We start from the raw sequence: 71,422 nt of genomic DNA on the forward strand, positions 1-71,422 counted from the left end.
ACAAGTCACCCCATCCTTGATTTCCCTAGGTCTCTAGTTTTCAAAAATGCACAGGTTTGGTAGGTTTCCCTAGGTGCCGGCTGAGCTAGAGGCCAAAATATACAGGTAGGCACTTTGCAAAAAACAGCTCTGTTTTCTGTGATGTGTCCACGCTGTGTTTTGGGGCATATCCTGTCGCGGGCGCTAGGCCTACCCACACAAGTGAGGGACCATTTTTATCGGGAGACTTGGGGGAACGCTCGGTGGAAGGAAATTTGTGACTCCTCTCAGATTCCAGAACTTTCTGTCACTGAAATGTGAGGAAAATATGTTTTTTTAGCCAAAGTTTGAGGTTTGCAAAGGATTCTGGGTAACAGAACCTGGTCAGAGCCCCACAAGTCACCCCATCTTGGATTTCCCTAGGTCTCTAGTTTTCAAAAATGCACAGGTTTGGTAGGTTTCCCTAGGTGCCGGCTGAGCTAGAGGCCAAAATATACAGGTAGGCACTTTGCAAAAAACAGCTCTGTTTTCTGTGATGTGTCCACGTTGTGTTTTGGGGCATATCCTGTTGCGGGCGCTAGGCCTACCCACACACGTGAGGTACCATTTGTATCGGGAGACTTGGGGGAACGCTGGATGGAGGAAATTTGTGACTCCTCTCAGATTCCAGAACTTTCTGTCACCGAAATGTGAGGAAAATATGTTTTTTTAGCCAAATTTTGAGGTTTGCTAAGGATTCTGGGTAACAGAACCTGGTCAGAGCCCCACAAGTCACCCCATCTTGGATTCCCCTAGCTCTCTAGTTTTCAAAAATTCACAGGTTTGGTAGGTTTCCCTAGGTGCCGGCTGAGCTAGAGGCCAAAATCTACAGGTAGGCACTTTGCAAAAAACAGCTCTGTTTTCTGTCAAAAAATGGGATATGCCCACTTTGTGTTTTGGGACATTTCCTGTTACGGGCGCTAGGACTACCCACACAAGTGAGGTATCATTTATATCGGGAGACTTTGGGGAACGCTGGGTGGAAGGAAATTTGTGGCTCCTCTCAGATTCCAGAACTTTCTGTCACCGAAATGTGAGGAAAATGTGTTTTTTTGCCAAAATTTGAGGTTTGCAAAGGATTCTGGGTAACAGAACCTGGTCAGACCCCACAAGTCACCCCATCTTGGATTCCCCTAGGTCTCTAGTTTTCAAAAATGCACAGGTTTGGTAGGTTTCCCTAGGTGCCGGCTGAGCTAGAGTCCAAAATATACAGGTAGGCCCTATGCAAAAAACAGCTCTATTTTCTGTGATGTGTCCACGTTGTGTTTTGGGGCATATCCTGTCGCGGGCGCTAGGCCTACCCACACAAGTGAGGTACCATTTTTATCGGGAGACTTGGGGGAACACTGAGTGGAAGGAAATTTGTGACTCCTCTCAGATTCCAGAACTTTCTGTCACCGAAATGTGAGGAAAATATGTTTTTTTAGCCAAATTTTGAGGTTTGCAAAGGATTCTGGGTAACAGAACCTGGTCAGAGCCCCACAAGTAACCCCTTCTTGGATTCCCATAGGTCTCTAGTTTTAAAAAATGCACAGCTTTGGTAGGTTTCCCTAGCTGCCGGCTGAGCTAGAGGCCAAAATCTACAGGTAGACACTTTGCAAAAAACAGCTCTGTTTTGTCAAAAAATGGGATGTGCCCACTTTGTGTTTTGGGACATTTTCTGTTGCGGGCGCTAGGACTACCCACACAAGTGAGGTATCATTTTTATCGGGAGACTTGCAGGAACACTGGGTGGAAGGAAATTTGTTGCTCCTCTCAGATTCCAGAACTTTCTGTCACCGAAATGTGAGGAAAATATGTTTTTTTAGCCAAATTTTGAGGTTTGCACAGGATTCTGGGTAACAGAACCTGGTCAGACACCACAAGTCACCCCATCTTGGATTCCCCTAGGTCTCTAGTTTTCAAAAATGCACAGGTTTGGTAGGTTTCCTTAGGTGCCGGCTGAGCTAGAGGCCAATATCTACAGGTAGGCACGTTGCAAAAAACAGCTCTGTTTTCTGTGATGTGTCCACGTTGTGTTTTGGGGCATATCCTGTCGTGGGCACTAGGCCTTCCCCACACAAGTGAGGTACCATTTATATCGGGAGACTTGGGGGAACGCTTGGTGGAAGGACATTTGTGGCTCCTCTCAGATTCCAGAACTTTCTGTCACCGAAATGTGAGGAAAATATGTTTTTTTAGCAAAATTTTGAGGTTTGCAAAGGATTCTGGGTAACAGAACCTGGTTAGAGCCCCACAAGTCACCCCATCTGGGATTCCCCTAGGTCTCTAGTTTTCAAAAATGCACACGTATGGTAGGTTTCCCTAGGTGCCGGCTGAGCTAGAGGCCAAAATCTACAGGTAGGCACTTTGCAAAAAACAGCTCTGTTTTCTGTCAAAAAATGGGATGTGCCCACTTTGTGTTTTGGGACATTTCCTGTCGCGGGCGCTAGGACTACCCACACAAGTGAGGTATCATTTTTATCGGGAGACTTGGAGGAACACTGGGTGGAAGGAAATTTGTGGCTCCTCTCAGATTCCAGAACTTTCTGTCACCGAAATGTGAGGAAAATATGTTTTTTTAGCCAAATTTTGAGGTTTGCAAAGGATTCTGGGTAACAGAACCTGGTCAGAGCCCCACAAGTCACCCCATCTTGGATTCCCCTAGGCCTCTAGTTTTCAAAAATGCACAGGTTTGGTAGGTTTCCCTAGGTGCCGGCTGAGCTAGAGGCCAAAATATACAGGTAGGCACTTTGCAAGAAACAGCTCTGTTTTCTGTGATGTGTCCACGTTGTGTTTTGGGGCATATCCTGTCGCGGGCGCTAGGCCTACCCACACAAGTGAGGGACCATTTTTATCGGGAGACTTGGGGGAACGCTCGGTGGAAGGAAATTTGTGACTCCTCTCAGATTCCAGAACTTTCTGTCACTGAAATGTGAGGAAAATATGTTTTTTTAGCCAAAGTTTGAGGTTTGCAAAGGATTCTGGGTAACAGAACCTGGTCAGAGCCCCACAAGTCACCCCATCTTGGATTTCCCTAGGTCTCTAGTTTTCAAAAATGCACAGGTTTGGTAGGTTTCCCTAGGTGCCGGCTGAGCTAGAGGCCAAAATATACAGGTAGGCACTTTGCAAAAAACAGCTCTGTTTTCTGTGATGTGTCCACGTTGTGTTTTGGGGCATATCCTGTTGCGGGCGCTAGGCCTACCCACACACGTGAGGTACCATTTGTATCGGGAGACTTGGGGGAACGCTGGATGGAGGAAATTTGTGACTCCTCTCAGATTCCAGAACTTTCTGTCACCGAAATGTGAGGAAAATATGTTTTTTTAGCCAAATTTTGAGGTTTGCTAAGGATTCTGGGTAACAGAACCTGGTCAGAGCCCCACAAGTCACCCCATCTTGGATTCCCCTAGCTCTCTAGTTTTCAAAAATTCACAGGTTTGGTAGGTTTCCCTAGGTGCCGGCTGAGCTAGAGGCCAAAATCTACAGGTAGGCACTTTGCAAAAAACAGCTCTGTTTTCTGTCAAAAAATGGGATATGCCCACTTTGTGTTTTGGGACATTTCCTGTTACGGGCGCTAGGACTACCCACACAAGTGAGGTATCATTTATATCGGGAGACTTTGGGGAACGCTGGGTGGAAGGAAATTTGTGGCTCCTCTCAGATTCCAGAACTTTCTGTCACCGAAATGTGAGGAAAATGTGTTTTTTTGCCAAAATTTGAGGTTTGCAAAGGATTCTGGGTAACAGAACCTGGTCAGACCCCACAAGTCACCCCATCTTGGATTCCCCTAGGTCTCTAGTTTTCAAAAATGCACAGGTTTGGTAGGTTTCCCTAGGTGCCGGCTGAGCTAGAGTCCAAAATATACAGGTAGGCCCTATGCAAAAAACAGCTCTATTTTCTGTGATGTGTCCACGTTGTGTTTTGGGGCATATCCTGTCGCGGGCGCTAGGCCTACCCACACAAGTGAGGTACCATTTTTATCGGGAGACTTGGGGGAACACTGAGTGGAAGGAAATTTGTGACTCCTCTCAGATTCCAGAACTTTCTGTCACCGAAATGTGAGGAAAATATGTTTTTTTAGCCAAATTTTGAGGTTTGCAAAGGATTCTGGGTAACAGAACCTGGTCAGAGCCCCACAAGTAACCCCTTCTTGGATTCCCATAGGTCTCTAGTTTTAAAAAATGCACAGCTTTGGTAGGTTTCCCTAGCTGCCGGCTGAGCTAGAGGCCAAAATCTACAGGTAGACACTTTGCAAAAAACAGCTCTGTTTTGTCAAAAAATGGGATGTGCCCACTTTGTGTTTTGGGACATTTTCTGTTGCGGGCGCTAGGACTACCCACACAAGTGAGGTATCATTTTTATCGGGAGACTTGCAGGAACACTGGGTGGAAGGAAATTTGTTGCTCCTCTCAGATTCCAGAACTTTCTGTCACCGAAATGTGAGGAAAATATGTTTTTTTAGCCAAATTTTGAGGTTTGCACAGGATTCTGGGTAACAGAACCTGGTCAGACACCACAAGTCACCCCATCTTGGATTCCCCTAGGTCTCTAGTTTTCAAAAATGCACAGGTTTGGTAGGTTTCCTTAGGTGCCGGCTGAGCTAGAGGCCAATATCTACAGGTAGGCACGTTGCAAAAAACAGCTCTGTTTTCTGTGATGTGTCCACGTTGTGTTTTGGGGCATATCCTGTCGTGGGCACTAGGCCTTCCCCACACAAGTGAGGTACCATTTATATCGGGAGACTTGGGGGAACGCTTGGTGGAAGGACATTTGTGGCTCCTCTCAGATTCCAGAACTTTCTGTCACCGAAATGTGAGGAAAATATGTTTTTTTAGCAAAATTTTGAGGTTTGCAAAGGATTCTGGGTAACAGAACCTGGTTAGAGCCCCACAAGTCACCCCATCTGGGATTCCCCTAGGTCTCTAGTTTTCAAAAATGCACACGTATGGTAGGTTTCCCTAGGTGCCGGCTGAGCTAGAGGCCAAAATCTACAGGTAGGCACTTTGCAAAAAACAGCTCTGTTTTCTGTCAAAAAATGGGATGTGCCCACTTTGTGTTTTGGGACATTTCCTGTCGCGGGCGCTAGGACTACCCACACAAGTGAGGTATCATTTTTATCGGGAGACTTGGAGGAACACTGGGTGGAAGGAAATTTGTGGCTCCTCTCAGATTCCAGAACTTTCTGTCACCGAAATGTGAGGAAAATATGTTTTTTTAGCCAAATTTTGAGGTTTGCAAAGGATTCTGGGTAACAGAACCTGGTCAGAGCCCCACAAGTCACCCCATCTTGGATTCCCCTAGGCCTCTAGTTTTCAAAAATGCACAGGTTTGGTAGGTTTCCCTAGGTGCCGGCTGAGCTAGAGGCCAAAATATACAGGTAGGCACTTTGCAAGAAACAGCTCTGTTTTCTGTGATGTGTCCACGTTGTGTTTTGGGGCATATCCTGTCGCGGGCGCTAGGCCTACCCACACAAGTGAGGGACCATTTTTATCGGGAGACTTGGATGAACGCTCGGTGGAAGGAAATTTGTGACTCCTCTCAGATTCCAGAACTTTCTGTCACTGATATGTGAGGAAAATATGTTTTTTTAGCCAAAGTTTGAGGTTTGCAAAGGATTCTGGGTAACAGAACCTGGTCAGAGCCCCACAAGTCACCCCATCTTGGATTTCCCTAGGTCTCTAGTTTTCAAAAATGCACAGGTTTGGTAGGTTTCCCTAGGTGCCGGCTGAGCTAGAGGCCAAAATATACAGGTAGGCACTTTGCAAAAAACAGCTCTGTTTTCTGTGATGTGTCCACGTTGTGTTTTGGGGTATATCCTGTTGCGGGCGCTAGGCCTACCCACACACGTGAGGTACCATTTGTATCGGGAGACTTGGGGGAACGCTGGGTGGAGGAAATTTGTGACTCCTCTCAGATTCCAGAACTTTCTGTCACCGAAATGTGAGGAAAATATGTTTTTTTAGCCAAATTTTGAGGTTTGCTAAGGATTCTGGGTAACAGAACCTGGTCAGAGCCCCACAAGTCACCCCATCTTGGATTCCCCTAGCTCTCTAGTTTTCAAAAATTCACAGGTTTGGTAGTTTTCCCTAGGTGCCGGCTGAGCTAGAGGCCAAAATCTACAGGTAGGCACTTTGCAAAAAACAGCTCTGTTTTCTGTCAAAAAATGAGATATGCCCACTTTGTGTTTTGGGACATTTCCTGTTACGGGCGCTAGGACTACCCACACAAGTGAGGTATCATTTATATCGGGAGACTTTGGGGAACGCTGGGTGGAAGGAAATTTGTGGCTCCTCTCAGATTCCAGAACTTTCTGTCACCGAAATGTGAGGAAAATGTGTTTTTTTAGCCAAAATTTGAGGTTTGCAAAGGATTCTGGGTAACAGAACCTGGTCAGACCCCACAAGTCACCCCATCTTGGATTCCCCTAGGTCTCTAGTTTTCAAAAATGCACAGGTTTGGTAGGTTTCCCTAGGTGCCGGCTGAGCTAGAGTCCAAAATATACAGGTAGGCCCTATGCAAAAAACAGCTCTATTTTCTGTGATGTGTCCACGTTGTGTTTTGGGGCATATCCTGTCGCGGGCGCTAGGCCTACCCACACAAGTGAGGTACCATTTTTATCGGGAGACTTGGGGGAACACTGAGTGGAAGGAAATTTGTGACTCCTCTCAGATTCCAGAACTTTCTGTCACCGAAATGTGAGGAAAATATGTTTTTTTAGCCAAATTTTGAGGTTTGCAAAGGATTCTGGGTAACAGAACCTGGTCAGAGCCCCACAAGTAACCCCTTCTTGGATTCCCATAGGTCTCTAGTTTTAAAAAATGCACAGCTTTGGTAGGTTTCCCTAGCTGCCGGCTGAGCTAGAGGCCAAAATCTACAGGTAGACACTTTGCAAAAAACAGCTCTGTTTTCTGTCAAAAAATGGGATGTGCCCACTTTGTGTTTTGGGACATTTTCTGTTGCGGGCGCTAGGACTACCCACACAAGTGAGGTATCATTTTTATCGGGAGACTTGCAGGAACACTGAGTGGAAGGAAATTTGTGGCTCCTCTTAGATTCCAGAACTTTCTGTCACCGAAATGTGAGGAAAATATGTTTTTTTAGCCAAATTTTGAGGTTTGCACAGGATTCTGGGTAACAGAACCTGGTCAGACACCACAAGTCACCCCATCTTGGATTCCCCTAGGTCTCTAGTTTTCAAAAATGCACAGGTTTGGTAGGTTTCCTTAGGTGCCGGCTGAGCTAGAGGCCAATATCTACAGGTAGGCACGTTGCAAAAAACAGCTCTGTTTTCTGTGATGTGTCCACGTTGTGTTTTGGGGCATATCCTGTCGTGGGCACTAGGCCTTCCCCACACAAGTGAGGTACCATTTATATCGGGAGACTTGGGGGAACGCTTGGTGGAAGGACATTTGTGGCTCCTCTCAGATTCCAGAACTTTCTGTCACCGAAATGTGAGGAAAATATGTTTTTTTAGCAAAATTTTGAGGTTTGCAAAGGATTCTGGGTAACAGAACCTGGTTAGAGCCCCACAAGTCACCCCATCTGGGATTCCCCTAGGTCTCTAGTTTTCAAAAATGCACACGTATGGTAGGTTTCCCTAGGTGCCGGCTGAGCTAGAGGCCAAAATCTACAGGTAGGCACTTTGCAAAAAACAGCTCTGTTTTCTGTCAAAAAATGGGATGTGCCCACTTTGTGTTTTGGGACATTTCCTGTCGCGGGCGCTAGGACTACCCACACAAGTGAGGTGTCATTTTTATCGGGAGACTTGGAGGAACACTGGGTGGAAGGAAATTTGTGGCTCCTCTCAGATTCCAGAACTTTCTGTCACCGAAATGTGAGGAAAATATGTTTTTTCAGCCAAATTTTGAGGTTTGCAAAGGATTCTGGGTAACAGAACCTGGTCAGAGCCCCACAAGTCACCCCATCTTGGATTCCCCTAGGCCTCTAGTTTTCAAAAATGCACAGGTTTGGTAGGTTTCCCTAGGTGCCGGCTGAGCTAGAGGCCAAAATATACAGGTAGGCACTTTGCAAGAAACAGCTCTGTTTTCTGTGATGTGTCCACGTTGTGTTTTGGGGCATATCCTGTCGCGGGCGCTAGGCCTACCCACACAAGTGAGGTACGATTTTTATCGGGAGACTTGGGGGAACACTGAGTGGAAGGAAATTTGTGACTCCTCTCAGATTCCAGAACTTTCTGTCACCGAAATGTGAGGAAAATATGTTTTTTTAGCCAAATTTTGAGGTTTGCAAAGGATTCTGGGTAACAGAACCTGGTCAGAGCCCCACAAGTCACCCCATCTTGGATTTCCCTAGGTCTCTAGTTTTCAAAAATGCACAGGTTTGGTAGGTTTCCCTAGGTGCCGGCTGAGCTAGAGGCCAAAATCTACAGGTAGGCACTTTGCAAAAAACAGCTCTGTTTTCTGTCAAAAAATGGGATATGCCCACTTTGTGTTTTGGGACATTTCCTGTTACGGGCGCTAGGACTACCCACACAAGTGAGGTATCATTTATATCGGGAGACTTTGGGGAACGCTGGGTGGAAGGAAATTTGTGGCTCCTCTCAGATTCCAGAACTTTCTGTCACCGAAATGTGAGGAAAATGTGTTTTTTTAGCCACAATTTGAGGTTTGCAAAGGATTCTGGGTAACAGAACCTGGTCAGACCCCACAAATCACCCCATCTTGGATTCCCCTAGGTCTCTAGTTTTCAAAAATGCACAGGTTTGGTAGGTTTCCCTAGGTGCCGGCTGAGCTAGAGTCCAAAATATACAGGTAGGCCCTATGCAAAAAACAGCTCTATTTTCTGTGATGTGTCCACGTTGTGTTTTGGGGCATATCCTGTCGCGGGCGCTAGGCCTACCCACACAAGTGAGGTACCATTTTTATCGGGAGACTTGGGGGAACACTGAGTGGAAGGAAATTTGTGACTCCTCTCAGATTCCAGAACTTTCTGTCACCGAAATGTGAGGAAAATATGTTTTTTTAGCCAAATTTTGAGGTTTGCAAAGGATTCTGGGTAACAGAACCTGGTCAGAGCCCCACAAGTAACCCCTTCTTGGATTCCCATAGGTCTCTAGTTTTAAAAAATGCACAGCTTTGGTAGGTTTCCCTAGCTGCCGGCTGAGCTAGAGGCCAAAATCTACAGGTAGGCACTTTGCAAAAAACAGCTCTGTTTTCTGTCAAAAAATGGGATGTGCCCACTTTATGTTTTGGGACATTTTCTGTTGCGGGCGCTAGGACTACCCACACAAGTGAGGTATCATTTTTATCGGGAGACTTGCAGGAACACTGGGTGGAAGGAAATTTGTGGCTCCTCTCAGATTCCAGAACTTTCTGTCACCGAAATGTGAGGAAAATATTTTTTTTTAGCCAAATTTTGAGGTTTGCACAGGATTCTGGGTAACAGAACCTGGTCAGTCCCCACAAGTCACCCCATCTTGGATTCCCCTAGGTCTCTAGTTTTCAAAAATGCACAGGTTTGGTAGGTTTCCTTAGGTGCTGGCTGAGCTAGAGGCCAATATCTACAGGTAGGCACGTTGCAAAAAACAGCTCTGTTTTCTGTGATGTGTCCACGTTGTGTTTTGGGGCATATCCTGTCGTGGGCACTAGGCCTTCCCCACACAAGTGAGGTACCATTTTTATCGGGAGACTTGGGGGAACGCTTGGTGGAAGGACATTTGTGGCTCCTCTCAGATTCCAGAACTTTCTGTCACCGAAATGTGAGGAAAATATGTTTTTTTAGCAAAATTTTGAGGTTTGCAAAGGATTCTGGGTAACAGAACCTGGTTAGAGCCCCACAAGTCACCCCATCTGGGATTCCCCTAGGTCTCTAGTTTTCAAAAATGCACACGTATGGTAGGTTTCCCTAGGTGCCGGGTGAGCTAGAGGCCAAAGTCTACAGGTAGGCACTTTGCAAAAAACAGCTCTGTTTTCTGTCTAAAAATGGGATGTGCCCACTTTGTGTTTTGGGACATTTCCTGTCGCGGGCGCTAGGACGACCCACACAAGTGAGGTATCATTTTTATCGGGAGACTTGGAGGAACACTGGGTGGAAGGAAATTTGTGGCTCCTTTCAGATTCCAGAACTTTCTGTCACGGAAATGTGAGGAAAATATGTTTTTTTAGCCAAATTTTGAGGTTTGCAAAGGATTCTGGGTAACAGAACCTGGTCAGAGCCCCACAAGTCACCCCATCTTGGATTCCCCTAGGGCTCTAGTTTTAAAAAATGCACAGGTTTGGACGGTTTCCCTAGGTGCCGGCTGAGCTAGAGGCCAAAATCTACAGGTAGGCACTTTGCAAAAAACAGCTCTGTTTTCTGTCAAAAAATGGGATGTGCCCACTTTGTGTTTTAGGACATTTCCTGTCGCGGGCGCTAGGACTACCCACACAAGTGAGGTATCATTTTTATCGGGAGACTTGGGGGAACGCTAGGTGGGAGGACATTTGTGGCTCCTCTCAGATTCCAGAACATTCTGTCACTGAAATGTGAGGAAAATATGTTTTTTTTGCCAAAGTTTGAGGTTTGCAAAGGATTCTGGGTAACAGAACCTGGTCAGAGCCCCACAAGTCACCCCATCCTGAATTTCCCTAGGTCTCTAGTTTTCAAAAATGCACAGGTTTGGTAGGTTTCCCTAGGTGCCAGCTGAGCTAGAGGCCAAAATATACAGGTAGGCACTTTGCAAAAAACAGCTCTGTTTTCTGTGATGTGTCCACGTTGTGTTTTGGGGCATATCCTGTCGCGGGCGCTAGGCCTACCCACACAAGTGAGGGACCATTTTTATCGGGAGACTTGGGGGAACGCTCGGTGGAAGGAAATTTGTGACTCCTCTCAGATTCCAGAACTTTCTGTCACTGAAATGTGAGGAAAATATGTTTTTTTAGCCAAAGTTTGAGGTTTGCAAAGGATTCTGGGTAACAGAACCTGGTCAGAGCCCCACAAGTCACCCCATCTTGGATTTCCCTAGGTCTCTAGTTTTCAAAAATGCACAGGTTTGGTAGGTTTCCCTAGGTGCCGGCTGAGCTAGAGGCCAAAATATACAGGTAGGCACTTTGCAAAAAACAGCTCTGTTTTCTGTGATGTGTCCACGTTGTGTTTTGGGGCATATCCTGTCGCGGGCGCTAGGACTACCCACACAAGTGAGGTATCATTTTTATCGGGAGACTTGGGGGAACGCTAGGTGGGAGGACATTTGTGGCTCCTCTCAGATTCCAGAACATTCTGTCACTGAAATGTGAGGAAAATATGTTTTTTTAGCCAAAGTTTGAGGTTTGCAAAGGATTCTGGGTAACAGAACCTGGTCAGAGCCCCACAAGTCACCCCATCCTGGATTTCCCTAGGTCTCTAGTTTTCAAAAATGCACAGGTTTGGTAGGTTTCCCTAGGTGCCGGCTGAGCTAGAGGCCAAAATATACAGGTAGGCACTTTGCAAAAAACAGCTCTGTTTTCTGTGATGTGTCCACGTTGTGTTTTGGGGCATATCCTGTCGCGGGCGCTAGGCCTACCCACACAAGTGAGGGACCATTTTTATCGGGAGACTTGGGGGAACGCTCGGTGGAAGGAAATTTGTGACTCCTCTCAGATTCCAGAACTTTCTGTCACTGAAATGTGAGGAAAATATGTTTTTTTAGCCAAAGTTTGAGGTTTGCAAAGGATTCTGGGTAACAGAACCTGGTCAGAGCCCCACAAGTCACCCCATCTTGGATTTCCCTAGGTCTCTAGTTTTCAAAAATGCACAGGTTTGGTAGGTTTCCCTAGGTGCCGGCTGAGCTAGAGGCCAAAATATACAGGTAGGCACTTTGCAAAAAACAGCTCTGTTTTCTGTGATGTGTCCACGTTGTGTTTTGGGGCATATCCTGTTGCGGGCGCTAGGCCTACCCACACACGTGAGGTACCATTTGTATCGGGAGACTTGGGGGAACGCTGGGTGGAGGAAATTTGTGACTCCTCTCAGATTCCAGAACTTTCTGTCACCGAAATGTGAGGAAAATATGTTTTTTTAGCCAAATTTTGAGGTTTGCTAAGGATTCTGGGTAACAGAACCTGGTCAGAGCCCCACAAGTCACCCCATCTTGGATTCCCCTAGCTCTCTAGTTTTCAAAAATTCACAGGTTTGGTAGGTTTCCCTAGGTGCCGGCTGAGCTAGAGGCCAAAATCTACAGGCAGGCACTTTGCAAAAAACAGCTCTGTTTTCTGTCAAAAAATGAGATATGCCCACTTTGTGTTTTGGGACATTTCCTGTTACGGGCGCTAGGACTACCCACACAAGTGAGGTATCATTTATATCGGGAGACTTTGGGGAACGCTGGGTGGAAGGAAATTTGTGGCTCCTCTCAGATTCCAGAACTTTCTGTCACCGAAATGTGAGGAAAATATGTTTTTTTAGCCAAATTTTGAGGTTTGCAAAGGATTCTGGGTAACAGAACCTGGTCAGAGCCCCACAAGTAACCCCTTCTTGGATTCCCATAGGTCTCTAGTTTTAAAAAATGCACAGCTTTGGTAGGTTTCCCTAGCTGCCGGCTGAGCTAGAGGCCAAAATCTACAGGTAGACACTTTGCAAAAAACAGCTCTGTTTTCTGTCAAAAAATGGGATGTGCCCACTTTGTGTTTTGGGACATTTTCTGTTGCGGGCGCTAGGACTACCCACACAAGTGAGGTATCATTTTTATCGGGAGACTTGCAGGAACACTGGGTGGAAGGAAATTTGTGGCTCCTCTCAGATTCCAGAACTTTCTGTCACCGAAATGTGAGGAAAATATGTTTTTTTAGCCAAATTTTGAGGTTTGCAAAGGATTCTGGGTAACAGAACCTGGTCAGAGCCCCACAAGTCACCCCATCTTGGATTCCCCTAGGCCTCTAGTTTTCAAAAATGCACAGGTTTGGTAGGTTTCCCTAGGTGCCGGCTGAGCTAGAGGCCAAAATATACAGGTAGGCACTTTGCAAGAAACAGCTCTGTTTTCTGTGATGTGTCCACGTTGTGTTTTGGGGCATATCCTGTCGCGGGCGCTAGGCCTACCCACACAAGTGAGGTACGATTTTTATCGGGAGACTTGGGGGAACACTGAGTGGAAGGAAATTTGTGACTCCTCTCAGATTCCAGAACTTTCTGTCACCGAAATGTGAGGAAAATATGTTTTTTTAGCCAAATTTTGAGGTTTGCAAAGGATTCTGGGTAACAGAACCTGGTCAGAGCCCCACAAGTCACCCCATCTTGGATTTCCCTAGGTCTCTAGTTTTCAAAAATGCACAGGTTTGGTAGGTTTCCCTAGGTGCCGGCTGAGCTAGAGGCCAAAATATACAGGTAGGCACTTTGCAAAAAACAGCTCTGTTTTCTGTGATGTGTCCACGTTGTGTTTTGGGGCATATCCTGTTGCGGGCGCTAGGCCTACCCACACACGTGAGGTACCATTTGTATCGGGAGACTTGGGGGAACGCTGGGTGGAGGAAATTTGTGACTCCTCTCAGATTCCAGAACTTTCTGTCACCGAAATGTGAGGAAAATATGTTTTTTTAGCCAAATTTTGAGGTTTGCTAAGGATTCTGGGTAACAGAACCTGGTCAGAGCCCCACAAGTCACCCCATCTTGGATTCCCCTAGCTCTCTAGTTTTCAAAAATTCACAGGTTTGGTAGGTTTCCCTAGGTGCCGGCTGAGCTAGAGGCCAAAATCTACAGGTAGGCACTTTGCAAAAAACAGCTCTGTTTTCTGTCAAAAAATGGGATATGCCCACTTTGTGTTTTGGGACATTTCCTGTTACGGGCGCTAGGACTACCCACACAAGTGAGGTATCATTTATATCGGGAGACTTTGGGGAACGCTGGGTGGAAGGAAATTTGTGGCTCCTCTCAGATTCCAGAACTTTCTGTCACCGAAATGTGAGGAAAATGTGTTTTTTTAGCCAAAATTTGAGGTTTGCAAAGGATTCTGGGTAACAGAACCTGGTCAGACCCCACAAGTCACCCCATCTTGGATTCCCCTAGGTCTCTAGTTTTCAAAAATGCACAGGTTTGGTAGGTTTCCCTAGGTGCCGGCTGAGCTAGAGTCCAAAATATACAGGTAGGCCCTATGCAAAAAACAGCTCTATTTTCTGTGATGTGTCCACGTTGTGTTTTGGGGCATATCCTGTCGCGGGCGCTAGGCCTACCCACACAAGTGAGGTACCATTTTTATCGGGAGACTTGGGGGAACACTGAGTGGAAGGAAATTTGTGACTCCTCTCAGATTCCAGAACTTTCTGTCACCGAAATGTGAGGAAAATATGTTTTTTTAGCCAAATTTTGAGGTTTGCTAAGGATTCTGGGTAACAGAACCTGGTCAGAGCCCCACAAGTCACCCCATCTTGGATTCCCCTAGCTCTCTAGTTTTCAAAAATTCACAGGTTTGGTAGGTTTCCCTAGGTGCCGGCTGAGCTAGAGGCCAAAATCTACAGGTAGGCACTTTGCAAAAAACAGCTCTGTTTTCTGTCAAAAAATGGGATATGCCCACTTTGTGTTTTGGGACATTTCCTGTTACGGGCGCTAGGACTACCCACACAAGTGAGGTATCATTTATATCGGGAGACTTTGGGGAACGCTGGGTGGAAGGAAATTTGTGGCTCCTCTCAGATTCCAGAACTTTCTGTCACCGAAATGTGAGGAAAATGTGTTTTTTTAGCCAAAATTTGAGGTTTGCAAAGGATTCTGGGTAACAGAACCTGGTCAGACCCCACAAGTCACCCCATCTTGGATTCCCCTAGGTCTCTAGTTTTCAAAAATGCACAGGTTTGGTAGGTTTCCCTAGGTGCCGGCTGAGCTAGAGTCCAAAATATACAGGTAGGCCCTATGCAAAAAACAGCTCTATTTTCTGTGATGTGTCCACGTTGTGTTTTGGGGCATATCCTGTCGCGGGCGCTAGGCCTACCCACACAAGTGAGGTACCATTTTTATCGGGAGACTTGGGGGAACACTGAGTGGAAGGAAATTTGTGACTCCTCTCAGATTCCAGAACTTTCTGTCACCGAAATGTGAGGAAAATATGTTTTTTTAGCCAAATTTTGAGGTTTGCAAAGGATTCTGGGTAACAGAACCTGGTCAGAGCCCCACAAGTAACCCCTTCTTGGATTCCCATAGGTCTCTAGTTTTAAAAAATGCACAGCTTTGGTAGGTTTCCCTAGCTGCCGGCTGAGCTAGAGGCCAAAATCTACAGGTAGACACTTTGCAAAAAACAGCTCTGTTTTCTGTCAAAAAATGGGATGTGCCCACTTTGTGTTTTGGGACATTTTCTGTTGCGGGCGCTAGGACTACCCACACAAGTGAGGTATCATTTTTATCGGGAGACTTGCAGGAACACTGGGTGGAAGGAAATGTGTGGCTCCTCTCAGATTCCAGAACTTTATGTCACCGAAATGTGAGGAAAATATGTTTTTTTAGCCAAATTTTGAGGTTTGCACAGGATTCTGGGTAACAGAACCTGGTCAGACCCCACAAGTCACCCCATCTTGGATTCCCCTAGGTCTCTAGTTTTCAAAAATGCACAGGTTTGGTAGGTTTCCTTAGGTGCCGGCTGAGCTAGAGGCCAATATCTACAGGTAGGCACGTTGCAAGAAACAGCTCTGTTTTCTGTGATGTGTCCACGTTGTGTTTTGGGGCATATCCTGTCGTGGGCACTAGGCCTTCCCCACACAAGTGAGGTACCATTTATATCGGGAGACTTGGGGGAACGGTTGGTGGAAGGACATTTGTGGCTCCTCTCAGATTCCAGAACTTTCTGTCACCGAAATGTGAGGAAAATATGTTTTTTTAGCAAAATTTTGAGGTTTGCAAAGGATTCTGGGTAACAGAACCTGGTTAGAGCCCCACAAGTCACCCCATCTGGGATTCCCCTAGGTCTCTAGTTTTCAAAAATGCACACGTATGGTAGGTTTCCCTAGGTGCCGGCTGAGCTAGAGGCCAAAATCTACAGGTAGGCACTTTGCAAAAAACAGCTCTGTTTTCTGTCAAAAAATGGGATGTGCCCACTTTGTGTTTTGGGACATTTCCTGTCGCGGGCGCTAGGACTACCCACACAAGTGAGGTATCATTTTTATCGGGAGACTTGGAGGAACACTGGGTGGAAGGAAATTTGTGGCTCCTCTCAGATTCCAGAACTTTCTGTCACCGAAATGTGAGGAAAATATGTTTTTTTAGCCAAATTTTGAGGTTTGCAAAGGATTCTGGGTAACAGAACCTGGTCAGAGCCCCACAAGTAACCTCTTCTTGGATTCCCATAGGTCTCTAGTTTTCAAAAATTCACAGGTTTGGTAGGTTTCCCTAGGTGCCGGCTGAGCTAGAGGCCAAAATCTACAGGTAGGCACTTTGCAAAAAACAGCTCTGTTTTCTGTCAAAAAATGGGATATGCCCACTTTGTGTTTTGGGACATTTCCTGTTACGGGCGCTAGGACTACCCACACAAGTGAGGTATCATTTATATCGGGAGACTTTGGGGAACGCTGGGTGGAAGGAAATTTGTGGCTCCTCTCAGATTCCAGAACTTTCTGTCACCGAAATGTGAGGAAAATGTGTTTTTTTAGCCACAATTTGAGGTTTGCAAAGGATTCTGGGTAACAGAACCTGGTCAGACCCCACAAATCACCCCATCTTGGATTCCCCTAGGTCTCTAGTTTTCAAAAATGCACAGGTTTGGTAGGTTTCCCTAGGTGCCGGCTGAGCTAGAGTCCAAAATATACAGGTAGGCCCTATGCAAAAAACAGCTCTATTTTCTGTGATGTGTCCACGTTGTGTTTTGGGGCATATCCTGTCGCGGGCGCTAGGCCTACCCACACAAGTGAGGTACCATTTTTATCGGGAGACTTGGGGGAACACTGAGTGGAAGGAAATTTGTGACTCCTCTCAGATTCCAGAACTTTCTGTCACCGAAATGTGAGGAAAGTATGTTTTTTTAGCCAAATTTTGAGGTTTGCAAAGGATTCTGGGTAACAGAACCTGGTCAGAGCCCCACAAGTAACCCCTTCTTGGATTCCCATAGGTCTCTAGTTTTAAAAAATGCACAGCTTTGGTAGGTTTCCCTAGCTGCCGGCTGAGCTAGAGGCCAAAATCTACAGGTAGGCACTTTGCAAAAAACAGCTCTGTTTTCTGTCAAAAAATGGGATGTGCCCACTTTATGTTTTGGGACATTTTCTGTTGCGGGCGCTAGGACTACCCACACAAGTGAGGTATCATTTTTATCGGGAGACTTGCAGGAACACTGGGTGGAAGGAAATTTGTGGCTCCTCTCAGATTCCAGAACTTTCTGTCACCGAAATGTGAGGAAAATATTTTTTTTTAGCCAAATTTTGAGGTTTGCACAGGATTCTGGGTAACAGAACCTGGTCAGACCCCACAAGTCACCCCATCTTGGATTCCCCTAGGTCTCTAGTTTTCAAAAATGCACAGGTTTGGTAGGTTTCCTTAGGTGCTGGCTGAGCTAGAGGCCAATATCTACAGGTAGGCACGTTGCAAAAAACAGCTCTGTTTTCTGTGATGTGTCCACGTTGTGTTTTGGGGCATATCCTGTCGTGGGCACTAGGCCTTCCCCACACAAGTGAGGTACCATTTTTATCGGGAGACTTGGGGGAACGCTTGGTGGAAGGACATTTGTGGCTCCTCTCAGATTCCAGAACTTTCTGTCACCGAAATGTGAGGAAAATATGTTTTTTTAGCAAAATTTTGAGGTTTGCAAAGGATTCTGGGTAACAGAACCTGGTTAGAGCCCCACAAGTCACCCCATCTGGGATTCCCCTAGGTCTCTAGTTTTCAAAAATGCACACGTATGGTAGGTTTCCCTAGGTGCCGGCTGAGCTAGAGGCCAAAGTCTACAGGTAGGCACTTTGCAAAAAACAGCTCTGTTTTCTGTCAAAAAATGGGATGTGCCCACTTTGTGTTTTGGGACATTTCCTGTCGCGGGCGCTAGGACTACCCACACAAGTGAGGTATCATTTTTATCGGGAGACTTGGAGGAACACTGGGTGGAAGGAAATTTGTGGCTCCTTTCAGATTCCAGAACTTTCTGTCACGGAAATGTGAGGAAAATATGTTTTTTTAGCCAAATTTTGAGGTTTGCAAAGGATTCTGGGTAACAGAACCTGGTCAGAGCCCCACAAGTCACCCCATCTTGGATTCCCCTAGGGCTCTAGTTTTAAAAAATGCACAGGTTTGGAAGGTTTCCCTAGGTGCCGGCTGAGCTAGAGGCCAAAATCTACAGGTAGGCACTTTGCAAAAAACAGCTCTGTTTTCTGTCAAAAAATGGGATGTGCCCACTTTGTGTTTTAGGACATTTCCTGTTGCGGGCGCTAGGACTACCCACACAAGTGAGGTATCATTTTTATCGGGAGACTTGGGGGAACGCTAGGTGGGAGGACATTTGTGGCTCCTCTCAGATTCCAGAACATTCTGTCACTGAAATGTGAGGAAAATATGTTTTTTTTGCCAAAGTTTGAGGTTTGCAAAGGATTCTGGGTAACAGAACCTGGTCAGAGCCCCACAAGTCACCCCATCCTGGATTTCCCTAGGTCTCTAGTTTTCAAAAATGCACAGGTTTGGTAGGTTTCCCTAGGTGCCGGCTGAGCTAGAGGCCAAAATATACAGGTAGGCACTTTGCAAAAAACAGCTCTGTTTTCTGTGATGTGTCCACGTTGTGTTTTGGGGCATATCCTGTCGCGGGCGCTAGGCCTACCCACACAAGTGAGGGACCATTTTTATCGGGAGACTTGGGGGAACGCTCGGTGGAAGGAAATTTGTGACTCCTCTCAGATTCCAGAACTTTCTGTCACTGAAATGTGAGGAAAATATGTTTTTTTAGCCAAAGTTTGAGGTTTGCAAAGGATTCTGGGTAACAGAACCTGGTCAGAGCCCCACAAGTCACCCCATCTTGGATTTCCCTAGGTCTCTAGTTTTCAAAAATGCACAGGTTTGGTAGGTTTCCCTAGGTGCCGGCTGAGCTAGAGGCCAAAATATACAGGTAGGCACTTTGCAAAAAACAGCTCTGTTTTCTGTGATGTGTCCACGTTGTGTTTTGGGGCATATCCTGTTGCGGGCGCTAGGCCTACCCACACACGTGAGGTACCATTTGTATCGGGAGACTTGGGGGAACGCTGGGTGGAGGAAATTTGTGACTCCTCTCAGATTCCAGAACTTTCTGTCACCGAAATGTGAGGAAAATATGTTTTTTTAGCCAAATTTTGAGGTTTGCTAAGGATTCTGGGTAACAGAACCTGGTCAGAGCCCCACAAGTCACCCCATCTTGGATTCCCCTAGCTCTCTAGTTTTCAAAAATTCACAGGTTTGGTAGGTTTCCCTAGGTGCCGGCTGAGCTAGAGGCCAAAATCTACAGGTAGGCACTTTGCAAAAAACAGCTCTGTTTTCTGTCAAAAAATGGGATATGCCCACTTTGTGTTTTGGGACATTTCCTGTTACGGGCGCTAGGACTACCCACACAAGTGAGGTATCATTTATATCGGGAGACTTTGGGGAACGCTGGGTGGAAGGAAATTTGTGGCTCCTCTCAGATTCCAGAACTTTCTGTCACCGAAATGTGAGGAAAATGTGTTTTTTTAGCCAAAATTTGAGGTTTGCAAAGGATTCTGGGTAACAGAACCTGGTCAGACCCCACAAGTCACCCCATCTTGGATTCCCCTAGGTCTCTAGTTTTCAAAAATGCACAGGTTTGGTAGGTTTCCCTAGGTGCCGGCTGAGCTAGAGTCCAAAATATACAGGTAGGCCCTATGCAAAAAACAGCTCTATTTTCTGTGATGTGTCCACGTTGTGTTTTGGGGCATATCCTGTCGCGGGCGCTAGGCCTACCCACACAAGTGAGGTACCATTTTTATCGGGAGACTTGGGGGAACACTGAGTGGAAGGAAATTTGTGACTCCTCTCAGATTCCAGAACTTTCTGTCACCGAAATGTGAGGAAAATATGTTTTTTTAGCCAAATTTTGAGGTTTGCAAAGGATTCTGGGTAACAGAACGTGGTCAGAGCCCCACAAGTAACCCCTTCTTGGATTCCCATAGGTCTCTAGTTTTAAAAAATGCACAGCTTTGGTAGGTTTCCCTAGCTGCCGGCTGAGCTAGAGGCCAAAATCTACAGGTAGACACTTTGCAAAAAACAGCTCTGTTTTCTGTCAAAAAATGGGATGTGCCCACTTTGTGTTTTGGGACATTTTCTGTTGCGGGCGCTAGGACTACCCACACAAGTGAGGTATCATTTTTATCGGGAGACTTGCAGGAACACTGGGTGGAAGGAAATTTGTGGCTCCTCTCAGATTCCAGAACTTTCTGTCACCGAAATGTGAGGAAAATATGTTTTTTTAGCCAAATTTTGAGGTTTGCACAGGATTCTGGGTAACAGAACCTGGTCAGACAACACAAGTCACCCCATCTTGGATTCCCCTAGGTCTCTAGTTTTCAAAAATGCACAGGTTTGGTAGGTTTCCTTAGGTGCCGGCTGAGCTAGAGGCCAATATCTACAGGTAGGCACGTTGCAAAAAACAGCTCTGTTTTCTGTGATGTGTCCACGTTGTGTTTTGGGGCATATCCTGTCGTGGGCACTAGGCCTTCCCCACACAAGTGAGGTACCATTTATATCGGGAGACTTGGGGGAACGCTTGGTGGAAGGACATTTGTGGCTCCTCTCAGATTCCAGAACTTTCTGTCACCGAAATGTGAGGAAAATATGTTTTTTTAGCAAAATTTTGAGGTTTGCAAAGGATTCTGGGTAACAGAACCTGGTTAGAGCCCCACAAGTCACCCCATCTGGGATTCCCCAAGGTCTCTAGTTTTCAAAAATGCACACGTATGGTAGGTTTCCCTAGGTGCCGGCTGAGCTAGAGGCCAAAATATACAGGTAGGCACTTTGCAAGAAACAGCTCTGTTTTCTGTGATGTGTCCACGTTGTGTTTTGGGGCATATCCTGTCGCGGGCGCTAGGCCTACCCACACAAGTGAGGTACCATTTTTATCGGGAGACTTGGGGGAACACTGAGTGGAAGGAAATTTGTGACTCCTCTCAGATTCCAGAACTTTCTGTCACCGAAATGTGAGGAAAATATGTTTTTTTAGCCAAATTTTGAGGTTTGCAAAGGATTCTGGGTAACAGAACCTGGTCAGAGCCCCACAAGTAACCCCTTCTTGGATTCCCATAGGTCTCTAGTTTTCAAAAATTCACAGGTTTGGTAGGTTTCCCTAGGTGCCGGCTGAGCTAGAGGCCAAAATCTACAGGTAGGCACTTTGCAAAAAACAGCTCTGTTTTCTGTCAAAAAATGGGATATGCCCACTTTGTGTTTTGGGACATTTCCTGTTACGGGCGCTAGGACTACCCACACAAGTGAGGTATCATTTATATCGGGAGACTTTGGGGAACGCTGGGTGGAAGGAAATTTGTGGCTCCTCTCAGATTCCAGAACTTTCTGTCACCGAAATGTGAGGAAAATGTGTTTTTTTAGCCACAATTTGAGGTTTGCAAAGGATTCTGGGTAACAGAACCTGGTCAGACCCCACAAGTCACCCCATCTTGGATTCCCCTAGGTCTCTAGTTTTCAAAAATGCACAGGTTTGGTAGGTTTCCCTAGGTGCCGCTGAGCTAGAGTCCAAAATATACAGGTAGGCCCTATGCAAAAAACAGCTCTATTTTCTGTGATGTGTCCACGTTGTGTTTTGGGGCATATCCTGTCGCGGGCGCTAGGCCTACCCACACAAGTGAGGTACCATTTTTATCGGGAGACTTGGGGGAACACTGAGTGGAAGGAAATTTGTGACTCCTCTCAGATTCCAGAACTTTCTGTCACCGAAATGTGAGGAAAATATGTTTTTTTAGCCAAATTTTGAGGTTTGCAAAGGATTCTGGGTAACAGAACCTGGTCAGAGCCCCACAAGTAACCCCTTCTTGGATTCCCATAGGTCTCTAGTTTTAAAAAATGCACAGCTTTGGTAGGTTTCCCTAGCTGCCGGCGGAGCTAGAGGCCAAAATCTACAGGTAGGCACTTTGCAAAAAACAGCTCTGTTTTCTGTCAAAAAATGGGATGTGCCCACTTTGTGTTTTGGGACATTTTCTGTTGCGGGCGCTAGGACTACCCACACAAGTGAGGTATCATTTTTATCGGGAGACTTGCAGGAACACTGGGTGGAAGGAAATTTGTGGCTCCTCTCAGATTCCAGAACTTTCTGTCACCGAAATGTGAGGAAAATATTTTTTTTTAGCCAAATTTTGAGGTTTGCACAGGATTCTGGGTAACAGAACCTGGTCAGACCCCACAAGTCACCCCATCTTGGATTCCCCTAGGTCTCTAGTTTTCAAAAATGCACAGGTTTGGTAGGTTTCCTTAGGTGCTGGCTGAGCTAGAGGCCAATATCTACAGGTAGGCACGTTGCAAAAAACAGCTCTGTTTTCTGTGATGTGTCCACGTTGTGTTTTGGGGCATATCCTGTCGTGGGCACTAGGCCTTCCCCACACAAGTGAGGTACCATTTTTATCGGGAGACTTGGGGGAACGCTTGGTGGAAGGACATTTGTGGCTCCTCTCAGATTCCAGAACTTTCTGTCACCGAAATGTGAGGAAAATATGTTTTTTTAGCAAAATTTTGAGGTTTGCAAAGGATTCTGGGTAACAGAACATGGTTAGAGCCCCACAAGTCACCCCATCTGGGATTCCCCTAGGTCTCTAGTTTTCAAAATTGCACACGTATGGTAGGTTTCCCTAGGTGCCGGCTGAGCTAGAGGCCAAAGTCTACAGGTAGGCACTTTGCAAAAAACAGCTCTGTTTTCTGTCAAAAAATGGGATGTGCCCACTTTGTGCTTTGGGACATTTCCTGTCGCGGGCGCTAGGACTACCCACACAAGTGAGGTATCATTTTTATCGGGAGACTTGGAGGAACACTGGGTGGAAGGAAATTTGTGGGTCCTCTCAGATTCCAGAACTTTCTGTCACCGAAATGTGAGGAAAATATGTTTTTTTAGCCAAATTTTGAGGTTTGCAAAGGATTCTGGGTAACAGAACCTGGTCAGAGCCCCACAAGTCACCCCATCTTGGATTCCCCTAGGGCTCTAGTTTTAAAAAATGCACAGGTTTGGAAGGTTTCCCTAGCTGCCGGCTGAGCTAGAGGCCAAAATCTACAGGTAGGCACTTTGCAAAAAACAGCTCTGTTTTCTGTCAAAAAATGGGATGTGCCCACTTTGTGTTTTAGGACATTTCCTGTCGCGGGCGCTAGGACTACCCACACAAGTGAGGTATCATTTTTATCGGGAGACTTGGGGGAACGCTAGGTGGGAGGACATTTGTGGCTCCTCTCAGATTCCAGAACATTCTGTCACTGAAATGTGAGGAAAATATGTTTTTTTAGCCAAAGTTTGAGGTTTGCAAAGGATTCTGGGTAACAGAACCTGGTCAGAGCCCCACAAGTCACCCCATCCTGGATTTCCCTAGGTCTCTAGTTTTAAAAAATGCACAGGTTTGGTAGGTTTCCCTAGGTGCCGGCTGAGCTAGAGGCCAAAATATACAGGTAGGCACTTTGCAAAAAACAGCTCTGTTTTCTGTGATGTGTCCACGTTGTGTTATGGGGCATATCCTGTCGCGGGCGCTAGGCCTACCCACACAAGTGAGGGACCATTTTTATCGGGAGCCTTGGGGGAACGCTGGGTGGAAGGAAATTTGTGACTCCTCTCAGATTCCAGAACTTTCTGTCACTGAAATGTGAGGAAAATATGTTTTTTTAGCCAAAGTTTGAGGTTTGGAAAGGATTCTGGGTAACAGAACCTGGTCAGAGCCCCACAAGTCACCCCATCTTGGATTTCCCTAGGTCTCTAGTTTTCAAAAAGGCACAGGTTTGGTAGGTTTCCCTAGGTGCCGGCTGAGCTAGAGGCCAAAATATACAGGTAGGCACTTTGCAAAAAAGCTCTGTTTTCTGTGATGTGTCCACGTTGTGTTTTGGGGCATATCCTGTTGCGGGCGCTAGGCCTACCCACACACGTGAGGTACCATTTGTATCGGGAGACTTGGGGGAACGCTGGGTGGAGGAAATTTGTGACTCCTCTCAGATTCCAGAACTTTCTGTCACCGAAATGTGAGGAAAATATGTTTTTTTAGCCAAATTTTGAGGTTTGCTAAGGATTCTGGGTAACAGAACCTGGTCAGAGCCCCACAAGTCACCCCATCTTGGATTCCCCTAGCTCTCTAGTTTTCAAAAATTCACAGGTTTGGTAGGTTTCCCTAGGTGCCGGCTGAGCTAGAGGCCAAAATCTACAGGTAGGCACTTTGCAAAAAACAGCTCTGTTTTCTGTCAAAAAATGGGATATGCCCACTTTGTGTTTTGGGACATTTCCTGTTACGGGCGCTAGGACTACCCACACAAGTGAGGTATCATTTATATCGGGAGACTTTGGGGAACGCTGGGTGGAAGGAAATTTGTGGCTCCTCTCAGATTCCAGAACTTTCTGTCACCGAAATGTGAGGAAAATGTGTTTTTTTAGCCAAAATTTGAGGTTTGCAAAGGATTCTGGGTAACAGAACCTGGTCAGACCCCACAAGTCACCCCATCTTGGATTCCCCTAGGTCTCTAGTTTTAAAAAATGCACAGGTTTGGTAGGTTTCCCTAGGTGCCGGCTGAGCTAGAGTCCAAAATATACAGGTAGGCCCTATGCAAAAAACAGCTCTATTTTCTGTGATGTGTCCACGTTGTGTTTTGGGGCATATCCTGTCGCGGGCGCTAGGCCTACCCACACAAGTGAGGTACCATTTTTATCGGGAGACTTGGGGGAACACTGAGTGGAAGGAAATTTGTGACTCCTCTCAGATTCCAGAACTTTCTGTCACCGAAATGTGAGGAAAATATGTTTTTTTAGCCAAATTTTGAGGTTTGCAAAGGATTCTGGGTAACAGAACCTGGTCAGAGCCCCACAAGTAACCCCTTCTTGGATTCCCATAGGTCTCTAGTTTTAAAAAATGCACAGCTTTGGTAGGTTTCCCTAGCTGCCGGCTGAGCTAGAGGCCAAAATCTACAGGTAGACACTTTGCAAAAAACAGCTCTGTTTTCTGTCAAAAAATGGGATGTGCCCACTTTGTGTTTTGGGACATTTTCTGTTGCGGGCGCTAGGACTACCCACACAAGTGAGGTATCATTTTTATCGGGAGACTTGCAGGAACACTGGGTGGAAGGAAATTTGTGGCTCCTCTCAGATTCCAGAACTTTCTGTCACCGAAATGTGAGGAAAATATGTTTTTTTAGCCAAATTTTGAGGTTTGCACAGGATTCTGGGTAACAGAACCTGGTCAGACCCCACAAGTCACCCCATCTTGGATTCCCCTAGGTCTCTAGTTTTCAAAAATGCACAGGTTTGGTAGGTTTCCTTAGGTGCCGGCTGAGCTAGAGGCCAATATCTACAGGTAGGCACGTTGCAAAAAACAGCTCTGTTTTCTGTGATGTGTCCACGTTGTGTTTTGGGGCATATCCTGTCGTGGGCACTAGGCCTTCCCCACACAAGTGAGGTACCATTTATATCGGGAGACTTGGGGGAACGCTTGGTGGAAGGACATTTGTGGCTCCTCTCAGATTCCAGAACTTTCTGTCACCGAAATGTGAGGAAAATATGTTTTTTTAGCAAAATTTTGAGGTTTGCAAAGGATTCTGGGTAACAGAACCTGGTCAGACCCCACAAGTCACCCCATCTTGGATTCCCCTAGGCCTCTAGTTTTAAAAAATGCACAGGTTTGTTAGGTTTCCCTAGGTGCCGGCTGAGCTAGAGGCCAAAATATACAGGTAGGCACTTTGCAAGAAACAGCTCTGTTTTCTGTGATGTGTCCACGTTGTGTTTTGGGGCATATCCTGTCGCGGGCGCTAGGCCTACCCACACAAGTGAGGTACCATTTTTATCGGGTGACTTGGGGGAACACTGAGTGGAAGGAAATTTGTGACTCCTCTCAGATTCCAGAACTTTCTGTCACCGAAATGTGAGGAAAATATGTTTTTTTAGCCAAATTTTGAGGTTTGCAAAGGATTCTGGGTAACAGAACCTGGTCAGAGCCCCACAAGTAACCCCTTCTTGGATTCCCATAGGTCTCTAGTTTTAAAAAATTCACAGGTTTGGTAGGTTTCCCTAGGTGCCGGCTGAGCTAGAGGCCAAAATCTACAGGTAGGCACTTTGCAAAAAACAGCTCTGTTTTCTGTCAAAAAATGGGATATGCCCACTTTGTGTTTTGGGACATTTCCTGTTACGGGCACTAGGACTACCCACACAAGTGAGGTATCATTTATATCGGGAGACTTTGGGGAACGCTGGGTGGAAGGAAATTTGTGGCTCCTCTCAGATTCCAGAACTTTCTGTCACCGAAATGTGAGGAAAATGTGTTTTTTTAGCCACAATTTGAGGTTTGCAAAGGATTCTGGGTAACAGAACCTGGTCAGACCCCACAAGTCACCCCATCTTGGATTCCCCTAGGTCTCTAGTTTTCAAAAATGCACAGGTTTGGTAGGTTTCCCTAGGTGCCGGCTGAGCTAGAGTCCAAAATATACAGGTAGGCCCTATGCAAAAAACAGCTCTATTTTCTGTGATGTGTCCACGTTGTGTTTTGGGGCATATCCTGTCGCGGGCGCTAGGCCTACCCACACAAGTGAGGTACCATTTTTATCGGGAGACTTGGGGGAACACTGAGTGGAAGGAAATTTGTGACTCCTCTCAGATTCCAGAACTTTCTGTCACCGAAATGTGAGGAAAATATGTTTTTTTAGCCAAATTTTGAGGTTTGCTAAGGATTCTGGGTAACAGAACCTGGTCAGAGCCCCACAAGTCACCCCATCTTGGATTCCCCTAGCTCTCTAGTTTTCAAAAATTCACAGGTTTGGTAGGTTTCCCTAGGTGCCGGCTGAGCTAGAGGCCAAAATCTACAGGTAGGCACTTTGCAAAAAACAGCTCTGTTTTCTGTCAAAAAATGGGATATGCCCACTTTGTGTTTTGGGACATTTCCTGTTACGGGCGCTAGGACTACCCACACAAGTGAGGTATCATTTATATCGGGAGACTTTGGGGAACGCTGGGTGGAAGGAAATTTGTGGCTCCTCTCAGATTCCAGAACTTTCTGTCACCGAAATGTGAGGAAAATGTGTTTTTTTAGCCAAAATTTGAGGTTTGCAAAGGATTCTGGGTAACAGAACCTGGTCAGACCCCACAAGTCACCCCATCTTGGATTCCCCTAGGTCTCTAGTTTTCAAAAATGCACAGGTTTGGTAGGTTTCCCTAGGTGCCGGCTGAGCTAGAGTCCAAAATATACAGGTAGGCCCTATGCAAAAAACAGCTCTATTTTCTGTGATGTGTCCACGTTGTGTTTTGGGGCATATCCTGTCGCGGGCGCTAGGCCTACCCACACAAGTGAGGTACCATTTTTATCGGGAGACTTGGGGGAACACTGAGTGGAAGGAAATTTGTGACTCCTCTCAGATTCCAGAACTTTCTGTCACCGAAATGTGAGGAAAATATGTTTTTTTAGCCAAATTTTGAGGTTTGCAAAGGATTCTGGGTAACAGAACCTGGTCAGAGCCCCACAAGTAACCCCTTCTTGGATTCCCATAGGTCTCTAGTTTTAAAAAATGCACAGCTTTGGTAGGTTTCCCTAGCTGCCGGCTGAGCTAGAGGCCAAAATCTACAGGTAGACACTTTGCAAAAAACAGCTCTGTTTTCTGTCAAAAAATGGGATGTGCCCACTTTGTGTTTTGGGACATTTTCTGTTGCGGGCGCTAGGACTACCCACACAAGTGAGGTATCATTTTTATCGGGAGACTTGCAGGAACACTGGGTGGAAGGAAATTTGTGGCTCCTCTCAGATTCCAGAACTTTCTGTCACCGAAATGTGAGGAAAATATGTTTTTTTAGCCAAATTTTGAGGTTTGCACAGGATTCTGGGTAACAGAACCTGGTCAGACCCCACAAGTCACCCCATCTTGGATTCCCCTAGGTCTCTAGTTTTCAAAAATGCACAGGTTTGGTAGGTTTCCTTAGGTGCCGGCTGAGCTAGAGGCCAATATCTACAGGTAGGCACGTTGCAAAAAACAGCTCTGTTTTCTGTGATGTGTCCACGTTGTGTTTTGGGGCATATCCTGTCGTGGGCACTAGGCCTTCCCCACACAAGTGAGGTACCATTTATATCGGGAGACTTGGGGGAACGCTTGGTGGAAGGACATTTGTGGCTCCTCTCAGATTCCAGAACTTTCTGTCACCGAAATGTGAGGAAAATATGTTTTTTTAGCAAAATTTTGAGGTTTGCAAAGGATTCTGGGTAACAGAACCTGGTTAGAGCCCCACAAGTCACCCCATCTGGGATTCCCCTAGGTCTCTAGTTTTCAAAAATGCACACGTATGGTAGGTTTCCCTAGGTGCCGTCTGAGCTAGAGGCCAAAATCTACAGGTAGGCACTTTGCAAAAAACAGCTCTGTTTTCTGTCAAAAAATGGGATGTGCCCACTTTGTGTTTTGGGACATTTCCTGTCGCGGGCGCTAGGACTACCCACACAAGTGAGGTATCATTTTTATCGGGAGACTTGGAGGAACACTGGGTGGAAGGAAATTTGTGGCTCCTCTCAGATTCCAGAACTTTCTGTCACCGAAATGTGAGGAAAATATGTTTTTTTAGCCAAATTTTGAGGTTTGCAAAGGATTCTGGGTAACAGAACCTGGTCAGAGCCCCACAAGTCACCCCATCTTGGATTCCCCTAGGCCTCTAGTTTTCAAAAATGCACAGGTTTGGTAGGTTTCCCTAGGTGCCGGCTGAGCTAGAGGCCAAAATATACAGGTAGGCACTTTGCAAGAAACAGCTCTGTTTTCTGTGATGTGTCCACGTTGTGTTTTGGGGCATATCCTGTCGCGGGCGCTAGGCCTACCCACACAAGTGAGGTACCATTTTTATCGGGTGACTTGGGGGAACACTGAGTGGAAGGAAATTTGTGACTCCTCTCAGATTCCAGAACTTTCTGTCACCGAAATGTGAGGAAAATATGTTTTTTTAGCCAAATTTTGAGGTTTGCAAAGGATTCTGGGTAACAGAACCTGGTCAGAGCCCCACAAGTAACCCCTTCTTGGATTCCCATAGGTCTCTAGTTTTAAAAAATTCACAGGTTTGGTAGGTTTCCCTAGGTGCCGGCTGAGCTAGAGGCCAAAATCTACAGGTAGGCACTTTGCAAAAAACAGCTCTGTTTTCTGTCAAAAAATGGGATATGCCCACTTTGTGTTTTGGGACATTTCCTGTTACGGGCACTAGGACTACCCACACAAGTGAGGTATCATTTATATCGGGAGACTTTGGGGAACGCTGGGTGGAAGGAAATTTGTGGCTCCTCTCAGATTCCAGAACTTTCTGTCACCGAAATGTGAGGAAAATGTGTTTTTTTAGCCACAATTTGAGGTTTGCAAAGGATTCTGGGTAACAGAACCTGGTCAGACCCCACAAGTCACCCCATCTTGGATTCCCCTAGGTCTCTAGTTTTCAAAAATGCACAGGTTTGGTAGGTTTCCCTAGGTGCCGGCTGAGCTAGAGTCCAAAATATACAGGTAGGCCCTATGCAAAAAACAGCTCTATTTTCTGTGATGTGTCCACGTTGTGTTTTGGGGCATATCCTGTCGCGGGCGCTAGGCCTACCCACACAAGTGAGGTACCATTTTTATCGGGAGACTTGGGGGAACACTGAGTGGAAGGAAATTTGTGACTCCTCTCAGATTCCAGAACTTTCTGTCACCGAAATGTGAGGAAAATATGTTTTTTTAGCCAAATTTTGAGGTTTGCAAAGGATTCTGGGTAACAGAACCTGGTCAGAGCCCCACAAGTAACCCCTTCTTGGATTCCCATAGGTCTCTAGTTTTAAAAAATGCACAGCTTTGGTAGGTTTCCCTAGCTGCCGGCTGAGCTAGAGGCCAAAATCTACAGGTAGGCACTTTGCAAAAAACAGCTCTGTTTTCTGTCAAAAAATGGGATGTGCCCACTTTGTGTTTTGGGACATTTTCTGTTGCGGGCGCTAGGACTACCCACACAAGTGAGGTATCATTTTTATCGGGAGACTTGCAGGAACACTGGGTGGAAGGAAATTTGTGGCTCCTCTCAGATTCCAGAACTTTCTGTCACCGAAATGTGAGGAAAATATTTTTTTTTAGCCAAATTTTGAGGTTTGCACAGGACTCTGGGTAACAGAACCTGGTCAGACCCCACAAGTCACCCCATCTTGGATTCCCCTAGGTCTCTAGTTTTCAAAAATGCACAGGTTTGGTAGGTTTCCTTAGGTGCTGGCTGAGCTAGAGGCCAATATCTACAGGTAGGCACGTTGCAAAAAACAGCTCTGTTTTCTGTGATGTGTCCACGTTGTGTTTTGGGGCATATCCTGTCGTGGGCACTAGGCCTTCCCCACACAAGTGAGGTACCATTTTTATCGGGAGACTTGGGGGAACGCTTGGTGGAAGGACATTTGTGGCTCCTCTCAGATTCCAGAACTTTCTGTCACCGAAATGTGAGGAAAATATGTTTTTTTAGCAAAATTTTGAGGTTTGCAAAGGATTCTGGGTAACAGAACCTGGTTAGAGCCCCACAAGTCACCCCATCTGGGATTCCCCTAGGTCTCTAGTTTTCAAAAATGCACACGTATGGTAGGTTTCCCTAGGTGCCGGCTGAGCTAGAGGCCAAAGTCTACAGGTAGGCACTTTGCAAAAAACAGCTCTGTTTTCTGTCAAAAAATGGGATGTGCCCACTTTGTGTTTTGGGACATTTCCTGTCGCGGGCGCTAGGACTACCCACACAAGTGAGGTATAATTTTTATCGGGAGACTTGGAGGAACACTGGGTGGAAGGAAATTTGTGGCTCCTCTCAGATTCCAGAACTTTCTGTCACCGAAATGTGAGGAAAATATGTTTTTTTAGCCAAATTTTGAGGTTTGCAAAGGATTCTGGGTAACAGAACCTGGTCAGAGCCCCACAAGTCACCCCATCTTGGATTCCCATAGGCCTCTAGTTTTCAAAAATGCACAGGTTTGGTAGGTTTCCCTAGGTGCCGGCTGAGCTAGAGGCCAAAATATACAGGTAGGCACTTTGCAAGAAACAGCTCTGTTTTCTGTGATGTGTCCACGTTGTGTTTTGGGGCATATCCTGTCGCGGGCGCTAGGCCTACCCACACAAGTGAGGTACCATTTTTATCGGGAGACTTGGGAGAACACTGAGTGGAAGGAAATTTGTGACTCCTCTCAGATTCCAGAACTTTCTGTCACCGAAATGTGAGGAAAATATGTTTTTTTAGCCAAATTTTGAGGTTTGCAAAGGATTCTGGGTAACAGAACCTGGTCAGAGCCCCACAAGTAACCCCTTCTTGGATTCCCATAGGTCTCTAGTTTTAAAAAATGCACAGCTTTGGTAGGTTTCCCTAGGTGCCGGCTGAGCTAGAGGCCAAAATCTACAGGTAGGCACTTTGCAAAAACAGCTCTGTTTTCTGTCAAAAAATGGGATGTGCCCACTTTGTGTTTTGGGACATTTCCTGTCGCGGGCGCTAGGACTACCCACACAAGTGAGGTATCATTTTTATCGGGAGACTTGGAGGAACACTGGGTGGAAGGAAATTTGTGGCTCCTCTCAGATTCCAGAACTTTCTGTCACCGAAATGTGAGGAAAATATGTTTTTTTAGCCAAATTTTGAGGTTTGCAAAGGATTCTGGGTAACAGAACCTGGTCAGAGCCCCACAAGTCACCCCATCTTGGATTCCCCTAGGCCTCTAGTTTTCAAAAATGCACAGGTTTGGTAGGTTTCCCTAGGTGCCGGCTGAGCTAGAGGCCAAAATATACAGGTAGGCACTTTGCAAGAAACAGCTCTGTTTTCTGTGATGTGTCCACGTTGTGTTTTGGGGCATATCCTGTCGCGGGCGCTAGGCCTACCCACACAAGTGAGGTACCATTTTTATCGGGAGACTTGGGAGAACACTGAGTGGAAGGAAATTTGTGACTCCTCTCAGATTCCAGAACTTTCTGTCACCGAAATGTGAGGAAAATATGTTTTTTTAGCCAAATTTTGAGGTTTGCAAAGGATTCTGGGTAACAGAACCTGGTCAGAGCCCCACAAGTAACCCCTTCTTGGATTCCCATAGGTCTCTAGTTTTAAAAAATGCACAGCCTTGGTAGGTTTCCCTAGGTGCCGGCTGAGCTAGAGGCCAAAATCTACAGGTAGGCACTTTGCAAAAAACAGCTCTGTTTTCTGTCAAAAAATGGGATGTGCCCACTTTGTGTTTTGGGACATTTTCTGTTGCGGGCGCTAGGACTACCCACACAAGTGAGGTATCATTTTTATCGGGAGACTTGCAGGAACACTGGGTGGAAGGAAATTTGTGGCTCCTCTCAGATTCCAGAACTTTCTGTCACCGAAATGTGAGGAAAATATGTTTTTTTAGCCAAATTTTGAGGTTTGCACAGGATTCTGGGTAACAGAACCTGGTCAGACCCCACAAGTCACCCCATCTTGGATTCCCCTAGGTCTCTAGTTTTCAAAAATGCACAGGTTTGGTAGGTTTCCTTAGGTGCCGGCTGAGCTAGAGGCCAATATCTACAGGTAGGCACGTTGCAAAAAACAGCTCTGTTTTCTGTGATGTGTCCACGTTGTGTTTTGGGGCATATCCTGTCGTGGGCACTAGGCCTTCCCCACACAAGTGAGGTACCATTTATATCGGGAGACTTGGGGGAACGCTTGGTGGAAGGACATTTGTGGCTCCTCTCAGATTCCAGAACTTTCTGTCACCGAAATGTGAGGAAAATATGTTTTTTTAGCAAAATTTTGAGGTTTGCAAAGGATTCTGGGTAACAGAACCTGGTTAGAGCCCCACAAGTCACCCCATCTGGGATTCCCCTAGGTCTCTAGTTTTCAAAAATGCACACGTATGGTAGGTTTCCCTAGGTGCCGTCTGAGCTAGAGGCCAAAATCTACAGGTAGGCACTTTGCAAAAAACAGCTCTGTTTTCTGTCAAAAAATGGGATGTGCCCACTTTGTGTTTTGGGACATTTCCTGTCGCGGGCGCTAGGACTACCCACACAAGTGAGGTATCATTTTTATCGGGAGACTTGGAGGAACACTGGGTGGAAGGAAATTTGTGGCTCCTCTCAGATTCCAGAACTTTCTGTCACCGAAATGTGAGGAAAATATGTTTTTTTAGCCAAATTTTGAGGTTTGCAAAGGATTCTGGGTAACAGAACCTGGTCAGAGCCCCACAAGTCACCCCATCTTGGATTCCCCTAGGCCTCTAGTTTTCAAAAATGCACAGGTTTGGTAGGTTTCCCTAGGTGCCGGCTGAGCTAGAGGCCAAAATATACAGGTAGGCACTTTGCAAGAAACAGCTCTGTTTTCTGTGATGTGTCCACGTTGTGTTTTGGGGCATATCCTGTCGCGGGCGCTAGGCCTACCCACACAAGTGAGGTACCATTTTTATCGGGTGACTTGGGGGAACACTGAGTGGAAGGAAATTTGTGACTCCTCTCAGATTCCAGAACTTTCTGTCACCGAAATGTGAGGAAAATATGTTTTTTTAGCCAAATTTTGAGGTTTGCAAAGGATTCTGGGTAACAGAACCTGGTCAGAGCCCCACAAGTAACCCCTTCTTGGATTCCCATAGGTCTCTAGTTTTAAAAAATTCACAGGTTTGGTAGGTTTCCCTAGGTGCCGGCTGAGCTAGAGGCCAAAATCTACAGGTAGGCACTTTGCAAAAAACAGCTCTGTTTTCTGTCAAAAAATGGGATATGCCCACTTTGTGTTTTGGGACATTTCCTGTTACGGGCACTAGGACTACCCACACAAGTGAGGTATCATTTATATCGGGAGACTTTGGGGAACGCTGGGTGGAAGGAAATTTGTGGCTCCTCTCAGATTCCAGAACTTTCTGTCACCGAAATGTGAGGAAAATGTGTTTTTTTAGCCACAATTTGAGGTTTGCAAAGGATTCTGGGTAACAGAACCTGGTCAGACCCCACAAGTCACCCCATCTTGGATTCCCCTAGGTCTCTAGTTTTCAAAAATGCACAGGTTTGGTAGGTTTCCCTAGGTGCCGGCTGAGCTAGAGTCCAAAATATACAGGTAGGCCCTATGCAAAAAACAGCTCTATTTTCTGTGATGTGTCCACGTTGTGTTTTGGGGCATATCCTGTCGCGGGCGCTAGGCCTACCCACACAAGTGAGGTACCATTTTTATCGGGAGACTTGGGGGAACACTGAGTGGAAGGAAATTTGTGACTCCTCTCAGATTCCAGAACTTTCTGTCACCGAAATGTGAGGAAAATATGTTTTTTTAGCCAAATTTTGAGGTTTGCAAAGGATTCTGGGTAACAGAACCTGGTCAGAGCCCCACAAGTAACCCCTTCTTGGATTCCCATAGGTCTCTAGTTTTAAAAAATGCACAGCTTTGGTAGGTTTCCCTAGCTGCCGGCTGAGCTAGAGGCCAAAATCTACAGGTAGGCACTTTGCAAAAAACAGCTCTGTTTTCTGTCAAAAAATGGGATGTGCCCACTTTGTGTTTTGGGACATTTTCTGTTGCGGGCGCTAGGACTACCCACACAAGTGAGGTATCATTTTTATCGGGAGACTTGCAGGAACACTGGGTGGAAGGAAATTTGTGGCTCCTCTCAGATTCCAGAACTTTCTGTCACCGAAATGTGAGGAAAATATTTTTTTTTAGCCAAATTTTGAGGTTTGCACAGGACTCTGGGTAACAGAACCTGGTCAGACCCCACAAGTCACCCCATCTTGGATTCCCCTAGGTCTCTAGTTTTCAAAAATGCACAGGTTTGGTAGGTTTCCTTAGGTGCTGGCTGAGCTAGAGGCCAATATCTACAGGTAGGCACGTTGCAAAAAACAGCTCTGTTTTCTGTGATGTGTCCACGTTGTGTTTTGGGGCATATCCTGTCGTGGGCACTAGGCCTTCCCCACACAAGTGAGGTACCATTTTTATCGGGAGACTTGGGGGAACGCTTGGTGGAAGGACATTTGTGGCTCCTCTCAGATTCCAGAACTTTCTGTCACCGAAATGTGAGGAAAATATGTTTTTTTAGCAAAATTTTGAGGTTTGCAAAGGATTCTGGGTAACAGAACCTGGTTAGAGCCCCACAAGTCACCCCATCTGGGATTCCCCTAGGTCTCTAGTTTTCAAAAATGCACACGTATGGTAGGTTTCCCTAGGTGCCGGCTGAGCTAGAGGCCAAAGTCTACAGGTAGGCACTTTGCAAAAAACAGCTCTGTTTTCTGTCAAAAAATGGGATGTGCCCACTTTGTGTTTTGGGACATTTCCTGTCGCGGGCGCTAGGACTACCCACACAAGTGAGGTATAATTTTTATCGGGAGACTTGGAGGAACACTGGGTGGAAGGAAATTTGTGGCTCCTCTCAGATTCCAGAACTTTCTGTCACCGAAATGTGAGGAAAATATGTTTTTTTAGCCAAATTTTGAGGTTTGCAAAGGATTCTGGGTAACAGAACCTGGTCAGAGCCCCACAAGTCACCCCATCTTGGATTCCCATAGGCCTCTAGTTTTCAAAAATGCACAGGTTTGGTAGGTTTCCCTAGGTGCCGGCTGAGCTAGAGGCCAAAATATACAGGTAGGCACTTTGCAAGAAACAGCTCTGTTTTCTGTGATGTGTCCACGTTGTGTTTTGGGGCATATCCTGTCGCGGGCGCTAGGCCTACCCACACAAGTGAGGTACCATTTTTATCGGGAGACTTGGGAGAACACTGAGTGGAAGGAAATTTGTGACTCCTCTCAGATTCCAGAACTTTCTGTCACCGAAATGTGAGGAAAATATGTTTTTTTAGCCAAATTTTGAGGTTTGCAAAGGATTCTGGGTAACAGAACCTGGTCAGAGCCCCACAAGTAACCCCTTCTTGGATTCCCATAGGTCTCTAGTTTTAAAAAATGCACAGCTTTGGTAGGTTTCCCTAGGTGCCGGCTGAGCTAGAGGCCAAAATCTACAGGTAGGCACTTTGCAAAAACAGCTCTGTTTTCTGTCAAAAAATGGGATGTGCCCACTTTGTGTTTTGGGACATTTCCTGTCGCGGGCGCTAGGACTACCCACACAAGTGAGGTATCATTTTTATCGGGAGACTTGGAGGAACACTGGGTGGAAGGAAATTTGTGGCTCCTCTCAGATTCCAGAACTTTCTGTCACCGAAATGTGAGGAAAATATGTTTTTTTAGCCAAATTTTGAGGTTTGCAAAGGATTCTGGGTAACAGAACCTGGTCAGAGCCCCACAAGTCACCCCATCTTGGATTCCCCTAGGCCTCTAGTTTTCAAAAATGCACAGGTTTGGTAGGTTTCCCTAGGTGCCGGCTGAGCTAGAGGCCAAAATATACAGGTAGGCACTTTGCAAGAAACAGCTCTGTTTTCTGTGATGTGTCCACGTTGTGTTTTGGGGCATATCCTGTCGCGGGCGCTAGGCCTACCCACACAAGTGAGGTACCATTTTTATCGGGAGACTTGGGAGAACACTGAGTGGAAGGAAATTTGTGACTCCTCTCAGATTCCAGAACTTTCTGTCACCGAAATGTGAGGAAAATATGTTTTTTTAGCCAAATTTTGAGGTTTGCAAAGGATTCTGGGTAACAGAACCTGGTCAGAGCCCCACAAGTAACCCCTTCTTGGATTCCCATAGGTCTCTAGTTTTAAAAAATGCACAGCCTTGGTAGGTTTCCCTAGGTGCCGGCTGAGCTAGAGGCCAAAATCTACAGGTAGGCACTTTGCAAAAAACAGCTCTGTTTTCTGTCAAAAAATGGGATGTGCCCACTTTGTGTTTTGGGACATTTTCTGTTGCGGGCGCTAGGACTACCCACACAAGTGAGGTATCATTTTTATCGGGAGACTTGGAGGAACGCTGGGTGGAAGGAAATTTGTGGCTCCTCTCAGATTCCAGAACTTTCTGTCACCGAAATGTGAGGAAAATATGTTTTTTTAGCCAAATTTTGAGGTTTGCAAAGGATTCTGGGTAACAGAACCTGGTCAGACCCCACAAGTCACCCCATCTTGGATTCCCCTAGGTCTCTAGTTTTCAAAAATGCACAGGTTTGGTAGGTTTCCTTATGTGCCGGCTGAGCTAGAGGCCAATATCTACAGGTAGGCACATTGCAAAAAACAGCTCTGTTTTCTGTGATGTGTCCACGTTGTGTTTTGGGGCATATCCTGTCGCGGGCGCTAGGCCTTCCCCACACAAGTGAGGTACCATTTTTATCGGGAGACGTGGGTGAACGCTTGGTGGAAGGACATTTGTGGCTCCTCCCAGATTCCAGAACTTTCTGTCACCGAAATGTGAGGAAAATATGTTTTTTTAGCCAGATTATGAGGTTTGCAAAGGATTCTGGGTAACAGAACCTGGTTAGAGCCCCACAAGTCACCCCATCTTGGATTCCCCTAGGTCTCTAGTTTTCAAAAATGCACAGGTTTGGAAGGTTTCCCTAGGTGCCGGCTGAGCTAGAGGCCAAAATCTACAGGTAGGCACTTTGCAAAAAACAGCTCTGTTTTCTGTCAAAAAATGGGATGTGCCCACTTTGTGTTTTAGGACATTTCCTGTCGCGGGCGCTAGGACTACCCACACAAGTGAGGTATCATTTTTATCGGGAGACTTGGGGGAACGCTAGGTGGGAGGAAATTTGTGGCTCCTTTCAGATTCCAGAACATTCCGTCACTGAAATGTGAGGAAAATTTGTTTTTTTAGCCAAATTTTGAGGTTTGCAAAGGATTCTGGGTAACAGAACCTGGTCAGAGCCCCACAAGTTACCCCATCCTGGATTCCCCTAGGCCTCTAGTTTTCAAAAATGCACAGGTTTGGTAGGTTTCCTTAGGTGCCGGCTGAGCTAGAGGCCAAAATATATAGGTAGGCACTTTGCAAAAAACAGCTCTGTTTTCTGTGATGTGTCCACGTTGTGTTTTGGGGCATATCCTGTCGCGGGCGCTAGGCCTACCCACACAAGTGAGGGACCATTTTTATCGGGAGACTTGGGGGAACGCTCGGTGGAAGGAAATTTGTGACTCCTCTCAGATTCCAGAACTTTCTGTCACCGAAATGTGAGGAAAATATGTTTTTTTAGCCAAATTTTGAGGTTTGCTAAGGATTCTGGGTAACAGAACCTGGTCAGAGCCCCACAAGTCACCCCATCTTGGATTCCCCTAGCTCTCTAGTTTTCAAAAATTCACAGGTTTGGTAGGTTTCCCTAGGTGCCGGCTGAGCTAGAGGCCAAAATCTACAGGTAGGCACTTTGCAAAAAACAGCTCTGTTTTCTGTCAAAAAATGGGATATGCCCACTTTGTGTTTTGGGACATTTCCTGTTACGGGCGCTAGGACTACCCACACAAGTGAGGTATCATTTATATCGGGAGACTTTGGGGAACGCTGGGTGGAAGGAAATTTGTGGCTCCTCTCAGATTCCAGAACTTTCTGTCACCGAAATGTGAGGAAAATGTGTTTTTTTAGCCAAAATTTGAGGTTTGCAAAGGATTCTGGGTAACAGAACCTGGTCAGACCCCACAAGTCACCCCATCTTGGATTCCCCTAGGTCTCTAGTTTTCAAAAATGCACAGGTTTGGTAGGTTTCCCTAGGTGCCGGCTGAGCTAGAGTCCAAAATATACAGGTAGGCCCTATGCAAAAAACAGCTCTATTTTCTGTGATGTGTCCACGTTGTGTTTTGGGGCATATCCTGTCGCGGGCGCTAGGCCTACCCACACAAGTGAGGTACCATTTTTATCGGGAGACTTGGGGGAACACTGAGTGGAAGGAAATTTGTGACTCCTCTCAGATTCCAGAACTTTCTGTCACCGAAATGTGAGGAAAATATGTTTTTTTAGCCAAATTTTGAGGTTTGCAAAGGTTTCTGGGTAACAGAACCTGGTCAGAGCCCCACAAGTAACCCCTTCTTGGATTCCCATAGGTCTCTAGTTTTAAAAAATGCACAGCTTTGGTAGGTTTCCCTAGCTGCCGGCTGAGCTAGAGGCCAAAATCTACAGGTAGACACTTTGCAAAAAACAGCTCTGTTTTCTGTCAAAAAATGGGATGTGCCCACTTTGTGTTTTGGGACATTTTCTGTTGCGGGCGCTAGGACTACCCACACAAGTGAGGTATCATTTTTATCGGGAGACTTGCAGGAACACTGGGTGGAAGGAAATGTGTGGCTCCTCTCAGATTCCAGAACTTTCTGTCACCGAAATGTGAGGAAAATATGTTTTTTTAGCCAAATTTTGAGGTTTGCACAGGATTCTGGGTAACAGAACCTGGTCAGACCCCACACGTCACCCCATCTTGGATTCCCCTAGGTCTCTAGTTTTCAAAAATGCACAGGTTTGGTAGGTTTCCGTAGGTGCCGGCTGAGCTAGAGGCCAATATCTACAGGTAGGCACGTTGCAAAAAACAGCTCTGTTTTCTGTGATGTGTCCACGTTGTGTTTTGGGGCATATCCTGTCGTGGGCACTAGGCCTTCCCCACACAAGTGAGGTATCATTTATATCGGGAGACTTTGGGGAACGCTGGGTGGAAGGAAATTTGTGGCTCCTCTCAGATTCCAGAACTTTCTGTCACCGAAATGTGAGGAAAATGTGTTTTTTAGCCACAATTTGAGGTTTGCAAAGGATTCTGGGTAACAGAACCTGGTCAGACCCCACAAGTCACCCCATCTTGGATTCCCCTAGGTCTCTAGTTTTCAAAAATGCACAGGTTTGGTAGGTTTCCCTAGGTGCCGGCTGAGCTAGAGTCCAAAATATACAGGTAGGCCCTATGCAAAAAACAGCTCTATTTTCTGTGATGTGTCCACGTTGTGTTTTGGGGCATATCCTGTCGCGGGCGCTAGGCCTACCCACACAAGTGAGGTACCATTTTTATCGGGAGACTTGGGGGAACACTGAGTGGAAGGAAATTTGTGACTCCTCTCAGATTCCAGAACTTTCTGTCACCGAAATGTGAGGAAAATATGTTTTTTTAGCCAAATTTTGAGGTTTGCAAAGGATTCTGGGTAACAGAACCTGGTCAGAGCCCCACAAGTAACCCCTTCTTGGATTCCCATAGGTCTCTAGTTTTAAAAAATGCACAGCTTTGGTAGGTTTCCCTAGCTGCCGGCTGAGCTAGAGGCCAAAATCTACAGGTAGGCACTTTGCAAAAAACAGCTCTGTTTTCTGTCAAAAAATGGGATGTGCCCACTTTATGTTTTGGGACATTTTCTGTTGCGGGCGCTAGGACTACCCACACAAGTGAGGTATCATTTTTATCGGGAGACTTGCAGGAACACTGGGTGGAAGGAAATTTGTGGCTCCTCTCAGATTCCAGAACTTTCTGTCACCGAAATGTGAGGAAAATATTTTTTTTTAGCCAAATTTTGAGGTTTGCACAGGATTCTGGGTAACAGAACCTCGTCAGACCCCACAAGTCACCCCATCTTGGATTCCCCTAGGTCTCTAGTTTTCAAAAATGCACAGGTTTGGTAGGTTTCCTTAGGTGCTGGCTGAGCTAGAGGCCAATATCTACAGTTAGGCACGTTGCAAAAAACAGCTCTGTTTTCTGTGATGTGTCCACGTGTTTTGGGGCATATCCTGTCGTGGGCACTAGGCCTTCCCCACACAAGTGAGGTACCATTTTTATCGGGAGACTTGGGGGAACGCTTGGTGGAAGGACATTTGTGGCTCCTCTCAGATTCCAGAACTTTCTGTCACCGAAATGTGAGGAAAATATGTTTTTTTAGCAAAATTTTGAGGTTTGCAAAGGATTCTGGGTAACAGAACCTGGTTAGAGCCCCACAAGTCACCCCATCTGGGATTCCCCTAGGTCTCTAGTTTTCAAAAATGCACACGTATGGTAGGTTTCCCTAGGTGCCGGCTGAGCTAGAGGCCAAAGTCTACAGGTAGGCACTTTGCAAAAAACAGCTCTGTTTTCTGTCAAAAAATGGGATGTGCCCACTTTGTGTTTTGGGACATTTCCTGTCGCGGGCGCTAGGACTACCCACACAAGTGAGGTATCATTTTTATCGGGAGACTTGGAGGAACACTGGGTGGAAGGAAATTTGTGGCTCCTTTCAGATTCCAGAACTTTCTGTCACCGAAATGTGAGGAAAATATGTTTTTTTAGCCAAATTTTGAGGTTTGCAAAGGATTCTGGGTAACAGAACCTGGTCAGAGCCCCACAAGTCACACCATCTTGGATTCCCCTAGGGCTCTAGTTTTAAAAAATGCACAGGTTTGGAAGGTTTCCCTAGGTGCCGGCTGAGCTAGAGGCCAAAATCTACAGGTAGGCACTTTGCAAAAAACAGCTCTGTTTTCTGTCAAAAAATGGGATGTGCCCACTTTGTGTTTTAGGACATTTCCTGTCGCGGGCGCTAGGACTACCCACACAAGTGAGGTATCATTTTTATCGGGAGACTTGGGGGAACGCTACGTGGGAGGACATTTGTGGCTCCTCTCAGATTCCAGAACATTCTGTCACTGAAATGTGAGGAAAATATGTTTTTTTAGCCAAAGTTTGAGGTTTGCAAAGGATTCTGGGTAACAGAACCTGGTCAGAGCCCCACAAGTCACCCCATCCTGGATTTCCCTAGGTCTCTAGTTTTCAAAAATGCACAGGTTTGGTAGGTTTCCCTAGGTGCCGGCTGAGCTAGAGGCCAAAATATACAGGTAGGCACTTTGCAAGAAACAGCTCTGTTTTCTGTGATGTGTCCACGTTGTGTTTTGGGGCATATCCTGTCGCGGGCGCTAGGCCTACCCACACAAGTGAGGTACCATTTTTATCGGGAGACTTGGGAGAACACTGAGTGGAAGGAAATTTGTGACTCCTCTCAGATTCCAGAACTTTCTGTCACCGAAATGTGAGGAAAATATGTTTTTTTAGCCAAATTTTGAGGTTTGCAAAGGATTCTGGGTAACAGAACCTGCTCAGAGCCCCACAAGTAACCCCTTCTTGGATTCCCATAGGTCTCTAGTTTTAAAAAATGCACAGCCTTGGTAGGTTTCCCTAGGTGCCGGCTGAGCTAGAGGCCAAAATCTACAGGTAGGCACTTTTCAAAAAACAGCTCTGTTTTCTGTCAAAATATGGGATGTGCCCACTTTGTGTTTTGGGACATTTTCTGTTGCGGGCGCTAGGACTACCCACACAAGTGAGGTATCATTTTTATCGGGAGACTTGGAGGAACGCTGGGTGGAAGGAAATTTGTGGCTCCTCTCAGATTCCAGAACTTTCTGTCACCGAAATGTGAGGAAAATATGTTTTTTTAGCCAAATTTTGAGGTTTGCAAAGGATTCTGGGTAACAGAACCTGGTCAGACCCCACAAGTCACCCCATCTTGGATTCCCCTAGGTCTCTAGTTTTCAAAAATGCACAGGTTTGGTAGGTTTCCTTATGTGCCGGCTGAGCTAGAGGCCAATATCTACAGGTAGGCACATTGCAAAAAACAGCTCTGTTTTCTGTGATGTGTCCACGTTGTGTTTTGGGGCATATCCTGTCGCGGGCGCTAGGCCTTCCCCACACAAGTGAGGTACCATTTTTATCGGGAGACGTGGGTGAACGCTTGGTGGAAGGACATTTGTGGCTCCTCCCAGATTCCAGAACTTTCTGTCACCGAAATGTGAGGAAAATATGTTTTTTTAGCCAAATTATGAGGTTTGCAAAGGATTCTGGGTAACAGAACCTGGTTAGAGCCCCACAAGTCACCCCATCTTGGATTCCCCTAGGTCTCTAGTTTTCAAAAATGCACAGGTTTGGAAGGTTTCCCTAGGTGCCGGCTGAGCTAGAGGCCAAAATCTACAGGTAGGCACTTTGCAAAAAACAGCTCTGTTTTCTGTCAAAAAATGGGATGTGCCCACTTTGTGTTTTAGGACATTTCCTGTCGCGGGCGCTAGGACTACCCACACAAGTGAGGTATCATTTTTATCGGGAGACTTGGGGGAACGCTAGGTGGGAGGAAATTTGTGGCTCCTCTCAGATTCCAGAACATTCCGTCACTGAAATGTGAGGAAAATTTGTTTTTTTAGCCAAATTTTGAGGTTTGCAAAGGATTCTGGGTAACAGAACCTGGTCAGAGCCCCACAAGTTACCCCATCCTGGATTCCCCTAGGCCTCTAGTTTTCAAAAATGCACAGGTTTGGTAGGTTTCCTTAGGTGCCGGCTGAGCTAGAGGCCAAAATATATAGGTAGGCACTTTGCAAAAAACAGCTCTGTTTTCTGTGATGTGTCCACGTTGTGTTTTGGGGCATATCCTGTCGCGGGCGCTAGGCCTACCCACACAAGTGAGGGACCATTTTTATCGGGAGACTTGGGGGAACGCTCGGTGGAAGGAAATTTGTGACTCCTCTCAGATTCCAGAACTTTCTGTCACCGAAATGTGAGGAAAATATGTTTTTTTAGCCAAATTTTGAGGTTTGCTAAGGATTCTGGGTAACAGAACCTGGTCAGAGCCCCACAAGTCACCCCATCTTGGATTCCCCTAGCTCTCTAGTTTTCAAAAATTCACAGGTTTGGTAGGTTTCCCTAGGTGCCGGCTGAGCTAGAGGCCAAAATCTACAGGTAGGCACTTTGCAAAAAACAGCTCTGTTTTCTGTCAAAAAATGGGATATGCCCACTTTGTGTTTTGGGACATTTCCTGTTACAGGCGCTAGGACTACCCACACAAGTGAGGTATCATTTATATCGGGAGACTTTGGGGAACGCTGGGTGGAAGGAAATTTGTGGCTCCTCTCAGATTCCAGAACTTTCTGTCACCGAAATGTGAGGAAAATGTGTTTTTTTAGCCAAAATTTGAGTTTTTGCAAAGGATTCTGGGTAACAGAACCTGGTCAGACCCCACAAGTCACCCCATCTTGGATTCCCCTAGGTCTCTAGTTTTCAACAATGCACAGGTTTGGTAGGTTTCCCTAGGTGCCGGCTGAGCTAGAGTCCAAAATATACAGGTAGGCCCTATGCAAAAAACAGCTCTATTTTCTGTGATGTGTCCACGTTGTGTTTTGGGGCATATCCTGTCGCGGGCGCTAGGCCTACCCACACAAGTGAGGTACCATTTTTATCGGGAGACTTGGGGGAACACTGAGTGGAAGGAAATTTGTGACTCCTCTCAGATTCCAGAACTTTCTGTCACCGAAATGTGAGGAAAATATGTTTTTTTAGCCAAATTTTGAGGTTTGCAAAGGTTTCTGGGTAACAGAACCTGGTCAGAGCCCCACAAGTAACCCCTTCTTGGATTCCCATAGGTCTCTAGTTTTAAAAAATGCACAGCTTTGGTAGGTTTCCCTAGCTGCCGGCTGAGCTAGAGGCCAAAATCTACAGGTAGACACTTTGCAAAAAACAGCTCTGTTTTCTGTCAAAAAATGGGATGTGCCCACTTTGTGTTTTGGGACATTTTCTGTTGCGGGCGCTAGGACTACCCACACAAGTGAGGTATCATTTTTATCGGGAGACTTGCAGGAACACTGGGTGGAAGGAAATGTGTGGCTCCTCTCAGATTCCAGAACTTTCTGTCACCGAAATGTGAGGAAAATATGTTTTTTTAGCCAAATTTTGAGGTTTGCACAGGATTCTGGGTAACAGAACCTGGTCAGACCCCACAAGTCACCCCATCTTGGATTCCCCTAGGTCTCTAGTTTTCAAAAATGCACAGGTTTGGTAGGTTTCCTTAGGTGCCGGCTGAGCTAGAGGCCAATATCTACAGGTAGGCACGTTGCAAGAAACAGCTCTGTTTTCTGTGATGTGTCCACGTTGTGTTTTGGGGCATATCCTGTCGTGGGCACTAGGCCTTCCCCACACAAGTGAGGTACCATTTATATCGGGAGACTTGGGGGAACGCTTGGTGGAAGGACATTTGTGGCTCCTCTCAGATTCCAGAACTTTCTGTCACCGAAATGTGAGGAAAATATGTTTTTTTAGCAAAATGTTGAGGTTTGCAAAGGATTCTGGGTAACAGAACCTGGTTAGAGCCCCACAAGTCACCCCATCTGGGATTCCCCTAGGTCTCTAGTTTTCAAAAATGCACACGTATGGTAGGTTTCCCTAGGTGCCAGCTGAGCTAGAGGCCAAAATCTACAGGTAGGCACTTTGCAAAAAACAGCTCTGTTTTCTGTCAAAAAATGGGATGTGCCCACTTTGTGTTTTGGGACATTTCCTGTCGCGGGCGCTAGGACTACCCACACAAGTGAGGTATCATTTTTATCGGGAGACTTGGAGGAACACTGGGTGGAAGGAAATTTGTGGCTCCTCTCAGATTCCAGAACTTTCTGTCACCGAAATGTGAGGAAAATATGTTTTTTTAGCCAAATTTTGAGGTTTGCAAAGGATTCTGGGTAACAGAACCTGGTCAGAGCCCCACAAGTCACCCCATCTTGGATTCCCCTAGGCCTCTAGTTTTCAAAAATGCACAGGTTTGGTAGGTTTCCCTAGGTGCCGGCTGAGCTAGAGGCCAAAATATACAGGTAGGCACTTTGCAAGAAACAGCTCTGTTTTCTGTGATGTGTCCACGTTGTGTTTTGGGGCATATCCTGTCGCGGGCGCTAGGCCTACCCACACAAGTGAGGTACCATTTTTATCGGGAGACTTGGGGGAACACTGAGTGGAAGGAAATTTGTGACTCCTCTCAGATTCCAGAACTTTCTGTCACCGAAATGTGAGGAAAATATGTTTTTTTAGCCAAATTTTGAGGTTTGCAAAGGATTCTGGGTAACAGAACCTGGTCAGAGCCCCACAAGTAACCCCTTCTTGGATTCCCATAGGTCTCTAGTTTTCAAAAATTCACAGGTTTGGTAGGTTTCCCTAGGTGCCGGCTGAGCTGGAGGCCAAAATCTACAGGTAGGCACTTTGCAAAAAACAGCTCTGTTTTCTGTCAAAAAATGGGATATGCCCACTTTGTGTTTTGGGACATTTCCTGTTACGGGCGCTAGGACTACCCACACAAGTGAGGTATCATTTATATCGGGAGACTTTGGGGAACGCTGGGTGGAAGGAAATTTGTGGCTCCTCTCAGATTCCAGAACTTTCTGTCACCGAAATGTGAGAAAAATGTGTTTTTTAGCCACAATTTGAGGTTTGCAAAGGATTCTGGGTAACAGAACCTGGTCAGACCCCACAAGTCACCCCATCTTGGATTCCCCTAGGTCTCTAGTTTTCAAAAATGCACAGGTTTGGTAGGTTTCCCTAGGTGCCGGCTGAGCTAGAGTCCAAAATATACAGGTAGGCCCTATGCAAAAAACAGCTCTATTTTCTGTGATGTGTCCACGTTGTGTTTTGGGGCACATCCTGTCGCGGGCGCTAGGCCTACCCACACAAGTGAGGTACCATTTTTATCGGGAGACTTGGGGGAACACTGAGTGGAAGGAAATTTGTGACTCCTCTCAGATTCCAGAACTTTCTGTCACCGAAATGTGAGGAAAATATGTTTTTTTAGCCAAATTTTGAGGTTTGCAAAGGATTCTGGGTAACAGAACCTGGTCAGAGCCCCACAAGTAACCCCTTCTTGGATTCCCATAGGTCTCTAGTTTTAAAAAATGCACAGCTTTGGTAGGTTTCCCTAGCTGCCGGCTGAGCTAGAGGCCAAAATCTACAGGTAGGCACTTTGCAAAAAACAGCTCTGTTTTCTGTCAAAAAATGGGATGTGCCCACTTTATGTTTTGGGACATTTTCTGTTGCGGGCGCTAGGACTACCCACACAAGTGAGGTATCATTTTTATCGGGAGACTTGCAGGAACACTGGGTGGAAGGAAATTTGTGGCTCCTCTCAGATTCCAGAACTTTCTGTCACCGAAATGTGAGGAAAATATTTTTTTTTAGCCAAATTTTGAGGTTTGCACAGGATTCTGGGTAACAGAACCTGGTCAGACCCCACAAGTCACCCCATCTTGGATTCCCCTAGGTCTCTAGTTTTCAAAAATGCACAGGTTTGGTAGGTTTCCTTAGGTGCTGGCTGAGCTAGAGGCCAATATCTACAGGTAGGCACGTTGCAAAAAACAGCTCTGTTTTCTGTGATGTGTCCACGTTGTGTTTTGGGGCATATCCTGTCGTGGGCACTAGGCCTTCCCCACACAAGTGAGGTACCATTTTTATCGGGAGACTTGGGGGAACGCTTGGTGGAAGGACATTTGTGGCTCCTCTCAGATTCCAGAACTTTCTGTCACCGAAATGTGAGGAAAATATGTTTTTTTAGCAAAATTTTGAGGTTTGCAAAGGATTCTGGGTAACAGAACCTGGTTAGAGCCCCACAAGTCACCCCATCTGGGATTCCCCTAGGTCTCTAGTTTTCAAAAATGCACACGTATGGTAGGTTTCCCTAGGTGCCGGGTGAGCTAGAGGCCAAAGTCTACAGGTAGGCACTTTGCAAAAAACAGCTCTGTTTTCTGTCAAAAAATGGGATGTGCCCACTTTGTGTTTTGGGACATTTCCTGTCGCGGGCGCTAGGACTACCCACACAAGTGAGGTATCATTTTTATCGGGAGACTTGGAGGAACACTGGGTGGAAGGAAATTTGTGGCTCCTTTCAGATTCCAGAACTTTCTGTCACCGAAATGTGAGGAAAATATTTTTTTTAGCCAAATTTTGAGGTTTGCAAAGGATTCTGGGTAACAGAACCTGGTCAGAGCCCCACAAGTCACCCCATCTTGGATTCCCCTAGGGCTCTAGTTTTAAAAAATGCACAGGTTTGGAAGGTTTCCCTAGGTGCCGGCTGAGCTAGAGGCCAAAATCTACAGGTAGGCACTTTGCAAAAAACAGCTCTGTTTTCTGTCAAAAAATGGGATGTGCCCACTTTGTGTTTTAGGACATTTCCTGTCACGGGCGCTAGGACTACCCACACAAGTGAGGTATCATTTTTATCGGGAGACTTGGGGGAACGCTAGGTGGGAGGACATTTGTGGCTCCTCTCAGATTCCAGAACATTCTGTCACTGAAATGTGAGGAAAATATGTTTTTTTAGCCAAAGTTTGAGGTTTGCAAAGGATTCTGGGTAACAGAACCTGGTCAGAGCCCCACAAGTCACCCCATCCTGGATTTCCCTAGGTCTCTAGTTTTCAAAAATGCACAGGTTTGGTAGGTTTCCCTAGGTGCCGGCTGAGCTAGAGGCCAAAATATACAGGTAGGCACTTTGCAAAAAACAGCTCTGTTTTCTGTGATGTGTCCACGTTGTGTTTTGGGGCATATCCTGTCGCGGGCGCTAGGCCTACCCACACAAGTGAGGGACCATTTTTATCGGGAGACTTGGGGGAACGCTCGGTGGAAGGAAATTTGTGACTCCTCTCAGATTCCAGAACTTTCTGTCACTGAAATGTGAGGAAAATATGTTTTTTTAGCCAAAGTTTGAGGTTTGCAAAGGATTCTGGGTAACAGAACCTGGTCAGAGCCCCACAAGTCACCCTATCTTGGATTTCCCTAGGTCTCTAGTTTTCAAAAATGCACAGGTTTGGTAGGTTTCCCTAGGTGCCGGCTGAGCTAGAGGCCAAAATATACAGGTAGGCACTTTGCAAAAAACAGCTCTGTTTTCTGTGATGTGTCCACGTTGTGTTTTGGGGCATATCCTGTTGCGGGCGCTAGGCCTACCCACACACGTGAGGTACCATTTGTATCGGGAGACTTGGGGGAACGCTGGGTGGAGGAAATTTGTGACTCCTCTCAGATTCCAGAACTTTCTGTCACCGAAATGTGAGGAAAATATGTTTTTTTAGCCAAATTTTGAGGTTTGCTAAGGATTCTGGGTAACAGAACCTGGTCAGAGCCCCACAAGTCACCCCATCTTGGATTCCCCTAGCTCTCTAGTTTTCAAAAATTCACAGGTTTGGTAGGTTTCCCTAGGTGCCGGCTGAGCTAGAGGCCAAAATCTACAGGTAGGCACTTTGCAAAAAACAGCTCTGTTTTCTGTCAAAAAATGGGATATGCCCACTTTGTGTTTTGGGACATTTCCTGTTACGGGCGCTAGGACTACCCACACAAGTGAGGTATCATTTATATCGGGAGACTTTGGGGAACGCTGGGTGGAAGGAAATTTGTGGCTCCTCTCAGATTCCAGAACTTTCTGTCACCGAAATGTGAGGAAAATGTGTTTTTTTAGCCAAAATTTGAGGTTTGCAAAGGATTCTGGGTAACAGAACCTGGTCAGACCCCACAAGTCACCCCATCTTGGATTCCCCTAGGTCTCTAGTTTTCAAAAATGCACAGGTTTGGTAGGTTTCCCTAGATGCCGGCTGAGCTAGAGTCCAAAATATACAGGTAGGCCCTATGCAAAAAACAGCTCTATTTTCTGTGATGTGTCCACGTTGTGTTTTGGGGCATATCCTGTCGCGGGCGCTAGGCCTACCCACACAAGTGAGGTACCATTTTTAACGGGAGACTTGGGGGAACACTGAGTGGAAGGAAATTTGTGACTCCTCTCAGATTCCAGAACTTTCTGTCACCGAAATGTGAGGAAAATATGTTTTTTTAGCCAAATTTTGAGGTTTGCAAAGGATTCTGGGTAACAGAACCTGGTCAGAGCCCCACAAGTAACCCCTTCTTGGATTCCCATAGGTCTCTAGTTTTAAAAAATGCACAGCTTTGGTAGGTTTCCCTAGCTGCCGGCTGAGCTAGAGGCCAAAATCTACAGGTAGACACTTTGCAAAAAACAGCTCTGTTTTCTGTCAAAAAATGGGATGTGCCCACTTTGTGTTTTGGGACATTTTCTGTTGCGGGCGCTAGGACTACCCACACAAGTGAGGTATCATTTTTATCGGGAGACTTGCAGGAACACTGGGTGGAAGGAAATTTGTGGCTCCTCTCAGATTCCAGAACTTTCTGTCACCGAAATGTGAGGAAAATATGTTTTTTTAGCCAAATTTTGAGGTTTGCACAGGATTCTGGGTAACAGAACCTGGTCAGACACCACAAGTCACCCCATCTTGGATTCCCCTAGGTCTCTAGTTTTCAAAAATGCACAGGTTTGGTAGGTTTCCTTAGGTGCCGGCTGAGCTAGAGGCCAATATCTACAGGTAGGCACGTTGCAAAAAACAGCTCTGTTTTCTGTGATGTGTCCACGTTGTGTTTTGGGGCATATCCTGTCGTGGGCACTAGGCCTTCCCCACACAAGTGAGGTACCATTTATATCGGGAGACTTGGGGGAACGCTTGGTGGAAGGACATTTGTGGCTCCTCTCAGATTCCAGAACTTTCTGTCACCGAAATGTGAGGAAAATATGTTTTTTTAGCAAAATTTTGAGGTTTGCAAAGGATTCTGGGTAACAGAACCTGGTTAGAGCCCCACAAGTCACCCCATCTGGGATTCCCCTAGGTCTCTAGTTTTCAAAAATGCACACGTATGGTAGGTTTCCCTAGGTGCCGGCTGAGCTAGAGGCCAAAATATACAGGTAGGCACTTTGCAAGAAACAGCTCTGTTTTCTGTGATGTGTCCACGTTGTGTTTTGGGGCATATCCTGTTGCGGGCGCTAGGCCTACCCACACAAGTGAGGTACCATTTTTATCGGGAGACTTGGGGGAACACTGAGTGGAAGGAAATTTGTGACTCCTCTCAGATTCCAGAACTTTCTGTCACCGAAATGTGAGGAAAATATGTTTTTTTAGCCAAATTTTGAGGTTTGCAAAGGATTCTGGGTAACAGAACCTGGTCAGAGCCCCACAAGTAACCCCTTCTTGGATTCCCATAGGTCTCTAGTTTTTCAAAAATTCACAGGTTTGGTAGGTTTCCCTAGGTGCCGGCTGAGCTAGAGGCCAAAATCTACAGGTAGGCACTTTGCAAAAAACAGCTCTGTTTTCTGTCAAAAAATGGGATATGCCCACTTTGTGTTTTGGGACATTTCCTGTTACGGGCGCTAGGACTACCCACACAAGTGAGGTATCATTTATATCGGGAGACTTTGGGGAACGCTGGGTGGAAGGAAATTTGTGGCTCCTCTCAGATTCCAGAACTTTCTGTCACCGAAATGTGAGGAAAATGTGTTTTTTTAGCCACAATTTGAGGTTTGCAAAGGATTCTGGGTAACAGAACCTGGTCAGACCCCACAAGTCACCCCATCTTGGATTCCCCTAGGTCTCTAGTTTTCAAAAATGCACAGGTTTGGTAGGTTTCCCTAGGTGCCGGCTGAGCTAGAGTCCAAAATATACAGGTAGGCCCTATGCAAAAAACAGCTCTATTTTCTGTGATGTGTCCACGTTGTGTTTTGGGGCATATCCTGTCGCGGGCGCTAGGCCTACCCACACAAGTGAGGTACCATTTTTATCGGGAGACTTGGGGGAACACTGAGTGGAAGGAAATTTGTGACTCCTCTCAGATTCCAGAACTTTCTGTCACCGAAATGTGAGGAAAATATGTTTTTTTAGCCAAATTTTGAGGTTTGCAAATGATTCTGGGTAACAGAACCTGGTCAGAGCCCCACAAGTAACCCCTTCTTGGATTCCCATAGGTCTCTAGTTTTAAAAAATGCACAGCTTTGGTAGGTTTCCCTAGCTGCCGGCTGAGCTAGAGGCCAAAATCTACAGGTAGGCACTTTGCAAAAAACAGCTCTGTTTTCTGTCAAAAAATGGGATGTGCCCACTTTGTGTTTTGGGACATTTTCTGTTGCGGGCACTAGGACTACCCACACAAGTGAGGTATCATTTTTATCTGGAGACTTGCAGGAACACTGGGTGGAAAGAAATTTGTGGCTCCTCTCAGATTCCAGAACTTTCTGTCACCGAAATGTGAGGAAAATATTTTTTTTTAGCCAAATTTTGAGGTTTGCACAGGATTCTGGGTAACAGAACCTGGTCAGACCCCACAAGTCACCCCATCTTGGATTCCCCTAGGTCTCTAGTTTTCAAAAATGCACAGGTTTGGTAGGTTTCCTTAGGTGCTGGCTGAGCTAGAGGCCAATATCTACAGGTAGGCACGTTGCAAAAAACAGCTCTGTTTTCTGTGATGTGTCCACGTTGTGTTTTGGGGCATATCCTGTCGAGGGCACTAGGCCTTCCCAACACAAGTGAGGTACCATTTTTATCGGGAGACTTGGGGGAACGCTTGGTGGAAGGACATTTGTGGCTCCTCTCAGATTCCAGAACTTTCTGTCACCGAAATGTGAGGAAAATATGTTTTTTTAGCAAAATTTTGAGGTTTGCAAAGGATTCTGGGTAACAGAACCTGGTTAGAGCCCCACAAGTCACCCCATCTGGGATTCCCCTAGGTCTCTAGTTTTCAAAAATGCACACGTATGGTAGGTTTCCCTAGGTGCCGGCTGAGCTAGAGGCCAAAGTCTACAGGTAGGCACTTTGCAAAAAACAGCTCTGTTTTCTGTCAAAAAATGGGATGTGCCCACTTTGTGCTTTGGGACATTTCCTGTCGCGGGCGCTAGGACTACCCACACAAGTGAGGTATCATTTTTATCGGGAGACTTGGAGGAACACTGGGTGGAAGGAAATTTGTGGCTCCTCTCAGATTCCAGAACTTTCTGTCACCGAAATGTGAGGAAAATATGTTTTTTTAGCCAAATTTTGAGGTTTGCAAAGGATTCTGGGTAACAGAACCTGGTCAGAGCCCCACAAGTCACCCCATCTTGGATTCCCCTAGGGCTCTAGTTTTAAAAAATGCACAGGTTTGGAAGGTTTCCCTAGGTGCCGGCTGAGCTAGAGGCCAAAATCTACAGGTAGGCACTTTGCAAAAAACAGCTCTGTTTTCTGTCAAAAAATGGGATGTGCCCACTTTGTGTTTTAGGACATTTCCTGTCGCGGGCGCTAGGACTACCCACACAAGTGAGGTATCATTTTTATCGGGAGACTTGGGGGAACGCTAGGTGGGAGGACATTTGTGGCTCCTCTCAGATTCCAGAACATTCTGTCACTGAAATGTGAGGAAAATATGTTTTTTTAGCCAAAGTTTGAGGTTTGCAAAGGATTCTGGGTAACAGAACCTGGTCAGAGCCCCACAAGTCACCCCATCCTGGATTTCCCTAGGTCTCTAGTTTTCAAAAATGCACAGGTTTGGTAGGTTTCCCTAGGTGCCGGCTGAGCTAGAGGCCAAAATATACAGGTAGGCACTTTGCAAAAAACAGCTCTGTTTTCTGTGATGTGTCCACGTTGTGTTTTGGGGCATATCCTGTCGCGGGCGCTAGGCCTACCCACACAAGTGAGGGACCATTTTTATCGGGAGACTTGGGGGAACGCTCGGTGGAAGGAAATTTGTGACTCCTCTCAGATTCCAGAACTTTCTGTCACTGAAATGTGAGGAAAATATGTTTTTTTAGCCAAAGTTTGAGGTTTGCAAAGGATTCTGGGTAACAGAACCTGGTCAGAGCCCCACAAGTCACCCCATCTTGGATTTCCCTAGGTCTCTAGTTTTCAAAAATGCACAGGTTTGGTAGGTTTCCCCAGGTGCCGGCTGAGCTAGAGGCCAAAATATACAGGTAGGCACTTTGCAAAAAACAGCTCTGTTTTCTGTGATGTGTCCACGTTGTGTTTTGGGGCATATCCTGTTGCGGGCGCTAGGCCTACCCACACACGTGAGGTACCATTTGTATCGGGAGACTTGGGGGAACGCTGGGTGGAGGAAATTTGTGACTCCTCTCAGATTCCAGAACTTTCTGTCACCGAAATGTGAGGAAAATATGTTTTTTTAGCCAAATTTTGAGGTTTGCTAAGGATTCTGGGTAACAGAACCTGGTCAGAGCCCCACAAGTCACCCCATCTTGGATTCCCCTAGCTCTCTAGTTTTCAAAAATTCACAGGTTTGGTAGGTTTCCCTAGGTGCCGGCTGAGCTAGAGGCCAAAATCTACAGGTAGGCACTTTGCAAAAAACAGCTCTGTTTTCTGTCAAAAAATGGGATATGCCCACTTTGTGTTTTGGGACATTTCCTGTTACGGGCGCTAGGACTACCCACACAAGTGAGGTATCATTTATATCGGGAGACTTTGGGGAACGCTGGGTGGAAGGAAATTTGTGGCTCCTCTCAGATTCCAGAACTTTCTGTCACCGAAATGTGAGGAAAATGTGTTTTTTTAGCCAAAATTTGAGGTTTGCAAAGGATTCTGGGTAACAGAACCTGGTCAGACCCCACAAGTCACCCCATCTTGGATTCCCCTAGGTCTCTAGTTTTCAAAAATGCACAGGTTTGGTAGGTTTCCCTAGGTGCCGGCTGAGCTAGAGTCCAAAATATACAGGTAGGCCCTATGCAAAAAACAGCTCTATTTTCTGTGATGTGTCCACGTTGTGTTTTGGGGCATATCCTGTCGCGGGCGCTAGGCCTACCCACACAAGTGAGGTACCATTTTTATCGGGAGACTTGGGGGAACACTGAGTGGAAGGAAATTTGTGACTCCTCTCAGATTCCAGAACTTTCTGTCACCGAAATGTGAGGAAAATATGTTTTTTTAGCCAAATTTTGAGGTTTGCAAAGGATTCTGGGTAACAGAACCTGGTCAGAGCCCCACAAGTCACCCCATCTTGGATTCCCCTAGGGCTCTAGTTTTAAAAAATGCACAGGTTTGGAAGGTTTCCCTAGGTGCCGGCTGAGCTAGAGGCCAAAATCTACAGGTAGGCACTTTGCAAAAAACAGCTCTGTTTTCTGTCAAAAAATGGGATGTGCCCACTTTGTGTTTTAGGACATTTCCTGTCGCGGGCGCTAGGACTACCCACACAAGTGAGGTATCATTTTTATCGGGAGACTTGGGGGAACGCTAGGTGGGAGGACATTTGTGGCTCCTCTCAGATTCCAGAACATTCTGTCACTGAAATGTGAGGAAAATATGTTTTTTTAGCCAAAGTTTGAGGTTTGCAAAGGATTCTGGGTAACAGAACCTGGTCAGAGCCCCACAAGTCACCCCATCCTGGATTTCCCTAGGTCTCTAGTTTTCAAAAATGCACAGGTTTGGTAGGTTTCCCTAGGTGCCGGCTGAGCTAGAGGCCAAAATATACAGGTAGGCACTTTGCAAAAAACAGCTCTGTTTTCTGTGATGTGTCCACGTTGTGTTTTGGGGCATATCCTGTCGCGGGCGCTAGGCCTACCCACACAAGTGAGGGACCATTTTTATCGGGAGACTTGGGGGAACGCTCGGTGGAAGGAAATTTGTGACTCCTCTCAGATTCCAGAACTTTCTGTCACTGAAATGTGAGGAAAATATGTTTTTTTAGCCAAAGTTTGAGGTTTGCAAAGGATTCTGGGTAACAGAACCTGGTCAGAGCCCCACAAGTCACCCCATCTTGGATTTCCCTAGGTCTCTAGTTTTCAAAAATGCACAGGTTTGGTAGGTTTCCCCAGGTGCCGGCTGAGCTAGAGGCCAAAATATACAGGTAGGCACTTTGCAAAAAACAGCTCTGTTTTCTGTGATGTGTCCACGTTGTGTTTTGGGGCATATCCTGTTGCGGGCGCTAGGCCTACCCACACACGTGAGGTACCATTTGTATCGGGAGACTTGGGGGAACGCTGGGTGGAGGAAATTTGTGACTCCTCTCAGATTCCAGAACTTTCTGTCACCGAAATGTGAGGAAAATATGTTTTTTTAGCCAAATTTTGAGGTTTGCTAAGGATTCTGGGTAACAGAACCTGGTCAGAGCCCCACAAGTAACCCCTTCTTGGATTCCCATAGGTCTCTAGTTTTTCAAAAATTCACAGGTTTGGTAGGTTTCCCTAGGTGCCTGCTGAGCTAGAGGCCAAAATCTACAGGTAGGCACTTTGCAAAAAACAGCTCTGTTTTCTGTCAAAAAATGGGATATGCCCACTTTGTGTTTTGGGACATTTCCTGTTACGGGCGCTAGGACTACCCACACAAGTGAGGTATCATTTATATCGGGAGACTTTGGGGAACGCTGGGTGGAAGGAAATTTGTGGCTCCTCTCAGATTCCAGAACTTTCTGTCACCGAAATGTGAGGAAAATGTGTTTTTTTAGCCACAATTTGAGGTTTGCAAAGGATTCTGGGTAACAGAACCTGGTCAGACCCCACAAGTCACCCCATCTTGGATTCCCCTAGGTCTCTAGTTTTCAAAAATGCACAGGTTTGGTAGGTTTCCCTAGGTGCCGGCTGAGCTAGAGTCCAAAATATACAGGTAGGCCCTATGCAAAAAACAGCTCTATTTTCTGTGATGTGTCCACGTTGTGTTTTGGGGCATATCCTGTCGCGGGCGCTAGGCCTACCCACACAAGTGAGGTACCATTTTTATCGGGAGACTTGGGGGAACACTGAGTGGAAGGAAATTTGTGACTCCTCTCAGATTCCAGAACTTTCTGTCACCGAAATGTGAGGAAAATATGTTTTTTTAGCCAAATTTTGAGGTTTGCAAATGATTCTGGGTAACAGAACCTGGTCAGAGCCCCACAAGTAACCCCTTCTTGGATTCCCATAGGTCTCTAGTTTTAAAAAATGCACAGCTTTGGTAGGTTTCCCTAGCTGCCGGCTGAGCTAGAGGCCAAAATCTACAGGTAGGCACTTTGCAAAAAACAGCTCTGTTTTCTGTCAAAAAATGGGATGTGCCCACTTTGTGTTTTTGGGACATTTTCTGTTGCGGGCACTAGGACTACCCACACAAGTGAGGTATCATTTTTATCTGGAGACTTGCAGGAACACTGGGTGGAAGGAAATTTGTGGCTCCTCTCAGATTCCAGAACTTTCTGTCACCGAAATGTGAGGAAAATATTTTTTTTTAGCCAAATTTTGAGGTTTGCACAGGATTCTGGGTAACAGAACCTAGTCAGACCCCACAAGTCACCCCATCTTGGATTCCCCTAGGTCTCTAGTTTTCAAAAATGCACAGGTTTGGTAGGTTTCCTTAGGTGCTGGCTGAGCTAGAGGCCAATATCTACAGGTAGGCACGTTGCAAAAAACAGCTCTGTTTTCTGTGATGTGTCCACGTTGTGTTTTGGGGCATATCCTGTCGAGGGCACTAGGCCTTCCCAACACAAGTGAGGTACCATTTTTATCGGGAGACTTGGGGGAACGCTTGGTGGAAGGACATTTGTGGCTCCTCTCAGATTCCAGAACTTTCTGTCACCGAAATGTGAGGAAAATATGTTTTTTTAGCAAAATTTTGAGGTTTGCAAAGGATTCTGGGTAACAGAACCTGGTTAGAGCCCCACAAGTCACCCCATCTGGGATTCCCCTAGGTCTCTAGTTTTCAAAAATGCACACGTATGGTAGGTTTCCCTAGGTGCCGGCTGAGCTAGAGGCCAAAGTCTACAGGTAGGCACTTTGCAAAAAACAGCTCTGTTTTCTGTCAAAAAATGGGATGTGCCCACTTTGTGCTTTGGGACATTTCCTGTCGCGGGCGCTAGGACTACCCACACAAGTGAGGTATCATTTTTATCGGGAGACTTGGAGGAACACTGGGTGGAAGGAAATTTGTGGCTCCTCTCAGATTCCAGAACTTTCTGTCACCGAAATGTGAGGAAAATATGTTTTTTTAGCCAAATTTTGAGGTTTGCAAAGGATTCTGGGTAACAGAACCTGGTCAGAGCCCCACAAGTCACCCCATCTTGGATTCCCCTAGGGCTCTAGTTTTAAAAAATGCACAGGTTTGGAAGGTTTCCCTAGGTGCCGGCTGAGCTAGAGGCCAAAATCTACAGGTAGGCACTTTGCAAAAAACAGCTCTGTTTTCTGTCAAAAAATGGGATGTGCCCACTTTGTGTTTTAGGACATTTCCTGTCGCGGGCGCTAGGACTACCCACACAAGTGAGGTATCATTTTTATCGGGAGACTTGGGGGAACGCTAGGTGGGAGGACATTTGTGGCTCCTCTCAGATTCCAGAACATTCTGTCACTGAAATGTGAGGAAAATATGTTTTTTTAGCCAAAGTTTGAGGTTTGCAAAGGATTCTGGGTAACAGAACCTGGTCAGAGCCCCACAAGTCACCCCATCCTGGATTTCCCTAGGTCTCTAGTTTTCAAAAATGCACAGGTTTGGTAGGTTTCCCTAGGTGCCGGCTGAGCTAGAGGCCAAAATATACAGGTAGGCACTTTGCAAAAAACAGCTCTGTTTTCTGTGATGTGTCCACGTTGTGTTTTGGGGCATATCCTGTCGCGGGCGCTAGGCCTACCCACACAAGTGAGGGACCATTTTTATCGGGAGACTTGGGGGAACGCTCGGTGGAAGGAAATTTGTGACTCCTCTCAGATTCCAGAACTTTCTGTCACTGAAATGTGAGGAAAATATGTTTTTTTAGCCAAAGTTTGAGGTTTGCAAAGGATTCTGGGTAACAGAACCTGGTCAGAGCCCCACAAGTCACCCCATCTTGGATTTCCCTAGGTCTCTAGTTTTCAAAAATGCACAGGTTTGGTAGGTTTCCCCAGGTGCCGGCTGAGCTAGAGGCCAAAATATACAGGTAGGCACTTTGCAAAAAACAGCTCTGTTTTCTGTGATGTGTCCACGTTGTGTTTTGGGGCATATCCTGTTGCGGGCGCTAGGCCTACCCACACACGTGAGGTACCATTTGTATCGGGAGACTTGGGGGAACGCTGGGTGGAGGAAATTTGTGACTCCTCTCAGATTCCAGAACTTTCTGTCACCGAAATGTGAGGAAAATATGTTTTTTTAGCCAAATTTTGAGGTTTGCTAAGGATTCTGGGTAACAGAACCTGGTCAGAGCCCCACAAGTCACCCCATCTTGGATTCCCCTAGCTCTCTAGTTTTCAAAAATTCACAGGTTTGGTAGGTTTCCCTAGGTGCCGGCTGAGCTAGAGGCCAAAATCTACAGGTAGGCACTTTGCAAAAAACAGCTCTGTTTTCTGTCAAAAAATGGGATATGCCCACTTTGTGTTTTGGGACATTTCCTGTTACGGGCGCTAGGACTACCCACACAAGTGAGGTATCATTTATATCGGGAGACTTTGGGGAACGCTGGGTGGAAGGAAATTTGTGGCTCCTCTCAGATTCCAGAACTTTCTGTCACCGAAATGTGAGGAAAATGTGTTTTTTTAGCCAAAATTTGAGGTTTGCAAAGGATTCTGGGTAACAGAACCTGGTCAGACCCCACAAGTCACCCCATCTTGGATTCCCCTAGGTCTCTAGTTTTCAAAAATGCACAGGTTTGGTAGGTTTCCCTAGGTGCCGGCTGAGCTAGAGTCCAAAATATACAGGTAGGCCCTATGCAAAAAACAGCTCTATTTTCTGTGATGTGTCCACGTTGTGTTTTGGGGCATATCCTGTCGCGGGCGCTAGGCCTACCCACACAAGTGAGGTACCATTTTTATCGGGAGACTTGGGGGAACACTGAGTGGAAGGAAATTTGTGACTCCTCTCAGATTCCAGAACTTTCTGTCACCGAAATGTGAGGAAAATATGTTTTTTTAGCCAAATTTTGAGGTTTGCAAAGGATTCTGGGTAACAGAACCTGGTCAGAGCCCCACAAGTAACCCCTTCTTGGATTCCCATAGGTCTCTAGTTTTAAAAAATGCACAGCTTTGGTAGGTTTCCCTAGCTGCCGGCTGAGCTAGAGGCCAAAATCTACAGGTAGACACTTTGCAAAAAACAGCTCTGTTTTCTGTCAAAAAATGGGATGTGCCCACTTTGTGTTTTGGGACATTTTCTGTTGCGGGCGCTAGGACTACCCACACAAGTGAGGTATCATTTTTATCGGGAGACTTGCAGGAACACTGGGTGGAAGGAAATTTGTGGCTCCTCTCAGATTCCAGAACTTTCTGTCACCAAAATGTGAGGAAAATATGTTTTTTTAGCCAAATTTTGAGGTTTGCACAGGATTCTGGGTAACAGAACCTGGTCAGACCCCACAAGTCACCCCATCTTGGATTCCCCTAGGTCTCTAGTTTTCAAAAATGCACAGGTTTGGTAGGTTTCCTTAGGTGCTGGCTGAGCTAGAGGCCAATATCTACAGGTAGGCACGTTGCAAAAAACAGCTCTGTTTTCTGTGATGTGTCCACGTTGTGTTTTGGGCATATCCTGTCGTGGGCACTAGGCCTTCCCCACACAAGTGAGGTACCATTTTTATCGGGAGACTTGGGGGAACGCTTGGTGGAAGGACATTTGTGGCTCCTCTCAGTTTCCAGAACTTTCTGTCACCGAAATGTGAGGAAAATATGTTTTTTTAGCAAAATTTTGAGGTTTGCAAAGGATTCTGGGTAACAGAACCTGGTTAGAGCCCCACAAGTCACCCCATCTGGGATTCCCCTAGGTCTCTAGTTTTCAAAAATGCACACGTATGGTAGGTTTCCCTAGGTGCCGGCTGAGCTAGAGGCCAAAGTCTACAGGTAGGCACTTTGCAAAAAACAGCTCTGTTTTCTGTCAAAAAATGGGATGTGCCCACTTTGTGCTTTGGGACATTTCCTGTCGCGGGCGCTAGGACTACCCACACAAGTGAGGTATCATTTTTATCGGGAGACTTGGAGGAACACTGGGTGGAAGGAAATTTGTGGCTCCTCTCAGATTCCAGAACTTTCTGTCACCGAAATGTGAGGAAAATATGTTTTTTTAGCCAAATTTTGAGGTTTGCAAAGGATTCTGGGTAACAGAACCTGGTCAGAGCCCCACAAGTCACCCCATCTTGGATTCCCCTAGGGCTCTAGTTTTAAAAAATGCACAGGTTTGGAAGGTTTCCCTAGGTGCCGGCTGAGCTAGAGGCCAAAATCTACAGGTAGGCACTTTGCAAAAAACAGCTCTGTTTTCTGTCAAAAAATGGGATGTGCCCACTTTGTGTTTTAGGACATTTCCTGTCGCGGGCGCTAGGACTACCCACACAAGTGAGGTATCATTTTTATCGGGAGACTTGGGGGAACGCTAGGTGGGAGGACATTTGTGGCTCCTCTCAGATTCCAGAACATTCTGTCACTGAAATGTGAGGAAAATATGTTTTTTTAGCCAAAGTTTGAGGTTTGCAAAGGATTCTGGGTAACAGAACCTGGTCAGAGCCCCACAAGTCACCCCATCCTGGATTTCCCTAGGTCTCTAGTTTTCACAAATGCACAGGTTTGGTAGGTTTCCCTAGGTGCCGGCTGAGCTAGAGGCCAAAATATACAGGTAGGCACTTTGCAAAAAACAGCTATGTTTTCTGTGATGTGTCCACGTTGTGTTTTGGGGCATATCCTGTCGCGGGCGCTAGGCCTACCCACACAAGTGAGGGACCATTTTTATCGGGAGACTTGGGGGAACGCTCGGTGGAAGGAAATTTGTGACTCCTCTCAGATTCCAGAACTTTCTGTCACTGAAATGTGAGGAAAATATGTTTTTTTAGCCAAAGTTTGAGGTTTGCAAAGGATTCTGGGTAACAGAACCTGGTCAGAGCCCCACAAGTCACCCCATCTTGGATTTCCCTAGGTCTCTAGTTTTCAAAAATGCACAGGTTTGGTAGGTTTCCCTAGGTGCCGGCTGAGCTAGAGGCCAAAATATACAGGTAGGCACTTTGCAAAAAACAGCTCTGTTTTCTGTGATGTGTCCACGTTGTGTTTTGGGGCATATCCTGTTGCGGGCGCTAGGCCTAGCCACACACGTGAGGTACCATTTGTATCGGGAGACTTGGGGGAACGCTGGGTGGAGGAAATTTGTGACTCCTCTCAGATTCCAGAACTTTCTGTCACCGAAATGTGAGGAAAATATGTTTTTTTAGCCAAATTTTGAGGTTTGCTAAGGATTCTGGGTAACAGAACCTGGTCAGAGCCCCACAAGTCACCCCATCTTGGATTCCCCTAGCTCTCTAGTTTTCAAAAATTCACAGGTTTGGTAGGTTTCCCTAGGTGCCGGCTGAGCTAGAGGCCAAAATCTACAGGTAGGCACTTTGCAAAAAACAGCTCTGTTTTCTGTCAAAAAATGGGATATGCCCACTTTGTGTTTTGGGACATTTCCTGTTACGGGCGCTAGGACTACCCACACAAGTGAGGTATCATTTATATCGGGAGACTTTGGGGAACGCTGGGTGGAAGGAAATTTGTGGCTCCTCTCAGATTCCAGAACTTTCTGTCACCGAAATGTGAGGAAAATGTGTTTTTTTAGCCAAAATTTGAGGTTTGCAAAGGATTCTGGGTAACAGAACCTGGTCAGACCCCACAAGTCAGCCCATCTTGGATTCCCCTAGGTCTCTAGTTTTCAAAAATGCACAGGTTTGGTAGGTTTCCCTAGGTGCCGGCTGAGCTAGAGTCCAAAATATACAGGTAGGCCCTATGCAAAAAACAGCTCTATTTTCTGTGATGTGTCCACGTTGTGTTTTGGGGCATATCCTGTCGCGGGCGCTAGGCCTACCCACACAAGTGAGGTACCATTTTTATCGGGAGACTTGGGGGAACACTGAGTGGAAGGAAATTTGTGACTCCTCTCAGATTCCAGAACTTTCTGTCACCGAAATGTGAGGAAAATATGTTTTTTTAGCCAAATTTTGAGGTTTGCAAAGGATTCTGGGTAACAGAACCTGGTCAGAGCCCCACAAGTAACCCCTTCTTGGATTCCCATAGGTCTCTAGTTTTAAAAAATGCACAGCTTTGGTAGGTTTCCCTAGCTGCCGGCTGAGCTAGAGGCCAAAATCTACAGGTAGACACTTTGCAAAAAACAGCTCTGTTTTCTGTCAAAAAATGGGATGTGCCCACTTTGTGTTTTGGGACATTTTCTGTTGCGGGCGCTAGGACTACCCACACAAGTGAGGTATCATTTTTATCGGGAGACTTGCAGGAACACTGGGTGGAAGGAAATTTGTGGCTCCTCTCAGATTCCAGAACTTTCTGTCACCGAAATGTGAGGAAAATATGTTTTTTTAGCCAAATTTTGAGGTTTGCACAGGATTCTGGGTAACAGAACCTGGTCAGACCCCACAAGTCACCCCATCTTGGATTCCCCTAGGTCTCTAGTTTTCAAAAATGCACAGGTTTGGTAGGTTTCCTTAGGTGCCGGCTGAGCTAGAGGCCAATATCTACAGGTAGGCACGTTGCAAAAAACAGCTCTGTTTTCTGTGATGTGTCCACGTTGTGTTTTGGGGTGTTGGACTTTTGCTTATGCAGGGTCATCCCCAGACTTTTTTGCCTCCTGCCTCCTATATTTTTCTGACATGTTGCTGTTGGCTTTTCAACTCTGAGCACTTTACCACTGCTAACCAGTGCTAAAGTGCATATGCTCTCCTGTTTAAATTGTATGTAAGTGGTTCATCCATGATTGGCATATTTGAATTACTAGTAAGTCCCTAGTAATGTGCACTAGAGGTGCCAGGGCCTGTAAATCAAATGCTACTAGTGGGCCTGCAGCACTGGTTGTGCCACCCACATAAGTAGCTCTGTAATCATGTCTCAGACCTGCCCCTGCAGTGTCTGTATGTGTATTTTTACACTGTAAATTCGACTTGGCAAGTGTACCCACTTGCCAGGCCTAAACCTTCCCTTTCCTTACATGTAAGGCACCCCTAAGGTATGCCCTAGGTAGCCCCAAGGGCAGGGTGCAGTGTATGGATAAGGTAGGACATATAGTAATGTGGTTTATATGTCCTGACAGTGAAATACTGCCAATTTCGTTTTCACTGTTGCAAGGTCTGTCTCTCTCTCATAGGATAATATGGGGGCTACCTTTAAATATGATTAAAGTGTAGATTCCCCTAGAGAGTAGATGGACATGTGGAGTTTGGGATCCCTGAACTCACAATTTAAAAATACATCTTTTAGTAAAGTTGATTTTAAGATTGTGAGGTTGGAAATGCCACTTTTAGAAAGTGAGCATTTTCTTGCTTAAACCATTCTGTGACTCTGCCTTGTTTGTGGATTCCCTGTCTGGGTCAGTTTGACAGTTGGGTTGTTTTTCACCTCACACCAGACAGTGACACAAAGGGAGCTGGGGTGTAATCTGCATTTCCTGATTAGCCATCTCTGCTAGGAGGGAGGGGTGGAGTGGTCACTCTCATCTGAAAGGACTGTGCCTGCCTCTGACAATGCTGTCTCCAGCCCCCTGGTGTGTGTCTGAGGCCTTGCCTGGGCAAGGCAGGATTTCACAAGAAGGTGTGAGTCCCCTTTGAAGAAAGGTGACTTCAAAGACTAAAATGGGTATAAGAAGGGCACCCAAACTTACAAACTTTAGAAACACTTCTGGAATCAAGAGGAACCTCTGCCTGGAGAAGAGCTGATCGCTGAGGAACAAGTGCTGCCCTGCCTGTGACTGTGCTTTGTGGAGCTTTCCTGCAGTGCTGCTTCTGCCTGAGTAAGAGGGCAAAGACTGGACTTTGTGTGCCTTCCATCTTGAAGAAGAAATCTCCAAGGGCTTGATGTAGAGCTTGCCTCCTGTTGTTGAAGTCTCAGGGATAGCAAAGACTTCTTCCCGCCAGCACCTGGAGTCTCTGGAGAGACCCCTACTCTGCTCTGTGGTGCCCTTCCAGTTCCTGGGACCCTGAAAGGAGAGGCTGGCAACCTAAGGACAAAAATACACGCACCGAGCGCCGTGCGGAGAAAAGATCGACGCAAATCCGATCGCGGCTGAGAAAACGACGCGACGCCGGCTCCGCAGCTGAGAAACGACGCCGCAGGAAACGCGACCGGAGAATCGACGCCCGGAGCAGGAAAAACGACGCGCAGCATCGCTGACGAAGGCTGAGAGATCGCAACCTGCGCCGCAGGACTTTCGGACCGTCGCGTGGCTGGCTTTTTCGACGCGCATCGCCGTGCCGAGTTGTTTTCGACGCATATAACCGTGCAGGGTTATTTTCGACGCACACCACCCGTGCGGGGTTATTTTTGATGCAAACCAGGTACATTTTCACGCTAGCAGCGCTAGTGTGTTGTTACAACTACCTAAAGACTCTTTTTATTTTAAACCTTTAAAAAAATCATAACTTGACTAGTGTATGTTGGATTTTTGTCGTTTTGGTCTTGTTTTGTCTAGATAAATATTTCCTATTTTTCTAAACTGGTGTTGTGTCATTTTGTAGTGTTTTCATTAAATTACTGTGTGTGGTGGTACAAATACTTTACGCCCAGCACTCTGAGGTTAAGCCTACTGCTCTGCCAAGCTACCAAGGGGGTAAGCAGGGGTTAGCTGAGGGTGATTCTCTTTTATCCTAACTAGAGTGAGGGTCCTTGCTTGAACAGGGGGTAACCTGACTGTCAACCAAAGACCCCATTTCTAACATTGGTGACCAGCGGTCGGGATTTGGACTTGTATTTGTACTTGACATACAGTAATTAAGTGTACACTACTGTTTTGAGCTCAGACCACTACGTGACCACATACTACTTGTCTTGGGATTCTGCTTTTTGTTCTCTGATGTCCTCCTGGAAGTATTGCTAATATTTTTGGACTTTGTTTTTTGGTTGTGAAGCCTTTGCAGAATGGAAGTCAATTTCTGGCACCTATTTATGTATAAAAAGTGGCAGCTTAAAGCATTCTGCATGGAAAGGGGACTGGCTGTGAACAAGAAATCCAGAAGGGAGGATCTTGAGTCAGCCCTGTTTCAGTATGAATTGAAACGTTGTCAGGCAACACCACCAAATGAGTCTGAGGAGGATAACTACTCTGAGGAGGAGGACTACTCCAAAGAGGAGGGCAGTGGCCCTGAGGAGGGAACAGAAAGAGATGATTGGCTCCTAGCTCGAATCCGGAGTCTGGAAGAGCTAGATGCAGAGCTTAAGAGGGCTGAGGAGAAGAGAGCCTTAGTCCTGGAAGAAAGGAGGAGGAACTTAGAGATTAAAAAAATGATTTATGCTTACGAGCTTAAATTGAAAGAGCTGGAAGTCATGAGGGCTGAGTCCAGCTGGAATGGTGGCAGCAACAATTGTATATCCAGTGATGCTGCAGAAGTGCACATGCCCAGAGAGGTGGTGCCCTACTTGAAGGAGGGAGTTAACACACGCCAGGAGGTTCAGGGGTATGAGGTAGCTCCAGTGATGCACAGGGTCCCTGAGGTGGATTGGGGAACTGGCATGGGGAGTCATATTCCTACTGGTGGGAGGGACACTCTACTGACTCTAGTTGAGAGTGACAGGGAGAGGGGTTCCCCCCAAGTAGAAGTCCTGGTTATGGAGTGTGAAGACATCCCAGAAGAGTGTGGGTTGAGTGTCAGGGACAGTCAGGTACTGTCTCACCAGTCTCAGGAGGGTGATGTGGGGTGCTTTGTCAAAGCAGAGTCACTGGATGGTTGGGTGAAGGGTACTTTGGTTAATTCATGTGAGGGGCTGAGTGATGTAATTGCTGGAGAGCATATGTCTAGTCCTTGTTTTCCAGAGCTATGCCAACACCAGGTGGAGTGTGAGTTCTCTGACCCCAGGGAGCTTACAATGGAAGCAGACTTCTGGGTGAGTACCAGAGAGTCTGAAGAGGCATTTGGGGGTGCTCCTGAGAGGAGTGGTCTAGGTAGTTCCCAACCAGGTGAGGTAGGGAAGGATTGTAGTGTCCCAGGTAGGTCCCAGTGTAGTGGGATGGGTGAGGGACCCCATGTCCAGTCTCAGAGGAGAGGGAATGGGGATGGGTTGAGGCCCAAGGTGCCCGAGATCCGGTCCCAGGTCCTGGAGGGTTCCCTGCGGGAACACCAGGAGGGGAGCCTAGCCTGTACCATAGGGCCATCTGTTGAGGGAGACCCCACAGTGTCAGGAGAACTTGGGGGGGCCGCTGTAGCCAGCGTCCCACCAGTTCTGGTGTCTGGCAGTACTACTCCTAGTGAGGGGGTGCAGAAGTCCAGACAGAGGGTTGAGAGGGGGTTGCGGACCCCAGTGGAGAACCTGGAGGGTCAGGGGTCAGCTCTGAGAGCAGAGCCCCCCATGAATGACCTTGGTGAGACCATTTCTGGGTTGGGGGGAATCCAGACTCTGTCAGATGGGCAGAGGTCAGGAGACCTGCGCCAGCCAGACTCTTGTGTGGCCCTTCGGGACAGTGTGTCCCTTGAGGGGGGTAAGTGTGCCCCCCTGGAAGTCCTGGTGTGCCAGGCAATGGTTCAACCGCAGGGTGGTGACTCTGGGTTGAATGATCAGGTTCAGGGGGTAAACTCTGACCTGATGGGGGGTAAGTGTGCTCCCAAGGAAGTCCTGGTGTGCCAGGCAATGGTTCAACCGCAGGGTGGTGACTCTGGGTTGAATGATCAGGTTCAGGGGGTAAACTCTGACCTGATGGGGGGTAAGTGTGCTCCCAAGGAAGTCCTGGTGTGCCAGGCAGTGGTTCAACCGCAGGGTGGTGACCCTGGGTTGGATGACCAGGTTCAGAGGGTAAACTCTGACCTGGTAGGGGGTAGGTATGCCCCCCAAGAAGTCCTGGTTTGCCAGGCAGTGATCCAGTCTGTGGGTACAGGCCCTGGATTGGGAGGCCAGGTTAAGGGTGTCCCCCCTGACCTGGAGGAAGGGGCTACTGCTAACAGTGCCCCTACCATGTTGTCTTCTGGGGGGGCCGCTCCTAGTTGGGTGGTTCAGGACCCCAGAAGAGAGGGCAGGGGGAGGGAAGCCTCACCCCTGGCCCTGGTCCAACCTGAAGGTACAGACCCCAGGTTGGAGGATCAGTTGCAGGTTAACATCCCTGCACTGATGGAAGAATTGTGCAGGACTGCTTCTACAAGCACCCTGACAGTTCTTGACTCTGGGGGTGCCGCTTCTGCGGGGAGGGTACAGAGCCCCAGAGGGGAGGACCAGGGTCAGGTTAACATCCCTGACCTGGTGGAAGAGAGAGTGGTCAAAGGGTGCCAGGCACCTGGGGCTACCACCCCCCACTCTCCACAGTCACAGTGGTTAGAGAGGCCTGAGGTCGGGCTCTCATCCCTGACAGTTGTCTGGGGCCACTGTGGCTTGCTGTCCTGGTGGACAGAGTTGCCCCTGGGGGGGGGAGGACGAGAGTCACACCCCGGGGGTGGAGTGGGCAACACCACTGTGTTGGCCCTGGTGGTACTATCTGCCCATTGCAATACATCTGTGAGCAAAGTAAAGTTAGGTGTTGCACAGATGGTGTCTGTAGATGTGGAGAAGGGTTCCCCATGGGTTAGCTTAGTGGGCCCTGAGAGTATGGACAGAGGGATCCAACTGGAGTCAGGAAGGCGTAGAACTGGAACATGCCCCTGCTGTTGTGGGCCTGGGTCCCTGTTCTATCGCCCCAATCAGGGAAGTACATCAAGGTATTGATTGTTCTCCCCTGGCTTTAGGCTGGTAGGGGGTCGTGTTGGACTTTTGCTTATGCAGGGTCATCCCCAGACTTTTTTGCCTCCTGCCTCCTATATTTTTCTGACATGTTGCTGTTGGCTTTTCAACTCTGAGCACTTTACCACTGCTAACCAGTGCTAAAGTGCATATGCTCTCCTGTTTAAATTGTATGTAAGTGGTTCATCCATGATTGGCATATTTGAATTACTAGTAAGTCCCTAGTAATGTGCACTAGAGGTGCCAGGGCCTGTAAATCAAATGCTACTAGTGGGCCTGCAGCACTGGTTGTGCCACCCACATAAGTAGCTCTGTAATCATGTCTCAGACCTGCCCCTGCAGTGTCTGTATGTGTATTTTTACACTGTAAATTCGACTTGGCAAGTGTACCCACTTGCCAGGCCTAAACCTTCCCATTCCTTACATGTAAGGCACCCCTAAGGTATGCCCTAGGTAGCCCCAAGGGCAGGGTGCAGTGTATGGATAAGGTAGGACATATAGTAATGTGGTTTATATGTCCTGACAGTGAAATACTGCCAATTTCGTTTTCACTGTTGCAAGGTCTGTCTCTCTCTCATAGGATAATATGGGGGCTACCTTTAAATATGATTAAAGTGTAGATTCCCCTAGAGAGTAGATGGACATGTGGAGTTTGGGATCCCTGAACTCACAATTTAAAAATACATCTTTTAGTAAAGTTGATTTTAAGATTGTGAGGTTGGAAATGCCACTTTTAGAAAGTGAGCATTTTCTTGCTTAAACCATTCTGTGACTCTGCCTTGTTTGTGGATTCCCTGTCTGGGTCAGTTTGACAGTTGGGTTGTTTTTCACCTCACACCAGACAGTGACACAAAGGGAGCTGGGGTGTAATCTGCATTTCCTGATTAGCCATCTCTGCTAGGAGGGAGGGGTGGAGTGGTCACTCTCATCTGAAAGGACTGTGCCTGCCTCTGACAATGCTGTCTCCAGCCCCCTGGTGTGTGTCTGAGGCCTTGCCTGGGCAAGGCAGGATTTCACAAGAAGGTGTGAGTCCCCTTTGAAGAAAGGTGACTTCAAAGACTAAAATGGGTATAAGAAGGGCACCCAAACTTACAAACTTTAGAAACACTTCTGGAATCAAGAGGAACCTCTGCCTGGAGAAGAGCTGATCGCTGAGGAACAAGTGCTGCCCTGCCTGTGACTGTGCTTTGTGGAGCTTTCCTGCAGTGCTGATCTGCCTGAGTAAGAGGGCAAAGACTGGACTTTGTGTGCCTTCCATCTTGAAGAAGAAATCTCCAAGGGCTTGATGTAGAGCTTGCCTCCTGTTGTTGAAGTCTCAGGGATAGCAAAGACTTCTTCCCGCCAGCACCTGGAGTCTCTGGAGAGACCCCTACTCTGCTCTGTGGTGCCCTTCCAGTTCCTGGGACCCTGAAAGGAGAGGCTGGCAACCTAAGGACAAAAATACACGCACCGAGCGCCGTGCGGAGAAAAGATCGACGCGAATCCGATCGCGGCTGAGAAAACGACGCGACGCCGGCTCCGCAGCTGAGAAACGACGCCGCAGGAAACGCGACCGGAGAATCGACGCCCGGAGCAGGAGAAACGACGCGCAGCATCGCTGACGAAGGCTGAGAGATCGCAACCTGCGCCGCAGGACTTTCGGACCGTCGCGTGGCTGGCTTTTTCGACGCGCATCGCCGTGCCGAGTTGTTTTCGACGCATATAACCGTGCAGGGTTATTTTCGACGCACACCGCCCGTGCGGGGTTATTTTTGACGCAAACCAGGTACATTTTCACGCTAGCAGCGCTAGTGTGTTGTTACAACTACCTAAAGACTCTTTTTATTTTAAACCTTTAAAAAAATCATAACTTGACTAGTGTATGTTGGATTTTTGTCGTTTTGGTCTTGTTTTGTCTAGATAAATATTTCCTATTTTTCTAAACTGGTGTTGTGTCATTTTGTAGTGTTTTCATTAAATTACTGTGTGTGGTGGTACAAATACTTTACGCCCAGCACTCTGAGGTTAAGCCTACTGCTCTGCCAAGCTACCAAGGGGGTAAGCAGGGGTTAGCTGAGGGTGATTCTCTTTTATCCTAACTAGAGTGAGGGTCCTTGCTTGAACAGGGGGTAACCTGACTGTCAACCAAAGACCCCATTTCTAACATGGGGCATATCCTGTCGTGGGCACTAGGCCTTCCCCACACAAGTGAGGTACCATTTATATCGGGAGACTTGGGGGAACACTTGGTGGAAGGACATTTGTGGCTCCTCTCAGATTCCAGAACTTTCTGTCACCGAAATGTGAGGAAAATATGTTTTTTTAGCAAAATTTTGAGGTTTGCAAAGGATTCTGGGTAACAGAACCTGGTTAGAGCCCCACAAGTCACCCCATCTGGGATTCCCCTAGGTCTCTAGTTTTCAAAAATGCACACGTATGGTAGGTTTCCCTAGGTGCCGGCTGAGCTAGAGGCCAAAATCTACAGGTAGGCACTTTGCAAAAAACAGCTCTGTTTTCTGTCAAAAAATGGGATGTGCCCACTTTGTGTTTTGGGACATTTCCTGTCGCGGGCGCTAGGACTACCCACACAAGTGAGGTATCATTTTTATCGGGAGACTTGGAGGAACACTGGGTGGAAGGAAATTTGTGGCTCCTCTCAGATTCCAGAACTTTCTGTCACCGAAATGTGAGGAAAATATGTTTTTTTAGCCAAATTTTGAGGTTTGCAAAGGATTCTGGGTAACAGAACCTGGTCAGAGCCCCACAAGTCACCCCATCTTGGATTCCCCTAGGCCTCTAGTTTTCAAAAATGCACAGGTTTGGTAGGTTTCCCTAGGTGCCGGCTGAGCTAGAGGCCAAAATATACAGGTAGGCACTTTGCAAGAAACAGCTCTGTTTTCTGTGATGTGTCCACGTTGTGTTTTGGGGCATATCCTGTCGCGGGCGCTAGGCCTACCCACACAAGTGAGGTACCATTTTTATCGGGTGACTTGGGGGAACACTGAGTGGAAGGAAATTTGTGACTCCTCTCAGATTCCAGAACTTTCTGTCACCGAAATGTGAGGAAAATATGTTTTTTTAGCCAAATTTTGAGGTTTGCAAAGGATTCTGGGTAACAGAACCTGGTCAGAGCCCCACAAGTAACCCCTTCTTGGATTCCCATAGGTCTCTAGTTTTCAAAAATTCACAGGTTTGGTAGGTTTCCCTAGGTGCCGGCTGAGCTAGAGGCCAAAATCTACAGGTAGGCACTTTGCAAAAAACAGCTCTGTTTTCTGTCAAAAAATGGGATATGCCCACTTTGTGTTTTGGGACATTTCCTGTTACGGGCGCTAGGACTACCCACACAAGTGAGGTATCATTTATATCGGGAGACTTTGGGGAACGCTGGGTGGAAGGAAATTTGTGGCTCCTCTCAGATTCCAGAACTTTCTGTCACCGAAATGTGAGGAAAATGTGTTTTTTTAGCCACAATTTGAGGTTTGCAAAAGATTCTGGGTAACAGAACCTGGTCAGAC

The sequence above is a fragment of the Pleurodeles waltl genome, chromosome 1_1 (assembly GCF_031143425.1).
Source record: "Pleurodeles waltl isolate 20211129_DDA chromosome 1_1, aPleWal1.hap1.20221129, whole genome shotgun sequence".
NCBI lineage: Eukaryota > Metazoa > Chordata > Amphibia > Caudata > Salamandridae > Pleurodeles > Pleurodeles waltl.